Source organism: Triticum urartu, chromosome 1A (assembly GCF_056163025.1).
Source record: "Triticum urartu cultivar PI428250 chromosome 1A, HENAU_Tu73, whole genome shotgun sequence".
Taxonomy (NCBI): domain Eukaryota; kingdom Viridiplantae; phylum Streptophyta; class Magnoliopsida; order Poales; family Poaceae; genus Triticum; species Triticum urartu.
In genome coordinates, this window is record NC_141873.1 from 362922804 (window position 1) to 362993856 (window position 71053).

The following is a 71053-nucleotide window of genomic DNA, read 5'->3' on the forward strand; positions in this document are numbered from 1 at the left end:
ACCTCCAAGTTTTGGGATTCTTTTCAGAAGGCCATGGGCACAAACATCCGCGTCAGCGCAGCTTTCCATCCTCAAACTAGCGGTCAAGTCGAGCGTGTCAACCAGATTCTTGAAGATATGCTCAGGGCTTGTGTGATCTCCTTCGGCATGAAGTGGGAAGATTGTCTTCCATATGCTGAATTCTCCTACAACAACAGTTTTCAAGCAAGTTCGGGCAAGGCCCCATTCGAAATCCTGTATGGCAGGAAGTGTCGTACCCCTCTCAACTGGTCTGAAACCAGTGAAGTCAACTTCTGGGAAATGACTTAATCACAGAGGCAGAGGAAATGTGCAAAGTCATTCGAGATAACCTCAAAGCAGCGCAATCGCGCCAAAAGAGCTACTATGATAGTAAGCATCGTGATTTGGCTTTCGAGATCGGAGATCATGTTTACCTCCGCGTCTCTCCTATGAAAGTTACTCGTCGCTTCGGTATCAAAGGGAAGCTTGCCCCTAGATACGTGGGACCTTTCAAGATCGTCTGCAAGAGAGGCGATCTCACCTATCAACTCGAGCTTCCTTCAAACTTTGCAAATGTGCATGACGTGTTCCATGTCTCTCAGCTCCGCAAGTGCTTCAAGACTCCTGAACGCACCATCAACTTCGAAGACATTGATCTCCAAGAAGATCTCTCTTATCGTGAGCACCCCGTTGCTATTCTTGAAGAGACTGAACGCAAGACTCGCAATAAGTCAATGAAATTCCTCAAAGTCAAGTGGTCACACCATTCCGACCGTGAAGCCACATGGGAACGCGAGGATCACCTCCGTTCTGAGTACCCGACGTTCTTCCAGTCCTAGATCTCGGGACGAGATCCTTTCATAGTGGTGGAGTGTTGTAACAACCCGAATATGATTTACCTAATATGTAATCCAACTCTTGCCATTTCCGGCGTTAAGTTATTTTATTTCCTCGGGTTTGGGTTTTTGTCTCCGTGTGCTGTTGTCATTGTCATGCATCTCTTATCATGTCATCATGTGCATTGCATTTGCATACGTGTTCATCTCATGCATCCGAGCATTTTCCCCGTTGTCCGTTTTGCATACCGGCGCTCCGTTCTCCTCCGGTGGTCTTTTCTACCTTTCTTTCGTGTGTGGGGGTTAAACATTTCCGGATTGGACCGAGACTTTCCAAGCAGCCTTGGTTTACTACCGGTAGACCGCCTGTCAAGTTTCGTACCATTTGGACTTCGTTTGATGCTCCAATGGTTAACCGAGGGACCGAAAAGGCCTCGTGTGTGTTGCAGCCCAACAACCTTCCAATTTGGCCCAAAACCAACCAAAACCCTCTCCATCATCTAGAGCGTTCGATCACGATCGCGTGGCCGAAAACCGCACCTCATTTGGACACTCCTAGCTCCCTCTATGCCTATAAATATCTCCCCCATTCGAAATCCCGGTGAAACCCTAGTTCCACTCCATCCGCCGCCGCCGGACGAAAATCGCCGCCGTTGCCGCCACGTGTCAGCCGCCCGTTGGCCGTGCCGCCGCCGGCCCGGGAGGCCCAGGACGGGCCCCCGAGGCCCATCGCCTCTCACCGCCGCCTGCCTCCTCTTCCCCGAGGCCGGCCACATCGCCGGTCGCCGCCGCCGACGCGCCCCAGTGCCGGAGCGAGCTCGCCGGCGCTCGCCCCGCCGCCCGCCGGCGCCCGCGCCTCGCCCCTCGTCGGCCGGCGCCGCCAACCGCCACCTCCTCCACGCCCGCGCCTCCTCCGGCCGCCCGCTTCCATCTCCGACAAATCGAGCTCCGGTGTCATCGATCCTCGGGAGGCGCGCATGAACAGTACCCCGATCTGGATCTAGATCTGGGATAATTGCCTCGGTTGACTTTCCTCCCATAACCCTAATAATTTGCGTTTTTATCATGCTATATCTCCTCATCCGTAGATCCGTTTTCGGCGTATAGCATATCAAAATGTTCGCCTCAGAGAGCACATCATTTCATCTCATTGCATCATTTTCATTTGAGTTCATCTTGGTGCCCGAAATGCTTTTGGAAGAGTGCTATTTGAGTTAATTGTCAGATCTGCTCCTCCAAATAGCTATTTGTTATTTTTGCCATGATTAATGTGTGCATGATATGCCCCTGAGCTCTACATATGTTTTGTTATATGCTTTGTCATCTTTCTAGAGGTGCCATCCATATATTTTTGTGATTTGTGTGGTGACTAGAACAAGCTTGCAAAGTGGTGCATTCGTTAATGCTGATTTCAGGGACTTAGCAATTCCACTAAGTCCTTGATCTGTTTTTATCAATATGCCATATGTTCATGTTATTTCATAATGATCCGTGCCTCTTTTGAGGATGATCAGTAAGGATGATTTTTTAATCTTGTAGTGCTCTATCCATCCATGTCTTTGTTTGAAATTATGGAGCACCCTAGCTTGAGTCAATCGAGCTCTACTTTTGCTATTTCGTGAATCTGAGCAGATTGTCTACTTGTTAGCGATTTTGCCGAGGATGTTGTAGTTGATCCGTGCATGCTATGTTATTGTTCTTGCCATGTCTAGCTTGTATAATGTGTATTCTTGATGGGTGTATGCTTAAATTGTCATGACTTGCTCTGTAGTGAGTGCATCGAGCTCGTAAATATGCCTACTTGATATCTGTTTTGCATGCTCCAGTTTTTCACAAAGTCTGTGATCTGTTTAAGTTTTTGCCATGTTCACATGCTTGCAATTGTATTTTATGATCCCTTTTGGTTCAAGGTCACTAAGGGACTTTTGTTAAGCTCTTTGAGTAGCTCCATGCCATACCTTACTTTGCCATGTTAAGTTCCTGTAGCTTATAGTTTTCATGCTCCAAAGTGTGCTACCTGATCTGAAATTCCAGACAAGTGTTAATTTCACTAAGTCTGAGATCTGTTTACCAATTGCACTTTTGCCATGCTTGTTTGAACCTGTTAATGGATGAATTGGACGTAGCTCAGTGTTCGTCTTTGTTAAGCATCATGAGTGGATCCCTGCCATGTATTTTGTTTCCATGTTTGGGTGATGTAGCATGTTTGTCTTGTTGCATTTAGATGGCTACTTGCTGTATATCACAGACCGGTGCCATATTTGATTTGCTTGACATTTCCAAACCGTGTCTCCAATTCCGGTGTTCTTTATATCGAATTCAACCGAGGTCACCTCACCTTTCCAGTGGCACACTTGGATTTCCAAGTTGAGGCCAGGTTCATTCATTCCTTTTCAAATCTTGCATATGCATCACATATCGCATCCCGCATAGCATACCATGTTTGCATCATGTGTTTGAGCTTTGCACGTGGTTGATTTTGTCCTTTTGCTTGTTTGTCTTGTTTGGGTAGAGCCGAGAGACGAGTTTGCTAACGAGGAGCCCGTTGAGTTTGCTTTCGAGGATCCAGTCAACTCTGACAACTTTGCAGGCAAGATGATCATACCCTCGAAATCACTTCTATCTTTGCTTTGCTAGATGCTCGCTCTTTTGCTATGCCTATGCTACGATGCCTACCACATGCTTATCATGTCTCCCAAATTTCCATGTCAAACCTCTAACCCACCATGTCCTAGCAAACTGTTGATTGGCTATGTTACCGCTTTGCTCAATCCCTCTTATAGCGTTGCTAGTTGCAGGTGAAGATTGGAGACCGTTCCTTGTTGGAACATTGTTCACTTGTTGGGATATCATTATATTATCTTGTTATCTTAATGCATCTATAAACTTGGTAAAGGGTGGAAGGCTCGGCCTCTCGCCTAGTGTTTTGTTCCACTCTTGCCGCCCTAGCTTCCGTCATATCGGTGTTATGTTCCCGGATTTTGCGTTCCTTACGCGGTTGGGTGATAATGGGAACCCCTTGACAGTCCGCCTTGAATAAAACTCCTCCAGCAATGCCCAATCTTGTTTTTACCATTTGCCACCTAGCATTTTCCCTTGGGTTTCGCAGACTCGGGGTCATCTTTATTTTAAACCCCCGGGCCAGTGCTCCTCTGAGCGTTGGTCCAACCTAGAGCACCGTGCGGGGCCGTCCCTTGGCGACTTGGGTTGCGTTGGCTCCCGTATGCTTAGCTTATCCGGTGTGCCCTGAGAACAAGATATGTGCAGCTCCTATCGGGATTTGTCGGCACAGCGGGTGGTGTTGCTGGACTTGTTTTACCATTGTCGGAGTTGTCTTGTAGAACCGGGATGCCGAGTCTGATCGGAATGTCTCGGGAGGAGGTATATCCTTCGTTGACCATGAGAGCTTGTCATGGGCTAAGTTGGGACTCCCCTGCAGTGTTTTGAACTTTCGAAAGCCGTGCCCGCGGTTATGGGCAGATGGGAATTTGTTAATATCCGGTTGTAGATAACTTGAACCTTAACTTAATTAAAATGAATCAACTGTGTGAGTTACCGTGATGGTCTCTTCTCGGCGGAGTCCGGGAAGTGAACACGGTGTTGGAGTAATGCTTGTCGCAGGATGTTCTTTAGTTATTCGTTCGTGCTTTGCCTTCTCTTCTCGCTCTCTTTTGCGAACAGGTTAGCCACCTTATATGCTAGTCGCTTGCTGCAGCTCCACATATTACCTTGCCTTACCTATAAGCTTAAATAGTCTTGATCGCGAGGGTGCGAGATTGCTGAGTCCCTGTGACTCACAGTTTACTTCCAAACTAGATGCAGGGCCTGATGACTCCGTTCCAGATGACGCGCTTGAGCTCAAGTGGGAGTTCGACGAGGACTCACGCCGTTACTATGTGTCTTTCCCTGATGATCAGTAGTGGAGCCCAATTGGGGCAATCGGGACCATGTCGCATGTTGGGTTGATCTTTTATTTTGGCACCGTAGTCGGGCCATGAGTGATTGGTTGATGTAATTCTATTTATGTACTTTGTTTGACGTGGCGAGTGTAAGCCAACTATGTACCTTCCCCTTTTATTATCTATATTACATGGGATGTTGTGAAGATTGCCTTACTTGCGACATTGCTTTCAATGCGGTTATGCCTCTAAGTTGTGCTTCGACACGTAGGAGATATAGCCGCATCGAGGGCGTTACACGCACTCTCACCCTTCCACCTTTGCTAGCCTCTCTAATACCGCGCACCTTTCGCCGGTATCATACACCTACCATATACCTTCCTCAAAACAGCCACCATACCTACCTATCATGGCATTTCCATAGCCATTCTGAGATATATTGCCATGCAACTTTCCACCATCCAGTTCATCATGACACACTCCGTCATTGTCATATTGCATATCCTGGTACACCGCCGGATGCATTCACATAGAGTCATATTTTGTTCTAAGTATCGAGTTGTAATTGTTGAGTTATAAGAAAAATAAAAGTGTGATGATCATCATTATTAGAGCATTGTCCCAAGTGAGGAAAGAATGATGGAGACTATGATTCCCCCATAAGTCGGGATGAGACTCCGGACGAAAAATAAATAAAAGAGGCCAAAGAAGCCCAAATAAAAAGAGGCCATAAAATAAATAAAAAAGAGAAAAGGCCCAAACAAAAAAATATAAATAAAAAAATGAGAGATAAAGAGAGAAGGGACAATGTTACTATCCTTTTACCACACTTGTGCTTCAAAGTAGCACCATGATCTTCATAGTAGAGAGTCTCTCATGTTATCACTTTCATATACTAGTGGGAATTTTACATTATAGAACTTGGCTTGTATATTCCAATGATGGGCTTCCTCAAATTGCCCTAGGTCTTCATGAGCAAGCAAGTTGGATGCACACCCACTTAGTTTGTTTTTGAGCTTTCATATACTTATAGCTCTAGTGCATCCGTTGCATGGCAATCCCTACTCACTCACATTGATATCTATTGATGGGCATCTCCATAGCCCGTTGATACGCGTAGTTGATGTGAGACTATCTTCTCCTTTTTGTCTTCTCCACAGCCACCATTCTATTCCACCTATAGTGTTCTATCCATGGCTCACGCTCATGTATTGCGTGAAGATTGAAAAAGTTTTGAAAAAGTTAGAGTATGAAACAATTGCTTGGCTTGTCATCGGGGTTGTGCTTGATTTAAATACTTTGTGTGGTGAAGATAGAGCATAGCCAGACTATATGATTTTGTAGGGATAACTTTCTTTGGCCATGTTATTTTGAGAAGACATAATTGCTTTGTTAGTATGCTTGAAGTATTATTATTTTTATGTCAATATAAACTTTTGACTTGAATCTTTCTAATATGAATATTCATACCACAATTAAGAAGATTTGCATTGAAATTATGCCAAGTAGCACTCCGCATCAAAAATTCTCTTTTTATCATTTACCTACTCGAGGACGAGCAGGAATTAAACTTGGGGATGCCTGATACATCTCCAACGTATCTATAATTTTTTATTGCTCCATGATATATTATCTACTATTTTGGACTATATTGGGCTTTATTTTCCACTTTTATATTATTTTTGGGACTAACCTATTAACCGGAGGCCCAGCCCAGAATTGCTCTTTTTTGCCTATTTCAGTGTTTCGAAGAAACGGAATATCAAACGGAGTCCAAACGGAATAAAATCTTCGGGAACGTGATTTTCTCACCGAGCGTGATCCAGGAGACTTGGACCCTGCTCCAAGGAACAAAAGAGGCGGTCACGAGGGTGGGGGCGCCCCCCCTAGGGCGCGCCCCCTGCCTCGTGGGCCCCTCGTTGCTACTCCGGTGTACTTCTTCCTCCTATATATACACACGTACCCCCAAACGATCAGAACGGTGTTGCAATGCTTAAAAATGAGGCCTAGGGTTCGTACTTTCACTAGTGCAACCTCTCAACAATGCTAACATAGTTGGATCATATGATTGTCCCTCAAAGTGTAACAAAGAATCACTCCCGAGTTCCTATTAGTGGAGAACAAAAGATAGGAATTGTTTGTAGGGTACTAAACCACCTCAAAGCTATTCTTTCCGTTCGATCTATTCAAGAGTCCGTACTAAAATAACACAAAGCAATTTTTTCCGTTCAATCTATCGTAGAGTCCATACTAAGATAACACCAAAGCAAGTTCATATTCATAATACTCAATCCACACAAAGAACTATAAAGAGACCCCAAAGTTTCCGTCGGAGAAAAGATAATAAAAAACACGCATCAACCCCTATGCATATATTACCCCAATATCACCGCTAGAATCCACGAGTTGAATTTCATAACATATATCAAGTGAATCAATAAGATGCCCCAATTGCCACCTCAAGTATTCATACCGCAAGACATATATCATATGTTCTCATCTCTGAATATTCAATCCGACAAGACAAAACTTCAAAGGGTAAAGACTCAATTCATCAAAACAAGAGTATAGAGGGGAGAAACATCATATGATCCGACTACATTAACAAATCCCATGATATAGATCACGAGAGAGAGAGAGAGATCAAACACATAGCTACTGGTACAAACCCTCAGCCCTGAGGGTGGACTACTCCCTCCTCGTTGTGGTGGCCGCCGGGATGATGAAGGTGGCCACCGGAGATGATTCCCCCCTCCGGCAGGGTGCCAGGACGAGTCTAGATTGGTTTTCGATGGCTACGGAGCCCTGCGGCGGCGGAACTTCTAATCTAGGTTAACCCCGAAGGCTTTCAGAATATTTGGGATTTTATAGTGCAAAGAGGGGGTGCAGGAGGCCACCGAGGTGGGCACAACCCACCTGGGCGCGCCAGGGGGGCCTAGCGCACCCTAGTGGGTTGTGCCCCCCTCGGGGCACCCCCCCCCCCAGGTGCAGCTCTGGCCCAATGGGTTCCTTCTGGTCCAAAAAAATCCCCGTAAAGTTTAGCAGTGTTTGGACTCCTTTGATATTGATTTTCTGCGATGTAAAAAACAAGCAAAATAGCAACTGGCACTGGGCACTGGGTCAATAGGTTAGTCCCAAAAATGATATAAAGTTGCTATAAAATGATTGTAAAACACCCAAGAATGATAAAATAACAGCATGAATAATTCATAAATTATAGATACATTGGAGACGTATCAACATCCCCAAGCTTAATTCCTACTCGTTCTCGAGTAGGTAAATGGTAAAAGAAATAATTTATGAAGTGTGAATGCTAGCAAAGTGCATAAGTTTGATCAATGATAATTTCAATCACTTTTCCTAGCATCATAACAGCAATTCTTTCTTATGAAACTTCTCATGTTATAGTGGCAACCAATTCACATGTTAAGGTTCAAACAATGAATTCTCTTGAAACCCAACAACCTATGTTCTTAGTCACCAAGCAATTGCAATTCAACTTATTCAACAGAGTTTAAGTAAGAGCTCCACATACTCAACCATCATATAGTATTCTATGATTGCTAACACTCACCTTGTACACATGAGCAAAACGTTTCAACCGAACACATAGAAAGATAGGGGCTTATTGTTTTGCCTCCCAACGTATTCACCTCAAGGGTGATGTCAACAAAAATAACTCATGCTACCCATATTCAACTAGACATATGTGCCTAGATCTTTCCTCACCACATGATGCTTGCCAAAAGAGAAAAATAAAAAGGAATAGAGAGAAGAACTTTGACTCTTTGCATAAAAGTAAATACATAAAAGTAAAAGATAGGCCCTTCGCAGAGGGAAGCAGAGGTTGCCATGCGCTTATTTGATTGTATGCTCAATCCCTTAGTGCAAAAGAACGTCACGTTATATTGCCCCTTGTGATAGCAACCTTTATTATGCAGCCTGTCGCTTTTATTGCTTTACCATCACAAGTTTGTACAACGCTCAATTTTCTCTTACACTAAATGATCTTACACTTTTAGAAGCAATTTTTATTGCCTTATTGCACCGATGACAACTTACTTGAAGGATCTTGCTCAATTCTTAGGTAAGTATGGTGGACTCTTGAAAATAAGATTTGGGTTTAAGGGTTTTTGGATGCACAAGTAGTATCTCTACTTGGTGCAGAATTTTTGGCTAGCAAAGATGGGGGGCAAGCACCACATGTTGAAGGATATATTACAATATAACTTCTATGTGAATATCAACAAACATAAATCATTACGTTGTCTTCCTTGTCCAACGTCAATAATTTTGGCATATAATATTTTGATGGGGGCTCACAATCACAAAAGATTTCTATGATAGTGTATTTATATGTGAAAGTTCTCTTCCTTATACTAATTATTCACGAATTGCTTGTATGACCAATATTGTGATTGTCAAGCCTCAAAAGATTTCACTTTCTAAACCCAATGTGAAGCTACCACTAGGCATGATATGATTTCAAATTCATGACATTCAATTTATTCAACAATTTACTCATAGGGTATAAGTGAAGCACAAGAGTAAATGACATAGAAAAGAGCTTCGTTGACGGGATGTGAATGCCGCTTACTTAGCCTCTCTGGCAACTATTTGAGGACTCTATTTCATTTAAAAACTTTCAGATCTAAGTAATTTATTAAAACAGCAAGCAAAACAAAATAAAATTACATTCCAAGGATAGCACGACTCATGTGAAGAAGCAAAAACTTAGGCTCAACTGATACTAGCTGATAATTGTTGGAGAAGAAAGGTGGGATGCCTATCGCGGCATCCCCAAGCTTAGATGCTTGAGACTTATTTAAATATTATCCTGGAATGCCTTGGGCAACCCCAATCTTGAGCTTCTGTGTCTCCTTAAGTCTTCTCATATCATGGTTTTCCTAAATCTCAAAAGCTTCATCCACACAAAACTCAACAAGAACTGTCGGAGTAAGTGACCACGGGTAGCCTAGCCGGCTCCCCCTGGCCTTTCTGAAAAAATTACGAGCCGGTCCGGCTCTCAAGAATCCAAGACATGGGGCCGCCTTCCCCTGGCCGGCTGACTCCCAGGCCGGCTATCGGAAGGCGGCCCGACTTCAGCCCTCGTGAAGAAATCCGCGGGAGGGCCGGCTCCGAGGAGCCGGCTGCGAGAAGGCCGACTCCAAGGAGCCGGCTCCCATAAAGCGGTCGAGATCGTACCCTCGAAGTCTGCACCCACATAACGGCGATGTGACGGGGCGTGGCTACAGTAAGGCTGGCCACCCCCGAATCCCGGAGCACGCCTGGCACAGTGCGTCGTACGGGTGGCCATGACCCGACCGGCGCAGCACTGTTGCCACGTTGACCCTAATGTCATCCATGACGGGCTGCCAGTACGGCCCACGGGCGGTGGGCCCCTTCGGGCAGAGAGACACCCGAAGGCGGCCAGACCTCCCCCAGTCGGTCCAAGATAGAGCCGGCTCCCCACAGCCGGCTTGCCACCTCCCTCGAAGAAGACGCCCCATTAAAGAGACAAGACGCGGAGGGGCTACAGTGATCGCCCGCCGGACGGCAGCACTGTAGCCACGCTTACCTCGGCGAAGCCCTCGTCACCAAGATTGAGCAACAGTAACCAGCCACTGACAAGGCCCTGGACAGTGGGGCCTGCCTGTCGACCCAGGGGCCGGCAGCCGGCGGGACCCACCATTCGGCGGGCCCCAGCAGTCGGCGCGGAAGCCGGCGAGCATAGACACAGACGGCTGGGCCCAACGCCCAGCCGGATTACCATTGTACCCCCGGGGGGTAGGCCTATTTAAACCCCCCGGGACACCCATGCAAAGGGTGGATCCCTACTAGTTTTAGGCACCACGTAGGGAGGAGAAGAGAGCAAGCAGAGCCCTTCTTCCTCCTCTCGCCAAACAGCTCAAGGAGCATCGTGTAGCTACTAGTTCATCTAGTGATCATGCGGAGACCCCGCAGAGCAGTAGTAGGGGTGTTATCTCCACGGAGAGCCCCGAAGCTGGGTAAGATTCGCCGGCGTGCATGTCTTCGCCTCATCCCGTTTCCAGGCACCGGCGATGTTTTACTGGCTCCCACAATGATAAGCCACCCGTTGGCATATGTCGCACCTACCACCCGACATTTGGCGCCCACCGTGGGGCTAGGTGCACCGTCGTCCGGAGACCTGTTCTGGACGGGAACCCTCTTCCTCCCTCGCGAGCGTAGCCAGCCCGGCACGCCCGATGGCGCTTGCCACGACGCACTACAAGGCGTCACCAACGCCTGCGCAGCGAGCAGCCTCGCTGATCTCCTCGACAAGACCCTCATCTCCGACGAGCTCGCCTCCGACGCGGGCACCGACCACCTCGTCAACCTCCTCGGCCGGCTCCATGTCTCCAGCGAGCCTGCTGTGGACTTGGAGTCGGTTGGCTCCACCGATCCGATGCCTGTCGACTCCGACATGGCCTCATTCGACACCTTCCCCACCAACGTCACAATCTACAACAACCCGCTTCCCCGAGCCGATGGCCGCGACGCTGTCACCACCGAGGTGATGGTCATCGGCCACGACAGCGCTGCTGACGAGAGCGCCCACGACGCCCCGCACGCGGCGGTCCACGACTTGTCCATCCCCCTCCCGGCCGACGCCGACGCTGAAGCACTGGAGGCTCGCCGCCTCGCCCTCCTCGCGGAGGGCCGGAAGTTGGTTTCCATGAGACGCCTCGCTGAGGCCCACCGACACGAGGCCGACCGCTGCCTTTGGCACGCCGCCCCCAGGCGGGCCTAGCCGGGCCAGCGTTGTCAGACAGCGCGGCGCTGTCGTTGCCGACACGTTAGGAGTCGACCGCCCAGTCTACGCCACTCCACTCGAAAACCTGCGCGCTGCCCAGGCGGCCGTAGACGAGCTAGACGGACTGGGGGCCGAAGAACTCCCCCACATGACCCGACACATCCAGCAGCTGATCGATGCAGCCGCACAGCGGCACGAAGCCGACGCCCGCGCGGAAAGCCATGATCTCGGCGCGACGTCCCGGACGCCGACTGCGAGTAGAGACCGCGCGTGGCGCGAGAAAGAGCCGGCTGCCAGCCGAAGCCAAACCCGGATCTCCATCGAGCGAGACGCAGAAGGCCACCCTCGGGCCGTGGAGTGGCGGGGCAACCCGCCTCCGCCCCGGCCCCGTGGAGAGAGATATCCCACCCCGCCGCCTGTTGCGCATCCGACTCTCAGCGGCCGGCTAGGTCGCCGCGAAGGAGTCGGCGAGAACGACGCCCGCCATCGGATCGACCGCCTGGCGCGATCCCTGGCGCTGGAAGAAGAAGACGATGTCGGTCCGCCTTGCTTCGGCCCCCGCATCCACGACGAGCCCTTCCCCAAAGGGTTCTCGCTCCCAAGAGACACGCCCAAGTACAACGGCTCCGTGAAGCCGGAAGATTGGTTGATCGACTACTCCACGGCGGTTAGCATAGCCAGCGGCAACAAGCGCGTTGCCGTGAAGTACGTGCCCCTCATGCTACAGGGCACGGCGCGGACCTGGCTCAACAGTCTCAAACCACACAGCATCAACAGCTGGCTAGATTTCACAGAAGCCTTCGTCCGCAACTTCACCAGCACCTACAAGCGGGCTCCCAAGCCCAGACAGCTTTCCTTGTGCGTACAAGGCCCCGCCGAGTCCACTCGCGACTACCTCACGCATTGGGCCGAGCTCCGCAACTCTTGCGAAGGGGTGCACGAGGTGCAAGCCATAGAATACTTCACTGCCGGGTGCCGAGAAGGCACCCTCCTCAAGCACAAGCTCCTCTGCGACGAGCCGACTACCCTCGACGAGCTTCTGATCATAGCAGACAAGTACGCCACCGCCGACTCCTCGATGAAGATCGAACTCCGGGTAGACACGTCCGGAAAGGTACTCAACCCGGCGCTCAAGACGCCGGCTGGGGACTCCGGCCGACGCCCACACCAGAACGACCACAAGCGCAAGAACCCGGTGCCGCCCTCCACCAGTCGGCAGGTGGCCACAGTCGAAGACGAGCAGCCCGAAGTGCGGCCCGTACCCAAGAAGCAGAGGGGCGGCAAGCCGGCTTGGCAGCCGTCCTTCTCCTATGAGCAGACTCTCGACGCCCCGTGCAAGTTCCACAGCGGCGCGAAGCCGTCCAACCACACGACCCGGAAGTGCCACTGGCTCACCCGAATCTCTAAAGGTGAAGGGCTCGCACCGCCTCCGCCTGCCGGTCCGCCACCTCCGGCTCCGCAGCCGCCGGCCGCTCGGCCCGCAGTCGGAGCCGTGCACGACGAGTTCCCCGACGAGCATGCCGCCTATATCATCTTTACAAGTCAGCCCGAAGACCAGCGCAGCAAACGCCGAGAGCACCAAGAAGTCAACATGGTTGCTGCCAACCCCGCCGAGCACATGCACTGGTCAGAAAAACCTATCAGCTGGAGCCGGACCGACCACCCAGAGGTGATGCCGTCTCCCGGCTCTTATGCGTTGGTTTTGGATGCCACCCTTGCAACGGACAGACGCACTGCCCGATTCTCCCACGTGCTAATAGACGGCGGGAGCAGCATCAACATCCTGTACCGTGACACCATGGAGAAGCTGAATGTCAAGACGAAGCAACTCATGCCTACTCGGATTGTGTTCCACGGCATCGTACCCGGCCTGTCCTGCGCCCCCATTGGCAAGATCAAGATTGATGTACTTTTTGGGGACAAGGAGCATTTCCGCCGGGAAGCGATCTAGTTTGAAGTGGTGGACCTGGAGAGCCCTTACCATGCATTGCTTGGCCGACCTGCCTTGGCCAAGTTCATGGCAGTTCCCCACTATGCATACCTCAAGATGAAGATACCAAGCACCAAAGGCGTCATCACCGTAGCCGGCGATTACAAGAAGTCCTCCGAGTGCGCAGCAGCCAGCAGCCGGCTGGCCGAGTCCCTTGTGATTGCCGAAGAGAAGAAGATGTTGGACCAGGTCGTGGCCATGGCCGGCAAGCAGTCGGCCCTGTCCCCCGATCAAGGAGACGAAGAAGATACCTCTTGACCCCGAGCACCCAGAGAGGTTTGCCGTCATCGGGGCAAACCTAAACAGCAAATAGGAAGGCGAGCTCGCCGACTTCCTCCATGAGAATCGGGACATCTTTGCATGGTCCCCCAAGGACATGCCGGGTGTTCCGAAGGAATTCGCCGAGCACAAACTACACGTCCGAGAAGACGCAAAGCCAGTCAAACAACCCCTCCGCCGACTGTCGGAGGAGAAACGCAGGATTGTGGGAGAGGAGATAGCCCGGCTTCTGGCAGCCGGCTTCATTATGGAAGTTTTCTTTCCAGAGTGGCTCGCCAACCCGGTCCTCGTGCTAAAGAAGAACAACAAGTGGCGCATGTGTATAGACTACACGAGCCTCAACAAGGCCTGCCCCAAAGATCCCTTTGCCCTGCCAAGGATTGACCAAGTGATAGACTCCATGGCCGGATGTGAGCTGTTGAGTTTCTTGGATGCTTACTCAGGGTATCACCAGATAAAGTTAGATCCGGCTGACCACCTGAAGACCGCCTTCATCACGCCATTCAGAGCCTTCTGCTACCTGACTATGACATTCGGCTTGAGAAATGCCGGTGCCACTTTTCAGCGTTGCATGCAGAAGTGCCTCCTCAAGCAGCTCGGCAGAAATGCTCACGTCTACGTAGACGACATTGTGGTGAAGACGGAGAAGCGCGGCACCTTGCTGGAAGACCTCAAAGAAACATTTGAGAACCTACGCCGTTTCCAAATCAAGCTCAACCCCGAGAAATGCGTGTTCGGAGTGCCAGCCGGCCAGCTCCTAGTCTTCCTGGTCTCCGAACGCGGCATCGAATGCAACCCGGTGAAGATCAAGGCCATTGAGAGAATGGCGATTCCCACCAAGCTTCGAGACATCCAGAAGTTCACCGGGTGCTTGGCCTCCCTAAACCGCTTCATCAGCAGGCTCGGAGAGAAAGCTCTCCCCCTCTACCGCCTCATGAAGAAGACCACTCACTTCGAGTGGAATGACCAAGCTGACCAAGCTTTCCACGAGCTGAAGAAGATGCTGGCCACACCACCAGTCCTGGCAGCGCCGACTGAGAAAGAGCCCATGCTCCTCTACATTGCCACAACCAGCCGGGTGGTCAGCACCGTCATCGTAGTCCAACGCCCAGAAGAGGGCCGAGCCCAGCCGGTCCAGAGGCCGGTGTACTATTTGAGCGAGGTACTGTCCGCCTCAAAGCAGAACTACCCGCACTACCAAAAGATGTGTTATGGCGTGTACTTTGCCGCCAAGAAGCTGAAGCCCTACTTCCAAGAGCATCCCATCACGGTCGTATGCACCGCCCCGCTGGCCGAGATCATAGGCAGCCGGGATGCATCTGGCCGGGTGGCGAAATGGGCCATCGAGCTGGCCCCTTACGCGATCTTCTACCAGCCTCGCACCACCATCAAATCCCAAGCATTGGCCGACTTCCTCGTCGACTGGGCCGAGACCCAGTACCTGCCGCCGGCTCCCGACTCCACTCATTGGCGCATGCACTTCGATGGGTCCAAGATGCGCACCGGCTTGGGAGCCGGCATCATCCTCACCTCTCCCAAAGGCGACAAGCTCAGATACACGCTGCAAATCCACTTTGCCGCCTCCAACAATGTAGCCGAGTACAAGGCGCTCATACACGGGCTCCGGCTTGCCAAAGAGCTCGGCATTCGCCGGATCCTATGTTATGGCGACTCGGACTTGGTGGTCCAGCAATCATCCGGCGACTGGGACGCCAAGGACGCAAATATGGCAAGCTACTGCTTCCTCATTTAGCAGATCAGTGGGTATTTTGAAGGATGTGAGTTCCTCCACGTACCGCGAGCCGACAACGAGCCAGCTGGTGCTCTGGCTCGAATAGGCTCCACCCGGCAAGCAATACCAACCGGCGTCTCCCTACAATGCCTCCTCAAGCCATCTATCAAGCCGTCTCCAGAGTCCGATTCCATCTTCGTGCCGCCTGACCCCGACGCGGCCGGGTCCGGCTCGAAGAGCCAAGCAGGTGACATAGGCCAGGTCAAGCGAGCCAACGGCCTTATCCTTTCCGGCATCAAGCCCCGACTGATCGTACCACTGGAGCGTTCAGCCGGCTGTTGGCTCGATGAGCTGCCGGTTGTCCTCTGGAGTCTGCGCACTACACCAAACAAATCAACCGGCTTCACCCCTTTCTTCCTCGTGTATGGTGCCGAGGCGGTCATCCCAACTGACATCGAGTTCGACTCGCCTCGGGTAACCATGTACACGGAAGCGGAGGCCAAGGAAGCACGAGAAGACGGCATCGACCTGCTGGAAGAAGGCCGGCTGTTAACCCTCAGCCGGTCTGCCATCTATCAGCAGGGCCTATGCCGCTACCACAGCCGGAAGGTCAAGCCAAGATCCTTCCAAGAGGGCGATCTTGTGCTCCGGTTGATCCAGCGAACAGCCGGCCAGCACAAGCTCTCGGCCCCTTGGGAGGGCCCCTTTGTCATCAGCAGAGCCTTAGGCAATGACTCCTACTACCTGATCGACGCGCAGAAGCCGAAGGCACGAAAGAGAGACGACTCCGGCAAGGAGTCGGAACGACCATGGAACGCCAACCTCCTCCGAAGGTTTTACAGCTGAAATGCAGTATGTATCATGCTAACTTTTGTACTAAGTACGAGACAATAGGCCCCCCGAGGAGAGCTCGGGGACTGCCATCTTTTATCTATGAATGAAGAGTATCATGCTTATGACCTTGTCATTACATTTACTTGTTCCGTCCGGCACCGGGTTCGACTAGTCGGCCCGGGGACTGGCCGACTGGAGTTATATTAGAAGTCCTACCCACGGTCAGACAAGTAGTGTGCCGGCACCCAAGCCTTCTCTTGCCAAAAGTCGCAATTCGAAGAACCGGCTGTCCGGCTGGCAAGAGTTAAAGGCAGGAAAGGACGCCCACACGAAAAACGGCTAGGGACTAACGGACTAATATAACAAAAGCCGGTTTCTCTCCCACCACCGACCGACTACAAGAGTAGCCGGCCGGCCGGCTTCCATTCACTTCACTTCAATCCAAGAAAGCTCGAGTACTTGCCTCCCCAAAAGGGGAAGGCGGCAAAGGAAACAGCCTAAGGATAAAAAGCATACGTGAATGGAAACCAAACATGCACAAGTTAATATTTACATAAAAGACCTTTAAAAGGCCAGAATTCAACATAGTTTGGATACACCCCCAGTGGGTGGAACTGCGGAAGCTTAATAAAATTGTTCAGAAGGCAACAAGCAGGAAAAAACAAGGACGGCAGATTAAGCCGGCGGAGCGACTGACGAGCCGGGCAGGTCGGTGGAGACGGCAGTGCCGGCTGGAGGAGTGGCCGGCTGGCGAACCTCGGCATGATCACCGCCTCCCGTAGAAGGCGCGCTTGCGCGCGCCTCGTTGCTGGAGGCACGGTCAGGCTGAGGCTGGCTGGCTGTTCCACCGGCCGGCTCGACGTCTTCGCTTTCCTCTCCTTCGTCGTCTTCGCCTTCGTCGCTGGAGGCGATCTCTTCTGCCGAGTCTTCACCCGCCGTCGGGTCCAGCCCGAACCACTCCTCCGGCTGGGCAACACCGTCATCATTAATCTCGGGAGCGAAGACGCTGATGTCAGTACACTCGGCGATTGTCGATGCGCGCTGAGCGATAGCCGGCAGCACCTCCGCTAGCTCTTCGTCGGCCTCCAGCCACCAGGTGCGCAGCTGGTCCAGGTTCAGCCCCGGATACCAAGCTCGGACGAACTCCAGCGCCCGCCCAGCTCCAAGCCGGGCCGCCGATGCCTTCCAGGCCTCGAAGCGGCCAACCGCAACCTCCAGCCAGTCGGCAGTCCGACTCGGGGTGCGGGGAATCGTCTCACTTGGCCAGAGGGCGGCCAACACCTGCGCTCCGGCGCGCTGGAGGCGGCGGAGCATACGATGAGCCGGCTGCAGCCGCGCTTGGACCGCCAAGAGTTGCTCTTCGAGCGACCGACTCACGTCCGGCGCGACTTCAGCCCCCGCCTGCCGGCGCGCTTCGCGATGGGCCTCGATGGTTTGGGCGGCGAAGACGGAGTAGCCAGGAAAGTAGTCTGCACAGAGAATAAAAAGCAGCTCAAGTCAGAACACAAGTCAGGCGGCAAGGGGCAGGCAAGGAGCGAGGAAAGCGGCTTACCGTCGATCAAATCCTCAATACGGCCGAAGCCTTCATTCAGCGCTTGCCTGGTCTCAGCCCAGCCCGCCGCTTCAGTCTCGAACTCGGCCTTCAGGGCGGCTTCGTTATCCTGCGCCTTCTTCAGAGCCGCCTTGTGGCTCTCCTCCTGGTCAGCCAGCTTCTTGGCCAGGCGGTCATGCTCCAGGACCAAGGCGTCGTACTCGGTTTCCTTGGCACGAAGGGCGGCCTGCGCCTCACTGAGCTGCCCCCTTAAGTCAGCATTGGCTTCTGCGAGCACGAAAGACAAAAGAAAAACCAGTAAGGTGAAGTCGTCAGGAAAGATCCGACCCGACTGCTCAGTAGTCGGCCCGAATCTCGGGGACTACACCCAGTGGGTGCGCTGACGCGCCCCCACAGGAGATGAACGAAACCAAGTACGTACTCCGGCTGCTGATCAGGTCTTCGGTTCTCCGACCCAGCTCCTGAGCCTGGGAGTTGAAGGCGACAGCGCGGAGGTTATGATACTCCTGGAAGATTAGACAGGAGGCGAGAATAAGGTAGTCGTCAAGGAAGATCCGACCCGACTGCTCAGCAGTCGGCCCGAATCTCGGGGACTACACCCAGTGGGTGCGCTGACGCCCCCACGGAAGAAATCAAGAGAACAAAACAACCAAAGATAGAAGACTCACCCGGATGACGGCCCGTGTCGCAAGGAACTCCTGGGTGTACTGCTGCAGCGAGGCGGCTTGGGCCTGAAGCCGGTTCCGAACCTCTTGGGCCGCCACATTCAGCTTGCCCGTCCCGCCGCTGGGAGTCCACTCGGACGTGCCGGTGCTGGCCGCCTCCAAGGCCTCCGCCGTCTGGCTGGCACCCGTAGCTCGGTGCGGCTCCGGCGCAGCGGTGCCTCCCCCTGCGCGCCAGCGCATTGTCGGCTGCACGTCGAGGCCGGCTCCTGCTTCCGGCTCACCCTCGGCCGGCTGCTCTGGCGCCGCAGCCGACTGGCCGCCTTGGCCCGCTCCGGTTGGCGCTGCCGGCGCTGCCCCCTCCACGAAGATCACGGAGTCCTCCCTCCGCTCCATCACCGGCGGTTCTTGGTCGACCTCCACCAGCGGAGGCACAGGAATGTTGGGGGTCACGGCGCGGAGGGGAATGGCTAGCAGCGGAGGCTGGTTGTGCGAAGCCTCCGCCTCCGTCTCCGCAGCTGCCGCCTCTGCCCGGGCCTTGGCTGCTGCATCAGCCTGCTCCTTCGTTGCCTGGGCGGCCCTTCGCTCCGCCGGCTCCCGCTCCTCCCGCACCTCTCGTGCGTTCCGCTCCGTGGCCTCCCTGAGGTCGGCGCGGGGATCCACGCGGCGGGAGCCTGAAGACCCTCCAGTAGGCCTGACTACGGAGCCGCCCGGACCCCGCTCAAGGGAAAGCGGCGCCCTGTCTGGCAAGCAAAGAAAGGTTTAGAGGAGTTTTCAATCAAAAAGAACAACAAAAAATATGTATCCAAGCATTCGACGACTTACGCTGAGATCGCCTGCGGCTGCTTCACCGCCTTGCGGAAGCGGGCCGCCTTAGCGGCCGCCTCATCTTGCTTGGTCGCCGCCGTGGAAGCCTTGGACTTCTTCGGCCGGCTGCCGAAGAGGATCGACACGGCCCGGCGCTTCTGGGCGCCGCCGCCAGCAGCCGGCGCGGCGGACGAGCTCGCGCCTTGATGATCAGGCGCCGGCTGGCGGCGTGGGGCGACTTCGACCTCGGCATCATCCGGCCAGTCCTCGAAGCCGGCCGTGAGCCCCGCGCCTCCGGCCTCGTCGCTTTCCCCCACGATGGCGTCTTCCATGGCGGCCGCTCCCAAGTCTGGGTCGTCGGTGTCATCCACCGTGCGGTCAGGGACGAGCTGGCGCTCTATCCCTGTGGCCCCGGTCGTCGGCGGAAGGAGAGGGTTCTGCTAGGGGCAAACCGACTGATCAGAGGCCGGCTACCAAAGGAAGAAAAGAAGAAAGAACTTATGACAGGCAGAGGGTTGGCGCGAGAGTACGGCCCCTTGCCGTACCGCCAATTCTCGGCGAGCTTGCAGTTAGAGATATAGTTCACCATGTAGGAGACCTCCGCATGAGGCATCTCCCTGGTGCTCAGCCGGCTTGGGTCGAAGCGGCCGCTCATCTGACAAACCATGTGAGGCCGGCTTTGGAGGGGAAGAACCCGGCGCTCCACGAAGGCGGCCACCAAGTCGGCTCCGGTCAGGCCCTCCGACTGGATCATCACCCGAAGCTGGGAGACGGCTGCGTTCCCGGCCTGAGACAACGACCTGGCCCGGTAGCTCCACGAAGGTCGCCTCCCAGCCGGTGGGCCGGCTTCATAAGCCGGCAGGTTGACGTAGTCGCCTTGCTGCGCGACATTCTTCACGTAAAAGTATGACTTCTGCCAGAGCTTCACCGACTAGATCAGCGGGATGGGCGGGAACGGGTTGTTCTCGCTCGCCCGCCTCATGGCAATAAAGGCTCCGCAAGGGGCGGGCACGCCCGCGACGACGGTGCCGAGCTTGCTTTGGAAGAATTCTGCCCAGAGCTCGAGCATGGGGAGGACCCCAAGGAAGCCTTCGCACAGCGTGACGAAGGCCGACAGCAGCATCACCGCGTTGGGCGTGAGGTGATGCGGCTGGAGGTTGTAGAATTCGAGGAAGGCTCGGAGGAACCCGCTCGCCGGAAGGCCGAAGCCGCGCAGGCAGTGCGAGCGGAAGATCACCCGCTCGCCCTCCTCCGGTGCCGGCGAAATCTCCTTCTCCGGCGCTAGACGAACCCGAACGAAGTCCTCGCCGGGCAGGCATCGCGTCTGGCGGAGGAACTCGACATGGTCCTCATGGACGTTGGAGCCATCCCACGAGCTTGACAGCGCCATGGGGCAGCACAGCGAGAAGCAAGACGATGCGGCGGCGGAACGGCGCGGCAAAGAGTTACTGCGGCGGCGGGAAGGAGAAGAAGGAAGATGAGAGGGGGCGGAGCGAGGGAGAGCGTGCGAGCCTCTGCCGCTCCCCCTCCTCCCCCTACTTATAGACCGCGCGGTGGAGCCGAGGAGGCGTGGCGTGGGGGAACGTGGGGATCAACTGTGCCCACTCCCCCACGTCCCGCGATTATTACGCCCTAATGGCGTAATAAAATCGCTGCGGGAAGGCGAGCGGTCCGCATGGGCCGCAGAAGATCCACGCTCGGGCCGAGGCCTAGTAGTGGCGGGCCCGGGCCTGCGGCGGCGTCCCGTCGCGCGCGTGCACTGGCAGGGTTTCCTTGCCACGTGGCCCGCGGGATGGCCTGCGGACAGCTCGCAGGTCGACCGTGTTCCCGCCTACGAGAAACGGAGCTCTCCAAAGTCGGCGCGCACAAGCAAAGCCGGCCCCTCAGGATAGGAAGCTGACCAAGCTTCTCGTCGCTTTATCAGCCTCGAAGCTCGCTCAGCTTCGGGGACTACTGTCGGAGTAAGTGACCACGGGTAGCCTAGCCGGCTCCCCCTGGCCTTTCTGAAAAAATTACGAGCCGATCCGGCTCTCAAGAATTCAAGACATGGGGCCGCCTTCCCCTGGCCGGCTGACTCCCAGGCCGGCTATCGGAAGGCGGCCCGACTTCAGCCCTCATGAAGAAAGCCGCGGGAGGGCCGGCTCCGAGGAGCCGGCTCCCATAAAGCGGTCGAGATCGTACCCTCGAAGTCTGCACCCACATAACGGCGATGTGACAGGGCGTGGCTCTAGTAAGGCTGGCCACCCCCGAATCCCGGAGCACGCCTGGCACAGTGCGCCGTACGGGTGGCCATGACCTGTCCGGCGCAGCACTGTTGCCACGTTGACCATGATGTCATCCACGACGGGCTGCCAGTACGGCCCACGGGTGGTGGGCCCCTTCGGGCAGAGAGACACCCGAAGGCGGCCAGACCTCCCCCAGTTGGCCCAAGATAGAGCCGGCTCCCCACAGCCGGCTTGCCACCTCCCTCGAAGAAGACGCCCCATTAAAGAGACAAGACGCGGAGGGGCTACAGTGATCGCCCGCCGGACGGCAGCACTGTAGCCACGCTTACCTCGACGAAGCCCTCGTCACCAAGATTGAGCAACAGTAACCAGCCACCGACAAGGCCCTGGACAGTGGGGCCTGCCTGTCGACCCAGGGGCCGGCAGCCGGCAGGACCCACCAGTCGGCGGGCCCCAGCAGTCGGCGCGGAAGCCGGCGAGCATAGACACAGACGGCTGGGCCCAACGCCCAGCCGGATTACCATTGTACCCCCGGGGGGTAGGCCTATTTAAACCCCCGGGGACACCCATGCAAAGGGTGGATCCCTACTAGTTTTAGGCACCACGTAGGGAGGAGAAGAGAGCAAGCAGAGCCCTTCTTCCTCCTCTCGCCAAACAGCTCAAGGAGCATCGTGTAGCTACTTGTTCATCTAGTGATCATGCGGAGACCCCGCAGAGCAGCAGTAGGGGTGTTATCTCCACGGAGAGCCCCGAAACTGGGTAAGATTCGCCGGCGTGCATGTCTTCGCCTCATCCCGTTTCCAGGCACTAGCGATGTTTTACTGGCTCCCACAATGATAAGCCGCCCGTTGGCATATGTCGCACCTACCACCCGACAAGAACTCATGAGATAAGTTAGTATAAACCAATGCAAAAACCTTATCATTCTCTACTATAGCAAATCACTAAAATTATTATTCAATATTGCATACTAAATGCATTTGCATATTTAATACTCCTATCCTCAAACAGAATCATTAAAAAAGCAAACAAATGCAAACAATGCAAACATAACAGCAATCTGCCAAAACAGTATAGTCTGTAAAGAGTGCAAGAGTATAAATACTTCCCTAACTCCAAACATTATGAAAATTTACCACACCATCAGAGCTCATTTTGCAAAAAGTTTCAACATTTTATCACATTCTGAATTTTCTAGGGAATTTTTGCAACAGCGGTAAACTTTCTGTTTTCAAGCAGCAACATGTATACTTGAAAAATAAGCATAGTAAAGGCTATCATTGCAACTTTTATTGAAATAAAAGATGCAAAACATTATTCTAAATAACAGCAAGCAAATCCTAAAAAAATAAAATGATGCCCCAAGCAAAACACATATCGTGTGATGAATGAAAACATAGCTCCAAGTGAGGTTACCGATAATGTTGGAGACGAAAGAGGGGATGCCTTCCGGGGCATCCCCAAGCCTTGTTGCTTGGATCTTCATTAGATATTAACTTGGGGTGCCTTGGTCATCCCCAAGCTTAGGGTCTTGTCACTCCTTACTCTCCTCATATAGATATCTCACCCAAAACTTGAAAACTTCAATCACACAAAACTTAACGAAACTTTGTGAGATAGGTTAGTATGATAAAGAGCAAACCATTACACTTTTGGTACTGTCAAAGACAAGATTTATAATTGTTTCAACACAATGCCTATTGTATCATATCATTTCTACAATTTATATTGAGCAATATAAGCCATAGAAACTAGAAAACAAGCAAACTATGCATTGAAAATAGAATCTGTAAAAAACAGAATAGTCTGTAGTAATCTGTACTCAATCCATACTTCCGCTACTCCAAAAATTCTGAAAAATTAGGACAACCTCAGCAATTTGTATATTAATCTTCTGCAAAAAGAATCTTCTACTAAATTAATGTATAAAAAAGGCCAAACAAACCCGGAATAATTCCAAAATTTAGCACGATACTTCTAGTTGGTCTAATCCGCCTGTGTAAAAAAATAAGGTGGGAGAAGGCAGTGTACGTATGTTGCTTCACACACGGAGGTGACAAGTTCCCTTTCGGAACCACCAGCCTTCTTGAGGGAAGCTCTAGTTTGCAAGAATCTTACACCAAAGCTTGTCTCAATTCGGCCAAAAAATTTACGCAGCATGTTAGTGCCATGTCATGACACCATGCTAGGTTTCATGATTTTCAGGCGTGTTTTGGATTTACAGGAATTAAAAAACCAAGTTTCTCAATCTTTCGAGCCGAGCCACGATGCCTAGATGTTTGAATTTCATTCTCATTTCTTGTATGTGACCTAGAAATTCACCCAAGGACACACATGTGATTTTTCAACCAATTTTGGTGCACTTGAGCATGTGCTTGTAGTTCAAATTTGAATTATGCACATTAAATGCCCAGAAACTCAATTAATGTATAAAAAGGCCAAATGAACCCAGAACAATTCCAAAATTTAGCATGATACTTTTATTTGGCCTAATCTGCCTGTGTAAAAAAATTAAGGCGGGAGAAGATAGTGTACGTATGTCGTTTCGCACACGGAGGTGACAAGTTCCCTCTCGGAACCACGAGCCTTCTTGAGGGAAGATCCAGTTTGCAAGAAGCTTACACCAAAGCTTGTCCCAATTCGGTCAAAAAAATTACCGCAGCATGTTGGTGCCATGTCATGACACCATGCCAAGTTTCATGATTTTCATACGTGTTTTGGATTTACAGGAATTAAAAAACCAAATTTCTCAATCTTTCCGGTCGAGCCACGACGCCCAGATGTTTGAATTTCATTTCCATTTCTTGCATGGGACCTACAAATTCACCCAAGGACACACATGTGATTTTTCAACCAACTTTGGTGCACTCGAGCATGTGCTTGTAGTTCAAATTTGAATTATGCACATTAAATGCCCAGAAACTCAATTAATGTATAAAAAGGCCAAACGAACCCGAAATAATTCCAAAATTTAGCATGATACTTCTATTTGGTCTAATCTGCCTGTGTAAAAAAATTAAGGATGGAGAAGGTAGTGTACGTATGTCGTTTCGCACATGAAGGTGACAAGTTCCCTCTCGGAACCACGAGCCTTCTTCAGGGAAGCTCCAGTTTGCAAGAAATTTACACCAAAGCTTGTCCCAATTCGGCCAAAAAATTTACCCTAGCATGTTGGTGCCATGTCATGACACCATGCAAAGTTTCATGATTTTTAGGCGTGTTTTGGAATTAAAAAACCAAGTTTCTCAATCTTTTCGGCCGAGCCACAACGCCCACATGTTTGAATTCCATTCTCATTTCTTGCATGGGACCTATAAATTCACCCAAGGACGCATGTGATTTTTCAACAAACTTTGGTGCATTGGAGCATGTGCTTGTAGTTCAAATTTGAATTATGCACATTAACTGCCCAGAAACTCAATTAATGTATAAAAAAGGCCAAACGAATCCGGAATAATTCCAAATGTTAGCACGATACTTCTATTTTTCTAATCTGTCTGTGTAAAAAAATTAAGGCGGAAGAAGGCAGTGTACGTATGTCGTTTCGCACACGGTGGTGACACGTTCCTTCTCGGAACCACGAGCCTTCTTGAGGGAAGCTCTGGTTTGCAAGAAGCTTATACCAAAGCTTGTCCTAATTCAGCCAAAAAAATTACCGCAGCATGTTGGTGTCATGTCATGATACCATGCCAAGTTTCATGATTTTCAGGCGTGTTTTGGATTTACAGGAATTAAAAAACCAAGTTTCTCAATCTTTTCGGCCGAGCCACGATGCCCACATGTTTGAATTTCATTCTCATTTCTTGCATGGGACCTATAAATTCACTTAAAGACACACATGTGATTTTTCAAAAAACTGGTGCATTGAAGCATGTGCTTGTAGTTCAAATTTGAATTATGCACATTAAATGCCCAGAAACTCAATTAATGCATAAAAATGCCAAACGAACTCGGAATAATTCTAAATTTAAACACAACACTCATGTACTAGTTGCATGTTCACTGTACGTAAATGTTCTAGAAATTCAAACATCATCCTTTCCCTCCGTAACACTATTTTGTCTTTTAAAACATAATGAAAAAATCAGGTATACCACAAACAGTTTACTAGAAAGAATCGTGTGGGATGCGATATAAAATATATTGGCGCACCGTCTTGTCTGGCTTACGCAGAAAGCTTCGTCGTCTACAGTCCACCGCCCCCGCTTGAACCACACTTGCACGCCAGTTTATCGTGGCACCGAGCGAAAAAAAATTGCCACCGTGGAAATATCTATCTCCCCGCCCCCTTCCTCCCACCAAAAGCCACATTTTCACTGTTCCTCCTTGCTTTCCAAGTTCAAACCTTCACTGCTGCTTTACTGGCAGCTCAGCCTCCTCGCAGGCGACCCTTCTTCTTGCAGCGCCGCCTTCTCGCCGGCTACCCTTCTTCTTGCAGCGTCGCCTCCTCGCCGGTGACCCTTCTTCTTGCAGCACCGCCTCCTCACTGGCGACCCTTCTTCTTGCTGCGCAGCCTCCTCGTAGCCGACCCTTCTTCTTGCTGCACGACCTCATCGATATGATCAGGTAATCCACACCTCACCCACACCATCCTCCTCCTTTCCCGTCCCACATGCCCCGACCGACGGCGCGACACCTTCCACCAAAAACACTGCCCCCCTCCTCCAATTAAGCGCCGCCCACAGCCATTTTGTACGCAGTATAACGTGGAGCTCAGTAGCATGCGGCCGCGCGCGTGCACGAGGTCGCTATGGTTGCCATGTGTGTCGACCGCCAGATCTTGGAGGAGCACCTCGTCTTCGAGGCCACCATCAACACCGTCACGCGGTTGTCTACTTTAAAATACAGTCCGTGTTATTTTCTCGAGCCCACCGCCAGTGCCTTCTAGCGATTTGTCCTCTGTAATGTTAATATGCAATCTGATATTCAGTTAACAGTTTGGCCCTCTGAAATGTAATGTTCAGTTAACACTTTGGTCCAACAATTGCTACATTTCATAGTATTGTTCTCAAGCATTCTTTGTTTTGTTAACTGTCTTATCTTCTAGTACATGTTTCTATTCTGTAATGTCGTGCTTAGTTAACTATTTTGGTTCATTTGGTGTGCTGTCCATTTAACTGTTTGGTTCAGTTCTACAATTTGATTTTCATTTGCTGTGGGTACAATTTTGTATTGTTATGCATGTGACACCAATCGAATTTGGCTGTACTCAATACATATTCTACTGATAGTATGGCAACTCTCAGTTAACCTGATCAAGATTTTTCTTATGTGTGTTGCAGGGAAACAATGGGAGACACTGCGGTTTACCATCGAGGTTTGTTCAAGTAGGGTCCTTTATCTAATAGCACATTATTGTGCAGTTGCAGGAATCATTCTAATATTTAGGTTTCTTACAATTTGGTATTGCACATGTAGGTCCTGCTGTCAGAGGCTTAGACCCACTGTTCGACCCATTTTGCATATGGGGAAATGAGATGCCCATGAATATCAGTCAAGTCAAGAAACTCAGAAAGATTGTTAGGATGAAGAAACTTGCGACGAATAACAGCAAGATCTTTGTTTGCACAATGAAGAAGACATCAGTCCACTATAGGATGGTACTAACTCTTTTACCTTATTTTTACCCCTTGCGCCATTTCAAAATTTATAACAGCGATTTATGCATAGCTTTGTTTTCAGTAATTTTCAAAGCAGTTCACCGATGATTACCTCTCGAACCACCTGCATGGTCAAGAGGCGAGGAATGTATTCATTCAACACCCATGGTACAATATTGAAGTCTTGCTGAAGAGGACGAAGATTGGGCGGGCAATTATCCATAGCCACTGGCCTAAGGTTGCAAGGACATTCAACATCACTGAAGGCTCAATATTTGCCTTCCGCTTCTGCAGTTTTCCAGATGAGATTCATCTGTCTATTTTACCGTGTATGATGCTACTTTCCAAAGGTTTTTGATGCTGCATGTGAAACTTGGTGCTGTTGTGTAATGGCGTAACTGAGTGTCGAAGCTATCTGATGTAATTCGATTATGAAATCCCGGTTGTTGTTATACGGATATGAAATATTTGTTGTGTTTTATAAGAAATATCAGTTTGATTAGTACATGGATTATCAATAATAGGTTAATTATCCTGCTTATTGGGGTTTTCTATTGCAGAGGGTTACTCAGACAGCACCGTGGCAAACAACCCGCACGGTTTGTAGAAAGTAGGCGTGTTCGATCAACTAACAATCACACACGGCTTCAGGCAGCGAGCTGTTTGCGTTAGGCCACCTTGCACAAATGTTTCCACACAAAGAACTGTTTGTGATATACATACCTACGGAAATGTTTTTATAGGATTCACCGTGTGGGATGTACATATCTACGGAAATGTTTTTCTCGGATTACCGTGTGGGATGTACATACCTACGAAAATGATTGGGTTTCGATGCCTCGCCCGATCGCACACGAGCTCATTTGGTTTCCCATGAGGGCCTATCCCGATGGTTTCTGGGTCATGTGGGAAGGACCCCCCCCTATCGCTCACGCTCACTTGGCGACGGTTCCAAATGTCGTCGCGGAAAGGGGTTAAAAACCGTTTGTATAGCACGTCATTGTACCAGTGTTTAACGATCTCCTATGTTCAGGAGGCTTTGTAATGGGTAAAATCGTCGCCGTGAAAATACATTGTCAATGGTTGTGGCTACAACATGAGTACTATCTTGCAGATGGCATCTATCCTCAGTGGTGGCGTTTGTAACCACGCGGCAACAAACAAAGCCACTTTGCACAATGCAGGAAGCGACTAGGAAGGATGTGGAGAGGGCATTCAGAGTGCTTCAAACTCGTTGGGGAATTGTTCGTGGAGCTACAATGATGTGGGAATGAGAAACTTTGTGGCAGCTGATGACATGTTGTGTTATTTTTTACAATATAATTATCGAGGATGAGGGTGATGGTGTTGCCCAAACAAAATGATTTTGAAGCATCTAGGGAACAAGTTCAAATCTTGAAAGATCAAGATGAAAATCAGCTTATGAATCTTCTGCAGATGCATCAGAATCTTCGAGATCATCAGGGGCACACACTGCTACTCGGTGATCTTGTGAAACATATGTGGACTAACAATGAAAACCAAAAGGTTAATGTTTGAGTTGTGCACTTAAACTAAATTTTATTTAAGAACTATGCATTTTTGCTACCAACCTTTGTTATTTACGTATGGCATTGCCGTGTATGATGGACGTGCATGGATTGGTCCTTTTTAGTCTGCATATAAGTTTTATCCAAAGTCAAAGTATCTCTGCTTTGACCAAACTATATTTATAAAAAAAGCATCAACATTGACAATGTCAAGTCAATATTTTAGATTCATTATGAATATAGTTTCATAGTATATATATTTGGTATTGTAGATGTTGATATCTTTTAATATATATTTGATCAAATTTTGCAAAGTTTGACTTGACACAAATCCAATACGCACGCAGAGTAAAAATGACCAGAGGAAGTATACGAGAGTCCGAATTTAAGATATATGGATGCCGGACACCGGATGCATCCGCAGGAGTGCTCTCGCGCGTCCACAGATGTATAGAAGCCGGATTTGCCAAATTCTAGGTGTGCATGAGATGGACAAATTCTACTGCCCGTACAGAAAAACGATGTAACAGGGCAGCTCGCACGCTCGTGTCGGTCGCCGTTGGATCGAGGAGAGAGATATGATCCGACCGGTCCAACTGGAGCGAACGCGACAGGCCACCAAAGCACGCATGCATGTCACTTGCATGTACACACACGATCTACTCCGTAATCGATAGGGTTCCCGTGATAGCGCATTTGCATAATGGATTACGCCGCTGTAGAGATAAATAATTCATTCAGTTTGGTCGCTAGCCTCCGCTAAATCTCAGGGCGGCGTACGTGCACGTGAGTGCGCACATGCACGGTCGCGCGGTGGCGGTGGCGGTGGCGGAGCGCGCATGGCCGATCGCTCCATCGAACCGCATTTATGGCTAGCTAGCGAGGTAGAGCAGGAAGAAAGGAGCGACAGTGGAACCGTATGTGATGATGCATCCATATGGGGATCGATCGATCGATCGGTGCCACCGACAGATTGATTGGTGCGTTGCCAGCCAGTCTGGCAGTGGCAGGTTAAGCCAAATCGTCGTCTCTACGCGTGACGATCGAGTGATACTCTGTCTACTGTCTGCGAGTGAGCGGCTACTAGCAGCTACTCTATCTAGCTTGGTTTCACTGGCCTTGCGAGTGGGCTATAGCTGCGAGTGGTACCTGGCTAGCTTCTACATATGCTCGATTGAGTCACTGTGCGGCGCGGCTGCCGCACAACAAAACCGACGCATCTCTGGTGTGGTCACGGGCTGGCGGGCGGTCCAGTATTTCCATTCGGTGCATGCCAAAAACCCATGCAGCAAAACTACAGTTGCTACTTTCGCTCCGGTGCGCGGGGCTTCATCGCCTAGGATGGCAAAATCCTAGTAGCTCCTATTTTGCTGTAGTGCTATGCAGGTGCGTAATTAAACACGATTAACAGCTGACAGATACTATTTACTTGCATGCGATTGCAATTTCCGCGTCCACAGTTTTTTTTTCACTTTTTGAGGGACCGCGCGTCCACGGCCTGGTGTGGACGAGTGAGGCAGTCGTCGTGGGTGGTGGCGCACCCACCGCTCGCTCACTGGCTCACTCACTCCCTCACTACTCCACCGAGCAGACTGATTAAATGCGATCCGCCAAACCCATCTTGTAATGCAACGCTAACAGCCGAGACAAAGCTAGCCAACAGTATGATGTACGACCAGCCACATCGAATTAAAGAAAGAAACTCACGCGCGTAGATGTGCAGCTCCACTTTAGCCATACTGCGCGCGTGCATGGGGCCGGGATCCACTCGTTCGGTTGACGTTGAACATGCAAGGAAATCAGCCAATCTTTGCAATCAGGACGAAACAGTCGGTCTAAAAAAAGCATGTGACTTGTTTTCACCGGATGTACCTACATGACAGTAAATCATTTATTTGTAAAACTATTGATGTTTGCTTTGGGTTGGCCGAGTCGGGGCGTTTCCAATTAACCCATGATAATAATGCACTCGGTTGTTATTGAGGAGGAAGAAGAAGAGGACGATGGTGATGGGAGTGGGCGCGTGCCTAACCGTCGTCAATGGGGCCTTTAAAACTCCCCGAGTGTCCGGCGTATACACAAACAGAGGGCGGCCAGGCCACTCCTAGAGACACCTCCCATAATTGCCTGCCCAATCAACCTGCCAATTCTCGTTTCTTAATCTGGTCGTTTTGTTTAGGAGTAATAATCCTTCTGGTTTTATATTCATTCAGCTTCAGATCTAATCCAGTAATGGAGTAGTAACGTAAATCTCCTTGGCGTGCCGAGAGCCGATCAGCCGACAGGCATCTGCCTTCCTTCCCCGCCAGCAGCTATATATCGACCGACAGATCGATCGATCGATCGTCTTCAAGGCCTCGCAACCTCTGCTCCCCTGTCCCGTCTGGCTCCAAACTTCCAATTCGACCCAAAGGTACGTCTTTTTTGCGTTCCAAAAGTTCATCGTCGTCTCTGGGATAATTTGGTTGCGTATCAGGTCCGGAAATCGCGTGCGTATTCTCGTACGGGGTTTGTTACCGATTCTGCTGCGCTGCCCTCAACAAACTTTAAAAAATCAGACCCAATCCGATCCGCAGGGCAGGGCGATGAAGTACAGCAAGGAGGCCAAGCCCGAGAGGGCGGGCGGCGGCGGCGCCGGGGCGAGGGCCGTGCCGGTGGCGCTCATGCTGCTCCTCCTCTGCGGCTTCTCCTTCTACCTCGGCGGCATCTACAGCACCGGCCGCACCTTCACCTTCTCCTCCACCACCACCAGCATCATCCCCATCGTCTCCACCACGAAACAGGAGGGCTCCGCGATCGCCCTCGCCATTGCCAGGAACGGCGACGACGAGGTGGAGTTCTCCGAGTGCCCCGCCGACTACCAGGACTACACCCCCTGCACCGACCCCAAGCGGTGGAGGAGGTACGGCAACTACCGGCTCAGCTTCATGGAGCGGCACTGCCCGCCGCCGCCGGAGCGCGCCGTCTGCCTGGTGCCGCCGCCGCGGGGCTACAAGCCGCCCATCCGCTGGCCCAAGAGCAAGGACCAGTGCTGGTACCGCAACGTGCCCTACGACTGGATCAACAGCCAGAAGTCGAACCAGCACTGGCTCCGCAAGGACGGCGACCGCTTCACCTTTCCCGGCGGCGGCACCATGTTCCCCAACGGCGTCGGCGCGTACGTCGACCTCATGGCCGACCTGGTCCCCGGCATGAAGGACGGCAGCGTGCGCACCGCGCTCGACACCGGCTGCGGCGTCGCCAGCTGGGGCGGCGACCTGCTGGCCCGCAACATCCTCACCGTCTCCCTGGCGCCCAGGGACAACCACGAGGCGCAGGTGCAGTTCGCGCTGGAGCGCGGCATCCCGGCCATCCTCGGCATCATCTCCACGCAGCGCCTGCCCATCCCCTCGGCCTCCATGGACATGGCGCACTGCTCCAGGTGCCTCATCCCGTGGACGGAGTTCGGGGGGCTCTACCTCATGGAGATCCAGCGGGTGCTCCGGCCGGGCGGCTTCTGGGTGCTCTCCGGCCCGCCCATCAACTACGAGAACCGGTGGCACGGCTGGAACACCACGGTGGAGGCGCAGAAGGCCGACTTCGACAGGCTCAAGAAGATGCTCGCCAGCATGTGCTTCCGGCTGTACAACAAGAAGGGCGACATCGCCGTGTGGCAGAAGTCCCTCGACGCCGGCTGCTACGACAAGCTGACGCCGGTGACCACCCCGGCCAAGTGCGACGACAGCGTGGACGCCGACGCGGCGTGGTACGTGCCCATGCGCTCCTGCGTGACCGCGCCCAGCCCCAAGTCCCGCGGCAAGGCGCTGCCCAAGTGGCCCCAGAGGCTGGGCGTCGCGCCGGAGCGCGTCTCCGTCGTCCCCGGCGGCAGCGGCAGCGCCATGAAGCACGACGACGGCAAGTGGAAGGCGGCCACGAAGCACTACAAGGCGCTGCTGCCCGCGCTGGGGAGCGACAAGGTGCGGAACGTCATGGACATGAGCACCGTCTACGGAGGGTTCGCGGCGAGCCTCGTCAAGGACCCCGTGTGGGTCATGAACGTCGTCTCCTCCTACGGGCCCAACTCCCTCGGCGTCGTCTACGACAGAGGACTCATCGGCACCAACCACGACTGGTACGCATTTCCTCTTCCAACTGCATCCTGCTCGACACTCTGTTCCACATTGCCAGAACCAGAATGGAATTAACCTGCTGATTCTTAGGTGCGAGGCCTTCTCGACGTATCCACGGACGTACGATCTGCTGCACGCCGACGGCCTCTTCACAGCAGAATCACACAGGTATGTAATGTGCTGCAGAATCTTGCTGGGAATTCAGCCAAGGAAAAGATCTCAAGTTGCTGACTGTTTGTGCCTGGCATTTGGCATTGCAGATGCGAGATGAAGTTTGTGCTTGTTGAGATGGACCGCATCCTTCGTCCGACCGGCTACGCCATCATCCGGGACAACCCCTACTTCCTCGACTCGGTGGCCTCCATCGCCAAGGGGATGAGATGGACCTGCGACAGGCACGACACCGAGAACAAGGAGAATGAGAAGGAGAAGCTCCTCATCTGCCACAAGCAGCTCTGGTCGGCAAAGAAGGCATAGCTGCGAACCAGCAGCCGCAGTGACAAGAATTGACCATGATCCCAGTGGAAAGGCGAGGGTGATTCATAGTCGACACTTGGATAGAACAAGGGGGGATTCATAGTCATCAAAATAAATTAAACGAGTAATATAATATATAGTTTTATCATATTCATATAGGAGGATCCAATAGTTAGCTATTGATCACACAACAGTTGATTCTTTTTCTTTGCGGAAAGATCAGGGGAGGTAAAGTTTGGTGAGTCACCTGTAAGTTGTTATCCGAATACTGTATGCATGTCCCATAGCTAGTCGGTACTGTGATTGTAATCGAGCAATCAAGCGGGGTGGCTATAAATATTATTTATTCAAATATTTATGGAGAACCAAGTGATAGTGATGCAGTGTCATTCCTTGCCCCAGAGTAGCGATGAGTTAGTTGTGTGTTGCTGTCAGTCAGCCTGGTGCGGTGCAGCCAATGTGTACCTCACCCCAATCTCTTTGTTTTCTGGAAAACGTTTATTCTAAGCCGGCTGGAATTTGGCTGGCTTAAACCGTGTCGATAGCCGTCCGATGGGCTTCGATCGTGCGACGCTCGTCTTTTCCAGTCACACGCTCCAGCCGTGGACGTCGGTGGCATCAACACACCAACGTGTCCTCTTGGATCCCACCAACCGCTCTCTTATCTTATCTCCGACGCGACCCCGTGAGCCACCCATTCCTTTCTTCCCCAAATCACTGCTTCCTTTCCTTCCGCCGCTCCCTCAATTCTCAAGTCCATCCGCCATGAGCGCTGCTACCCAACTATGCTGCTCCAATCGATGGTTGCCGGTGCACAATGCTGCAGATCGACGTCGCTGCAACAGCTATCAACTGCATCCGCCGTCGCTGCAAGGGACGTCTCTTGCAGCGGGTCATCCTCGTCGGCAACGCCTGCTGCAAGCACCCATCGTGCTGCGTAGCGGCGGTGTGTAAGCAGCGGGGCGTCCATCGTGTTGCGAGCAGTGTGGTGTCCTCACCGGCGACGCCTGCTTCAGAGCAACATGGGAAGGGAAGTACGCGCTTGCAGAAGGTGCGGTGCTGCAAACGCTGATGTACGGCGGCGACTCTCGGCGCCGACATCACCGCTTCATCTCGACACCGGCGTCGCAATGGAGCTTCGTCGGAGTTGCAATGAGCTTCGCCGGAGCCGTCGGTGCTGCGTTGGAGCTCCGTCAAGATTGCAATGGAGATTCGCCGGAGTTGCAATGAAGCTTCGTTGGAGTCGTCGATGCTGCGTTGAAGCTCCGTCGAGGTTGCAATGGAGCTTCGCCGGAGTCGTCGGTGCTGGGTTAGAGCTCGGCCGGGGCTGCAATGGAGCTTCGGCAGACGTTGTCGGTGCTGCCATGAGGCTACAATGAAGTTTTTGCCGGATGCCATCAGCGTTGTGATGAACTTGCGCTCGCTAGGTGCTGCCGTGGCGTTGCTACGATCGAATGGCCAACGGATCGGACGGCAGGTTAGGCGGATGATTTCCTAGGAAATCATCCGGTTTATTTGTAGCAGCCGCCACAATTTCTAGTTATACCGCCGTGTGTTTGTAACACTGACACTGCAGCTTTGAAGTAGTACATGATACAAGATGGGGAAATATCTAGTGCTACCGAGGCTCTGGTGCTACCATGAATCCATGATACAAGACGCAAAATTTGCAATAGGCACAGCACGCTCGATTTGATTACAGTAGAGGCCAGTTGCTGGGGCAAGAGATGCATTGCATAGTTGACCAAAGGACTGCTGAGTAGAGTTAGAGTAGTGTAGAGTTAGAGTAGTGACCACTGACCAAATGACTACTGAATAGTGGTGGCCACCATGAGTGTGGAGTGGCCTGCCTTCATTGCTTCCGCTCCCATTTACCTTCCCGTCTACCGTCCCGCTCTCTCCGCTCCAGGACCTGCCTTGACGACTTGCTGCTGCCGCCGGCTCGTGTCCCGTGCCTCGAGCCCGACCCCGGCCCGTCCAACTCCGGGTCTCCCATGCTGCTGGTATCGCCGCCGGAATCCCTGCTTCCCTCCGCGTTCTCCTCGTAGCCGCCATCGCTGCCACGGTCGCGAGATTGCAGTATCGTAGGGAACGACGATGGCCTTGATGCACCGCCCATCACGACTGTTGATTGACCCTCGTGGCCTTGGCCGCGGCTTCCCTCCTGCTGCGCGCCTCTCCCGTTATCCCTTTCGCGGTACCTCTCCCTCGCCCGGCTGCGCAATGTTGCCAATCACAAAGATGTTGCGATAGATAGTAGTACCTGGAATGGGCGAATTGGTAGAATCGATCAATACCTGCTGGGGTTGGATGAGAACTCCCGCCTCGATGACCGCCCCAACTCAACCTGCTCCAGCTCACGCTGAAGTTCTCTCTGCACAAGTCAATCAGCACGGCATGTGATGCAACAAGAAAAACCAACGAAATGGTTTGCTAAGTCTGGAGCTGCAGCTATTCCCTTTGGCTTGATGCGTCATGGATTGATGGCAAACAAAACATGCCGCAATACCAATAAGCAATTTCAATTTGAAGGGGTAAAATTACAACATATACCTGAGTTTGTTTCTCCCTTTCCATATCGAGGTTATATTGCAGTTCCCTAGACTTCACGCGCTCGAGATCCAGCTGTCGCTGCCTTTCGATGTCACGCTCCATCTCAAGAGTTCTTTCCCTGCAAAGATAATACAACAAGAAAATAAGAGCAAGCACATATGATGATGCAGAGGCCGAGGATTTGAACCTCCTTTCCGAAAGAAGAAAAAAAATGTCGTCTCTGACATATCAAATGAAAAGGCAACAGCTCCAAACCTATCAAGCTCTTGCATAAGCTCCATTTCCTTGCAACTCGTCTCTTCCAAGTACTTTTCACGAGTATGTCTGATAAGCAATTTCTTCTGTCGGCGTGCTATAATTTCCTCTCTGAGCTTGGACCGTTCTCTATCAAGTAAATACATGTTAGCTGCATAACAAGTAATGCTGACAATAAGTTGCAATGATTCTATCCATAAAAAAAATCAATGCTTCAAAATTAAAATTAAACTGGTGCAAGAAAATGATACTATTCATGGATAGACAAAGCTTTCTATGAAGCTTCATATTAAAACTTATCACTCTCAAGGCCCAGAAGAGGAATAGGATTTAGAAATTTAGTACTCCTCATGCCTCCATCAAAACCAATGACTTGCTTCATGTAAATCTTAATGGTCTCTGAGGTACATCTTTAACCATTATTTTTGTTGGAAATATTTGTAAAGCAAGATAAGAGTACTAAAATTGCTGTACTTATTATCATGATGAGTCTAATCTTCACAGTGCAAATTTAAACTTTAAAAAAGGTTGCATTGTCAATGGTAAAAAAATACACCCGCACCCACACACTTCCCACGGTGATAAGAATGTTTTGCCCAGGGAAAGTAACTGTCAGGAGCTTGAGGAATAAAGTACACTTGGACCAGGTGTAAAATGTGATATGTCAACTTACAGGGACCGTATATCTTCACGGATCTGCTGAAGCTGTTTATTAACTTCACTACTATCCTTGTAATCTGTAGATGTAATTACATTACTGCACATTAAGGGAACAACATTCATAATAATAGTCCTTAATAGTCACTAATCTTACATGATAACACACCTGGAGCCACAGTATCCTGGGGACGTCCGACAAATTTCTGAACTGCTTTCTCGTTTTTAATAAGCTCCAATTCAATCTCAGCTTCTTCAAGTTCCTTGGTGTTGTAATTATTTAAGTGTCAGAATAAGATATTGAAAACATGGCGGCCAGAAACCCTGGTTGTATCTCTAACCTGACATTCCTGATCAGATCTGATTGAGAAGAACTCAAAGTAGGACTCAACAGAACTCAAAGAGGACAAGACCTATCAAAAAGGATTCACGAAAGCAGGTTACCAGCATGGACTGAAGCTTGAAATTAACACCCTATGTGCACAGCAACTTAGGGTATCAGGAGTATATATTTGAACAAAAATACAAGCATGCCAGTGCTGCCTATTCCAGTCTTGCTTGCAAGCATTTTGGTTTTCTGGAAGATGAACATGAATTCCAAAACTTTCAAACTAACAGTAATTGTTGTTATTGCATACTATTACAAAAAATTCTTCCGTCAAGAATTCTAAAGGTCAAGGTAATTTGCTCCAAGCCTCCAACAATGACTAGAAGTTTGCTATTTGAAGAAGTATTAAGCACTTATATTGTTAGGTACAAAAGTGCAAGCACACTCATCAATGTGAACCTCTGTTGAGTTTAGAACTGAAACTGTGATGGATGGCATAGACTTAAGTAATAAAGCAGAAACAGAAGTAACAATGCTCTAGATGCAAAATATGCATTTCAGAATGAGTCATAAGAAAGATTATGACCTGAAGAATTGATTCACGGATATCCTTATAATCAGTGTTCACTGGTTTTGTAGTAGATCCTGCGAGAAGTTCTTTTACAACCTAAAGAGACACAGAGTCAGTACTCGGTAGCCAGAACATGCACAAAATAATATTGAATCCGCTAGCTGTGATTCCTAGGATAGAAGACGGTTGAAGGAAGGAGAGAGAGAAAGAGAGACCGTTTTATCAGATTCAGTTCTTAGCTGACATAGAGCTCGACAGAGATCTTTCTCGACATCACCAAAACCTCCTAATAATACATCAGAAAATAGTAAATAAAGTACTTGAATAATCAGTTGTTAAGGTTGAACCCCACATAAGGGCACAAGTATAACATAAATGTGGGTAATCGAGAAGCATTAGTTTACCAGTTAGTGATGTTTGCATGTTTTCCAATTTCCTCCAAACACATTCAGGAATCAAAGCAATATCTTCAGAAGAAGAATAAAGACATGCCTTTGAAAGCAACAGTAAGGACATTCGTGTCAAATATCCCTCTTCAATTACACATGAAAGTTGCCCCACACCTTTCAGGATACTGTCACTTGATGCAAGAAATGACCGCAGATGATTTTTATCAACAAATGGAACATATTCAGTGAGCAAAGCCATCGCATGATTCCTTAATAGCATAGAAGAGTCATAGAGAGCCAATGCTGCTATTCTGTTCCATGTATGAGTAACCAAATGGGACGTCATTGCTGAACCAGATCCGACTTCAGCAGTACTCGCGAAGTGAATAATCCTCCCAAGTTGCTGCAATGCAACAGAGCGTTGTTCTGGTTCGGCGTGACTCAACATTGTACAGAAAAGATTAATCAACGAGGTTTCACTATTCTTGAGGTCTTCAATTCCACCCGAAACCAATAACAATAACCACTTCTCTGTCTGCAGTCTCCAAGATATCCTAGGTGCATGAGAGCAGAAGTGCTCGATTGCTGAACAAGTGGCACTAAGAACATTACCCCAAGCAAGAACATTAGGTAGTTTAATCATATAATCAAGCATAGAGGATGCCACCTGCCAGTACTGCTTTTCCTGATTTCCTAAAATGGTTTCTGCAAGACCTTCAAGAGCACTCTCCCAGTGTTTTTGTACAAGCTCCACCTCTTGCCTAGTGCTACTAGAAATTGTGTTTCCTTGACTAACAGCTTTTAAGCATTTCGCATACAGCAAACACTTTGCCATCAATGAAGACAGCCTAGAGGCCAACTGATGGTGCCATTTCCAGCTACTCTCAATTGACAGAGTAAGATGTGAAATGACCTTCTCCAGGGCATCACAAAATTCTATGATACAACCAGCAGGTGGCCCCTTCGACTTTTCCGCATTGTCTGTGGATTTAACTAGTAGCTGCTCTGCACTATCTTGTGAATTCTTCTCAAGTTGCATCATGGCATCCCCACTTATGGAATTTGCAGCCTCCCTAGACTGTTCTCTCACAGAAAGGATGATGATACCAAGTAATTCAATATTCTGAACTAGTATAGTTACACAACCATCAATAAGTGTATGAAAGCCTTCAAGATAACTACACAGCAGTGATGGGGGATCAGAGCTGATAGAGTCTACCCATACTAGCAAGGAGTCCAATATTTCAATCCTCCTCTTAAAGGACAGATCAGGAAGCAGAGACCCCAGAATGAAGATCAGCAATGGGACCTGAATCTTATCACTGGTTGGATCCTTTGTATGTTTACCACACCGGATAATTTCAAACAGTTCTTCAAAACAAATCAACTCAAAATCACTGCAGTCAGTTATATGACCCATCACTTGTTCATCATCAGTTCCCTTCCTTAGGAAGTAAGATATCAATGGCTTCAGCAGACACAATACAGAGTCAAGGAAGGCCACATCAGCATAAGAAGCTCTACAAAGTGACACAAGAATGTGCACTACCCTTGGCATTTCAGGAACAATAGCCTCCAAGTGCTCAGAAACAACCGACTCGAGTAGATAGAAAACAACAGCCTTGGCATTAGCAGCAATATTACCTCTCAAAGAACTTACTCCGTTTGCAAGTACAAGATGCTCCTTGATGCCTTCAAGGTAAGGCCACATGCACATCTCAGAAAACCAACAAAGAACATCTTGTACTGCACTTTTGGGGAGACATTTTAACTGCAAACCAACAGCTTCCAAAATGGTCTCTCCAAATGCGTGAAACAGTCTGCTCATGCTTGGAAAAAAGAAATGTAGTTCAGGGAGTAAAATCTGAAACAGTTTGTTCATGCTTGGTTTATCTGACGACATAGATTCCTTCTTAAGAAGTAAGTAATTATTGCAAGCAGATTGCTCAGTGTCAGCAGACTTGACCTTCTGAGTTGCAACTCCATCCATTAAACTAAGTTCGTCAGTGAAAATTGACAGCAAAGTTGTAAGCTGTGAGAAATCAGAGGCAAGAAACAGTCTCTCATTTAAATATTCCTTGGCATAACGCGACACTGCCATCCATCCAAGAAATCGAGGAAGTGGGCTAGAAAACCTGGAAAATTCTGATATCTTATGCACCCATGCTGATGGAGGAACTAAGCTTCTAAAACGAAAACCATCTTTTTTAATGCTGACAAGTTCTCTAGTATTGTCGCTACCAGATGAAGCCAGAACCAGCTTCTGGAGAAGTGCCCAACGTCTTTGTAAACCATGTAATTTTACATTATCCAATTTCTTATCCCCTGCATTAACAGAGCTGTAAAGACATGCAAGCTGTCGGTTGAGGTTTTCAGCAGAATTCAATATGATATCGATCACATTATCTGGTGGACAAAATAGGTCAGTTGCTGAGTGCAACAAGAACAACAAGCTATCAAGAAGAATTTCATTAGCTAAATGCCCTTTCCTTCCAAATTGCTTCATAATAAAGTGCCAAAGCAGAGCTTGGTTCTTTCTGACCAAAGTTACAGCATCCACAAGGTCTGTAACTTCTGGTGAAATTTCTATAGCTTGCTTGTCATCCTCAGCATCATTTGGATAGACTTCACCGTCGGGTATCTTTGCCTGGTATTCACAGTCAAATTTTGCAGCTTGCAGGAGTAAATCTAGGACAGCTCTATCCCGTTTATTCTCCAAACTGTGCACTGTCGCTAGATCTAAATCTTTCACAAGCAAATCTTTCAACTCAAAGGAGGCATTCCGTTGTATCAACTCCGAATGAGTACGTTCAATTCGATCCAGAGGCTCTGAATTAAGCCGTAAATCCAAGAGAAAAAATGGATTAACATAGCATTCTGCAGCTAATAGCAAAGCATCAATTCCGGCATTATGCCCCTCAATTGTTGGTTCCTGTTGCATGCACAGATTCAGTGCTAAGCGACGAAATTCTAGAGCTCTTAATTCACAGTTCTCTTGGTTCAGCAGTTGTAGATAATCAGCCCGTGCATCATTGTAATCATCAGCAACAGTATCTTCCAGCTGGAAAAGGCCAGCTGGTAATTTTACATTGGTTTTCCTGCCCTGAGGGATGTTCTGGTCAAAATTTGTACGTACTTTATCATGGTCTTCTCGCAGAGTATTTGTCAACTCAGATTGCTTCAATTCTTCAGGAGCAAATAAAGAATTGCACTGTTCAAAACTTTCTATTCTCATAGCTATTTCAGATGTGTCTCGCCCGTCAACAACTTCAGGGTTGCAAGAATGTGGTGCTGGACAATCTGAAACCGCCAAAGCTGCTTGATCAACCTCAGGCAATGAACTTTTGCAGATGTCAACGTCAGGTGGGAGTGGCATATGAGGATCCAAGATAGAAAGAAGTATACTGCAAGTTAAAGTTAGATTTAGTGTATTTTACTAGCATATAAAGCAATTTTATAATAGGCCTAATGATGAATTTGCTCAATACATTTTCATGTGCCCAATCTAAATATTTGACAAGATAATGTTGTTGCACAAATTGGTCCCTCAACTTCCACTCATAACTCGTTTTGTCCCCTCAATTTTTGGAAAGAGCAAATTAGTTACCGACTTCAAGAAATAGTTCAATTTTCGCTAAAGAAATGTTTGTTTCAACCAACGCCACAAGCTGAGTTGGTGGGACATACACACTAAGTTGGCCAACTTGAGTGTCAATTCAGTTCATTGCCTCTTTTAAACAACTTCAAGAGTTTAAAGGGCAACTTGGCAGCAGTTCATTTAAACCAAAGTAAGTTAAGTGTAAACGACAAGTTTATGCATTAGCCAAATATATATTGTTGCTATAAAATAGGAATATGAGAAGTTGTGACCAAGGGGTTAACTATTAGATAATTATAAGAGTATTTGCTTCCAATCAATCAGCATAGATTATTACTCACTGTACTCGTAACCTTATGTTGGACCTGCATGTACATATTGCTTACCAACCTTGGGGCAACAGCACCTCGCCGCCATTCAAGTTCCAAAGAAGGGAGTACAGCAGGATTCTTTGCAGCTGTACGAATAATGTTCAAGGCCATATGGCAAACTTTTGCCTGTTTCTCCAGATACATAGCAGACACACCACCAAATGATATTCTGTCTTTCATTGCACTTATAGCATGATCAACAAAAGGATCTAGCATCTCCAGAATAAAAAGTATTTTATGCTTGACTTCCTGAAAGTAGGCAGTTATAGGATGCATGTTCAAGAAGTATTACAACAATCGCTGAGAAATAACAGGAAATGAAAGATGGATTACTTTGTATTCTGCGAGAACATCATCCATATTCCCTGATATGGCCAATAAAATATACTTCAGCGCCGCACGAGAACGGGAAAGAGATTGCCCAACTCCCTGACCAACGTCACACATAAATCAAATCGTCTGATTGCCACGTGCATATGGAAAACAGTAAGCAATTTAACAAAACCAAACATTATGCTGATTCAGGATGATGCAAAAGTAAAGTATCATAATCATGATGGAAACTAACACTACAAACTCCCTGACCAACGTCACACATAAATCAAATCGTCTGACTGCCACGTGCATATGGAAAACAGTAAGCAATTTAACAAAACCAAACATTATGCTGATTCAGGATGATGCAAAAGTAAAGTATCATAGTCATGAACGAGACTGGAAGTGTAACACTACAAACTCTGCTCGAACAACTGGGTGTTTCATCTTAAATACAGCACAGCAAGACATACTAGCTCAAAACAACAGTATGCCCCTTCAAAAGTAATACCCAAAAGGAGATAAAACTTAAAAGCATTATTTTGTTTATTTGTTATGTATAGGCACAAAAGGTAGGCCCTAAAGAAAGGATACAAAATATGCCAGATTACATCACTAAAAGATAATTTTCTAGATTCCCAGCATTGCTCATGTAGACTAGGTTTCCAACACACACATACCTGGATAACACCCAGGAGATCCTCCAGAAGTTCAACTGCAAGATCTACCTATTTCATGAGTATATAATGTCATAAATAGGAACAGATTATAAAATCCATAACTGTGGACAAAATCATAAAGAGACCTTTGCTGCAATCATGGGCACCCAAGGTGATAGTGGCCCCCTGCACAAATCAAGCAAAACACATGCTGCTTTTGCCTAGTAGTGAACATAAGAAACATGTCAACAACCTACTGAAGAAAATAAATACTTCTACAATAGAGTTCAGAGTTGCAGAACGAACATGTGATGGCAGGTATGATGAAAGATAACCCGCACAGCCTCTGAGAAGAGGATGAAAAACTGATGATACCGATATTGACACAATCTGCAGCCACAAATACCTTGAGAAATGGTAAGTGATGCCACTAATGCATGAAGAAGATAACAGATCATATAAATCGAGGTACCTGGGAAAGAGCATTGTGAACATCTGGATGGTTCCATTGGCTAAAACAATCATCAATCTGTTCGGTAGGGCCAGCACTAAATGGAGGACGAAGTGCTATGAAAAACACACAAGAGCAACATCATATTATCAGATTCTACAAAGGCATACATGCCGTATACTGACACCCTTGAAGGTAGATCTGCCCCCATTTTTTTTTACTTTTAGAAGGGGTGCAGTTGGTTTATATTTAAACCTAAGGACATCAGTAACCAAGAATCCATAGGATAAAATCCTGGAAAATGCAAACAAACTAACATTTGATTGGACTCAATCCATAGTCTTTAGCCACAAGGCACGGGTGTCGCACCAAATGCGCTAGCCAATGGCCATGTAGGCTTTGCATCTTTTTACTATGGGATATTAACATGCGGGAAGGTGTAGATTGTTTGGTAGCCAAAGTTGTTACTCAATCATACTTCTGCTAATTCTCATTTAAGAGTATTAAGAGAAGCTAAAAAGCATTAAGTATGTAAGGTCATCTCCCAGTCAATACCTGGAAGAAGTGCTTGAACAAGCGGTAAGACAGACCACATGTCTGAAGTAGTTTCAGCAAGCTTGCAACCTAGTTGAGGCTGCAAGCACAATCAAGAAAATAAAACCAGCCTTTTAGAACAAAAGGTAACATGGAAATTGGAAGGTATAAGAATAACACAATATGACAAAGATAACCTGTGATGCAGCTGCATACAGTACATGAAGAATGCCTTCTTCAACAGCAGCAACATCCAAAATATTTAGAAAAGAGCCATCAAAGTGATTTTCCGATAAACTAAATTCTTCTCCAAACAAACTAGAGTAGTTTGTATAAGGCACTAGGCTGGAAGCATCACTTTTAGGAATTTCATCAGAGACTTCACTCGAAAGCTTGCCGCCATTAGGTATTGGCTCGTCAACGAATGGCTCAGGCTCCAAAAGTTTTTGGAGCACCCTTGATGCCTTAGTTCAAGAGAGGCAAATGTTCAGAAAATACTCCGAGAGGAAAAAGTACATGACCAAAGAAGACAAAAAAATATGGTCAAAGAACATACTCGATGGCAAACAATTGAGAGAGTTTTGTCTTTGTGTGCTTTCCTTAAGAGTAGTATAGCTGTTTCAGATCGAAATGCCAGCATACATGAAGCAGGCTGAACAGAAGATGGACTCCGTGCTCTCCTAGGTTGTGCCTGTACAAAAATAAAGAATTCAGAACATAAAATCGACCAAAACGAGTGCATATGCGCTGTATGTTTCTATGCTCCCCAAGGGAGATACATCCGACTTGAATGTGGTTGCTAATCATTTACTTCTTAACCACCTTAACTTCCCTTATTCGTAGGTGACAAATTCCTTTGAAGGGCACAGAGATGAGTATCATGCATAATAATTGAAAAAGATTTTGTAAAATACAAGTCATGAACCGGTAGTTTTAATAACAGGACGGAGCGCTAAAATAAGTTACCATCTTTTAATTTTCATATTATCAAACTCTATATCAATTGTTGCAGAGGAATAGGTCTTCTACTATTGTAGTTTTAATTGGAAGGATTACCAGAAAATAGGTCCTTGGTGTTAAGCTGAATGGCAGAGCACAGACAATAGGACCACAGGCACATAGTCCAGATGTAAAATGGTACTAGCTTGCTAGCCCTAAATAAGACCACATGTTCGAACAAAGGACAATTGAATATGACTTCCGTTTTAAATACTTTAAACCATCAGGAAAACAGATACGGCCAGAAATCACTCAGTTCCTTTTTCTACACATAAATTGGCAGTCACTCATAAACCAGCGAGAAGTATTCGTGTTCTCGTGCATTTGCAAGCAACCAACAAACTGGCAGATGTCAGTGCTCAGCGTTTCACTACAGGGGCATGGCCAACAAGGAGTTTGTGCAATGTGATGACATAAATTAATGGAAGATCCTGGATAACATCAACCTAACTCACTCCTACATAACTCCAACAGCCTTTTTGTGAATTGAACTAGAAGTTGCTGACGAGACATAGTTATATCTCATGATATAGTTTAGCAGTTGCCAGAATGCAACCATAAAACCATCTACCTCAACTACGTTGAATAAATACTCCTGCAAATATTCTCTAGTTCCTATCAGTCAAGGTTAGCTCCAATCTCGGGTGGTCTTTTCAGAACTCGCAGAGGGGGGTGTATACAGTTAGTTAGTCAGCACTCAGTGCTATGGATAGTTATTATTCATTCAGAAAGAGATGTGCAGAAGATAAATGATTTGTTCCTATACACATTTTACATAACTGGGAAGCTATGTATGACATAGAGTGGAGGTGTAGTACCATGTAATTAAGCTTTCAGTATTCCTAGTTCTTACTGTAGCACACAACGATAGCACATAGCCAAAATTATATAAAAGGATAAACAGAAGTATGCGGAAAGAATATTTACTTGCCTCAAAGTTTGAGGAAACAGTTGGAATAGAAGCCAGGCTAGTCTTTAGGGTATCTGAATCAGCGGAAGAAATCGACGTTTTTGTAGCGTCCCTGTAAATTTGGGGGGATGTGTCAATCAGATGGCATTGCTCGCACACAGGTGGGTGCACGCACGAGGGCGTGAACAGTAGTGCACATGCACATAATGTATGCAAACTAGAGATGAAGACTGGCAAGTAAGCATGTATGAGAAATGGGCCACACCTTTCGTTTATAAGGTTGAGGATTGGATAAAATGGGCCAGCAAGCAGAGCCAAAAACCGAACACTGCTCTCTGGGGTGTCTGTGATGCTATTAAGGTCAGCCTGCATTGTGATGAGCAGCCAGCCAGCCGGTTAAAGGGGACACATGGGGGAAACAGCAAAACTACTAGCTTATAGCCTAGGAGCAAGACTAATTTTACCTCAATCTGTGGCAGAAACGGTGGTAGCCTGCTTGCAATGTCTTTGAGTAACTAGATTTAATTTGCAACACAATTCATTCATCAGGATGGAGATACGTTAGCAAGACAAACATGAGAAATAGAGCAAGTAGAACACACGTGTATATGGCAGAGCTACCTGGAGATGCATATTGTGCGAAGAATGAGATTGTTTCTGCGAAGAGGATATTTGTGGTAACAAGTGGTTGACAAGAGGTTGGAATTCAGGTTCCAGGCCAGGTACAGGGATTCCGGTGAGCTGGATGAAGTAGATGGCAATGGGGCTTCCGCGCAGACAAGAGATGCGGACGTAGCGGCACGGGGTGTGGTTGGCCGGGTACACCATGTCGCGCTTGGGAGCTTCGCCGCGCGGGCGAACCTTGACGAAGGCCTCGGGCTTGTACCGCAGCCCGCCGGTGACCTCCCATTCGAGGACGGACTTGTTGTAGATGCGGATGTGGGAGACGAGGCACGGCTCGTTGAGCTCGAGGAGGATCCACTCCTTGGTGTTGGTGGCGGTGGACCAGTGGGAGCGGAGGTCGGGCTCCAGCACGTTGGCGGCCTTCTGCCCCGACGACTCGCGGGAACACGCCTTCACCCGGAAACCCAGAGCCACGCCGCCGTCGCTCCACTCCTCCCCCCTGCCCTCCCTCTCCCTCTCCGGCGCCGCCTCCATAGCTTCCCCTAGTTCCCTGTCCGTGGCCGCGATTGGCTACTCTACTCTGTAGCAACACACACCAAGGGGGGAGGTTGAAGACGACGGGATGGGGGTATTCGCTGGGCCAAGAGCCCGAGATCGATCGGGCCTTTGACGGCCCATTAAGCGCTACCAAAACTTGCGTGACATTGTTTAGAACAACTCCAATAGCTCTACTTTAATTCTCGAAAAAAGAACTCCAATAGCTACTGTAAAATACTTTCAGTAAAAATCGTCTCACCGGACGACCATATAATTTAGGGGAAGATATAATCTTTTTTCCTATTTTCCGTTAAATAGTGTTGGGCCCGTAAGTCCAGAGCAGTGAGGCGGGATAGAGGATATGTGGCGGCCGCGCGACATGGCGGCGTAGCGGCGCAACCTGGCGGTCGGCCTCGCGGTGAAACCTATCTCAAATATTTGGAGGAAGACCATCCACATGCACAACTTAGAATTAGCAGCAACCTCGACGTTGTCCTTGTCGCCGGAGTTCATCATTTTGATCAACAAGTATGAGCAACCTTCGCTCTGATATCACTTGATGAAGTACGAGTTGGCGAGATGCCAATCCTTGCGAGTTGCGGCCGGATCTTTCACGGTACCGGCAACATCGGTGATGAGAACTTTCGATCAAGTCAACGTACGATAAAAAAAACTTACGTCAAGTAGATCAGATAACTCTATGCGTAGCAGCAACAAAATCCTCACATATCAATAATGAATACTATCTTAAATGTCGATATGGGATGTTTTTGGATTTTTATTCAACTCAGGGAAAATAAATTCGGCCTCTAGATTAGCCATAGATGGCTTTTTTTAATTTTTTTGATAAATGATGGATTTTATTTGTCCAGAATGAAGCATCAAAAGGATACAAGCACTATAAGCATATGTCTGGCCTCTGCATAGTTAGAATGCACGCAGCCAACACCAACACACACAACACATGCCGACAACTAGCAAATTCATATAAAACCAAAGCTATGTAATCAACGTAGTTGACTTTCTTTTTATAAGCAACACAACCCCAGAAACCGGCCAAGCCAACCAAATTGAAACATACTCTCCTATCCAAAATAACCAAAATTTGACTAATTAATGTTCCGGCTACCTTAGCAATCAACCTTGATCCAGATTGTGTAGGTAACTAGTACTTTGTGCTTTTCTAAAAATAAAAGCATGTTATGCACCGTAACCTTTGACTTGCAACAATAAAAATGAAAACTTCGCATACGGTTTCCTTCTTTGGATGAGTCCTAAAATTTGGCTTCATACCTTCCTGTAATGCAGGGATTTGGAGCAACATCGAACCAATCAAAACTTGTTGCATCGCAATAGAATGCCCCAAGTTATTTTCTTCTTTTGTATAGCACGCGGATCGTCTCGTAAAATACCGGTTGCCTTCTATCTTGGTCTTGCCGCTAGCCACTCCTTCTGGACATGTCTGGCTTAAATAATCTTTTGATGAAGAAATAGCTTAGGCACTAGTGGTCGTACAAGGGATTCGACCGGGGTCTCCTATAGCTCTGCCTAAAGTTTGAGCACGATTGAGGAAATCTCCAAGGTTTGAGCATAGCAAAAAATGAAGGAGAGAGTAATGGAGTCGTCCCCCATCTTACTCTTGGAGAAGAAGAGGTCTATTATAAGTGGCCTCGAAGTATGACCATTATGCAACAGAAGTTGCAAACCTTTTATTAAGCCTGAATGCTAGGCAGAGGTAGGCTAGAGGATCAAAAAACATTGCAACCTTTATTTTGCACCCGGAGGCTGATCGAAGGTGCCCCGAAGGGTTCGGGTTGCCCCGAAGGTTTCGTGTGTGTGTAACATCCTAAATTTTCAATTTGGAATGTTATACACTAGATCATCATTTGTATATCATATTTTATTGCATTTTGGTTGATCCTAGAAAATTCTACGCAACTCAAGGACCCTCGGAGAGAGTTGGCGATTTCGTTATTTTTATATTTGAGTTTTCTCAAATTTTGAAAATAGGATCATTTGATTTTATTTATCTTATCTTCAATTATTTCTATTATCAAATATGAGAGAGGGAATAAAATGACTTTCCCAAAAATAAATAAATATTGAGGATTTAATAAAAAAATCAAATAAGATTTTATTTTGGTTTTATTTGCTATTTTATTTGAATTTAGGAAAAATGCGTGTTTTTAAAAATTGCATTTAGGCCCCAAATAAATGTTCATCCTGTGCGGCTTGATTTTAGAAGTCGGGAAAAATTTATTTCAGGATTTTTGGAGTCCGCTTAGTATTCCTTTTGTTTTTTCTGAGCGTAACTATTTAAAAAAAAGAGTCTGAACCGACTTTGGGCCGTAACCGGCCAGGACTCCGCCTGGCCGGGCCTTCAAATAGCCGCCGCCTGAGGCCCGACAGCCCCAAGCCGCGCCCCCGCCCCAAACCCTAACCCTAGCGCCGCCGCCGCCGCCCCCGCGCCGCGGCCGCGCCACCCGCGCCGCCGCCCCCGCGCCGCGGCCGCGCCACCCGCGCCGCCACCTGCCCGCCGCCGCCGCCGGATCCGCCGGCGCCAGAGGTAGATCTCACCGCCGGTTTAAAAAAACGATCGGTTTTTCGTCGGTTTGTTTTGATTTTTTAGTTCGTTTTTTAAATATATCGGTTTTTCCGGTTTATTTATTTAGCGAGTGTTCGCCCGTTCGTTCGTTTTAACGAACGCGTTCTTCGATTAGATCCAGATAACGAACGTTCGTTCGTTAATCTGTTCGTCGTTTTTCTTTTTTTGGATTTAATCCGCGATTTTTCTGATCGCGATTCCTGATCCGTTTTTCGTTTTAGTCTAACTTTTCGCTCGTTTAACGGAATCAGGCGATTCAAGCGCCTGGAGTTTCGTCTCGAAACTCTCTTTCCGTTTAACCAACTCAAACAAGTTTTTGCCACTGTAAAAATTGCCCTAGATCCAGAATAGTAAAAATGAAGCTTGTTTCTTTTGTCGTTTGTCTTTCGTTGCTTCGTTCGATTTGATTCTTTTTGTCAACCGGAGTTCTTAAGTTGAACTTTCTGGTTAGTTCTTTTATTTGAGTTTTACCTGTGCATTAATTGAGTACTTATTGTATGCTTGTTTGTTTGCGATAAAGTACCCGGAGTGCGCCGCTTGCTACTTCGAGTCGCTAGGTTTTGCGGATCATCAGTAAGGCAAGTAACACTTTGATCATACCTTCTACCCAGTTTTTATTGCATTAGATCAATCCTCACACATTGCATAATTAGAATCTAATTAAATTGTGGGTTTGGGAAGTAGTTGAGGTAGTACCTATTACCTGTTATTATCAAACCTTTGGGAGTTACTTCTACGTTTGCTTATTATGCTATGCTATGCTAGTAGACGTGAATTGGGTGAGTGTATCCATGACAGATGTGAGATTGTTAAATTAATGGTTTATCTAAGGTGGCAACTTAAATACACATCTGGGTGGATTGAGGCACCTGGGTATTCTAGCGATTGCCTGTTTTTCTTTTGGACCGCCACCCAGGCATCAAAGGGATCATGGGATTATTCATGCTAGAAACTTCTGTGTGCAGCCACAAGCTACTATGGGCTCTAGCATAGTTGACTAAGTTGTGTGAACTCTTACAGTGGTAGACTAGCAGATGTAGGGGAAAGTAGGTGTAACAGTCTACCCGGTCGTAAGGTGCTAGCGCTTCTGAAAGACTATGTCTCGGTCATCCGTTTCTCAAACACCATGTAGTGCGAGAAATCAAACGGAGGCGATCGAGTGTTGTGGGGAAAAGTGCGCAAACCTCTGTAGAGTGTATAAACTAATCATGGTTAGCCGTGTCGGGTGGTTGGTGCGACATATGCCAACGGGTGGCTTATCATTGTGGGAGCCAATAAGACATCGCCGGTGCCTGGAAACGGGTTAAGGCGAAGACATGCACGTCGGCGAATCTTACCCAGGTTCAGGGCTCTCCGTGGAGATAACACCCCTACTGCTGCCCTGCGGGGTCTCCGCATGGTCACTAGATCAACAAGTAGCTACAAGAGGCTCCTTGAGCTGTTAGGTGGAAGGATGAAGAAGGGCAAGGCTTGCCTGCTCCTTCTCTCAATGCGGTGTCTAAAAACTACTCAAAAAGGGATCCCCTGCATGGGTGCCCTGGAGGGTTTATATAGGCCTACCCCCCAAGGGTACAATGGTAATCCGGCTGGGCACGGGCCCCAGCCGTCTGTGTCTACGCTGGCCAGCTTCTCCGCCGCCCGATGGGTCCGCCGACTGGTGGACCCCGCCGGCTGCCGACCTTCTGGTCGACAGGCCGGTCCCACCGCTCGGGGGTCTTGTCGGAGGCTGGTTATTGTTGCCTTGCCTCTGGTGACGGGGGCTTTGTCGTGGTAAGCATGGCTACAGTGCTGCCACCGGGCGGCTTATTGTTGTAGCCTTACCTCACCTTATCTCTTTAATGAGGCACCTCCTTCGAGGAAGTGAACTAGCCGACTACTGGGAGTCGGCCATTCCCCAGGCCGACTAGGAGAGGCCTAGCCGCCCTTAGGCGTCTCCCTGACTGAGGGGGCCCATCACCCACGGGTCGTACTGACATCTTGCCGTGGGTGACGTCATGGTCAACATGGCAACAGTGTCGCGCCGGACGGGTGATGGCCGCCCCGTACGACGCTCTGTGGCCATGCGCGTTTCGGGATTCGGGGGTGGCAAGCTTCACTGTAGCCACGCCCCGTCTCATCGCCGTAATGTGGGTGCAAACTTTGAGGACATGATCTCGGCCGCCTGCTGGGGGCCGGCTTCTTGGAGTCGGCCTTCTCGTGGTTGGCTCCTTGGAGCCGGCCCTCTCGTGGTTTTCTTCATGAGGATTTTAGGGCTGGGCCGCCTTCGTGCAGCCGGCCAGAGAGGTAGCCGGCCGGGGGAAGGCGACCCCACGTCTTGGATGCTTGAAGGCTCAATCAGCCTATAATTTTTCTGAAGAACCAGGGGGAGCCGGCTAGGCTACCCATGGTCATTTATTCCGACAGTAGTCCCCGAAGCTGGTTGGGCTCCGAGGCAGAAAAAATACGAGAAGCTCAGTCAGCTTCCTATCTTGAGGAGCCGGAAACTGGGAGCCTGCTTTGATTAGGTGCGCCATCTTCTGGGGGTTTCGAAGCTTGAAGCCGGGAACCAGTCGGCGCGCGAGTCAGGCCGCAAGCTGACCGCTCGTCGCCCGCGCGCCACGTGGCACCCTACGGCTGGAGGGGTCTGCCAGCCCATGCACGCGACGGGACGCCGCCGTAGACCGGGCCCGCCACTACAGGGCCTCGGCCCACGCGCGGATCTTCTGCGGCCCGGATGGACCGCACGCCTCCTAGCGGCGGTTACCGCACGCCGTGAAGGCGTAATAATCGCGGGGCGTGGGGGAGTGGGAGCAGTTAATCCCACGCCCCCCACGCCCTGCCTCCTCGGCTTCGCTGCACGAGGCTATAAGTAGGAGGAGAGGAGGGGAGCGCCAGACGCTCGCACGCTCGCCCTCGCTCCGCCCCTTCCTTCTTCTTCTTCCTCCTCTCCGTCGCCACAGCTACCCGCCGCCGCTCGGCTTTCCCGCCAATCTTCTTGGCTCGCTGTCGCTTCATCGTGGCAGGGTCGTGCGCCTCTCCGCCGCCGCGCCTTTCTCGCTGGCGCGCCGTCCCCATGGCGCTGTCGAGCTACTGGGATGGCTCAAACGTCCATGACGACCATGTCAAGTTCCTCCGCCGGACGCGGTGGCTGCCAGGCGCGAACTACGTGCGGGTCCGTCTCGCGCTGGAGAGGGAGATCTCGCCGGCACCGGAGGAGGACGAGCGGGTGATCTTCCGCTCGCACTGCTTGCGTGGCTTCGGCCTGCCGGCGAGCGGGTTCTTCCGCTCGTTCCTTGAATTTTATCATCTCCAGCCGCATCACCTCACGCCAAACACGGTGATGCTGCTGTCGGCCTTCGTCGCCCTATGCGAGGGCTTTCTTGGCGTCCTCCCCACCCTCGAACTCTGGGGGGAATTCTTCCAGTGCAAGCTTGGCACTGTCGTCGCGGGTGTGCCCGCCCCTTGTGGTGCCTTCATCGCCATGCGGAGGACGAGCGACAATAATCAGTTTCCGGCCATCCCGCTGATCCAGTCGGTGAAGCTCTGGCAGAAATCCTACTTCTACGTGAAGAACATCGCTCCGCAAGGCGACTTCGTCAACCTGCCGGCTTACGTAGCCGGCCCGCCCGCTGGGAGGCAGCCCTCATGGTCCTACTGGGCCAGGTCGTTGTCTCAAGGTGGGGCCGCCTCCGTTGCACGGCTCCGGGTGATGATCCAATCGGAGGGTCTGACCGGAGCCGACCTGGTGGCCGCCTTCGTGGATCGCAGGGTGCTCCCGCTTCAAGGCCGACCTCACATGATCTGCCAGATGAGCGGCCGCTTCGACCCGTGCCGGCTAAGCACCAAGGAGATGCCTCACGCCGAGGTGTCTTACATGGTGAACTACATTTCCAACTACAAGCTCACCGAGGAGTTGCAGTACGGCAAGGAGCCGTACTCTCGCGCCAATCCTCCGCCTGTGGTAAGTCTCTCTTCTTTTCTTCTTTCCTTGTTGCTGGATTCATGATGGCCGACTCTTGACCAGTCGGCTTGTTTTTGGCAGAATCCCAAGCTTCCGTCGGCAACTAGGGCTGCGGGGGTGGAACGTCAGTTCCTCCTCGACCGCATGATGGACGACGTTGACGACCCGGACCTGGGGGCGACCGCCATGGAAGATGACGTCGCAGGGGAGGGCGGCGAGGCAGGCGGCTCTGGTCTAGGGGCCGCCCTCGAGGATTGGACGGATGATGTCGAGGCCGAAGTCATTCCGCACCGCCGACCGGCGCCTGATCATCAAGGCGCGGGCCCATCTGCCGCGTTGGCTGCTCATGGTGGCGCGCAGAAACGTCGGGCCGCGTCGACTCACTTTGGCAGTCGGCCTAAGAAGCCCAAGAGTGCCGCGGCGGCAACCAAGCGGGAAGAAGCGGCCGCGAAGGCGGCCCGCTTTCGCAAGGTGGTGAAGCAGTCGCACGCGGTTTCAGCGTAAGTGTCGTTTTTCTTACGCCTTTCTATTTCTTCTTCGGTTGATATTCTTCTAAGCCTTCTTCTTGACTTATCAAACAGGGCCCCACTTTCTCTCGAATGGGCCCCTGCCGCCTCCATAGTCGGACCCGCGGGAGGGTCGTCAAGCTCCCGCCATGTGGATCCCCGCGCCGATCTTCTAGAGGCGACGAAGCGAAACGCGTGGGAGGCGCGGGAGGAGCGGGAGGTGGAGGAGCGGAGGGCGACTCGGGAGGCGGAGGAGAAGTCGGCGGAGGCACGAGCCGGCGCGGCTTCCAAGGCCCAGGCGGAGGCCGCGGCCGCGGAGAAGGAGGCGGAGGCCTTGCAAAACCAGCCTCCGCAGCTCGTCACCCCCCTCCGCGCCGCGGCTCCTGACATCCCAGTGCTCCCGACGGAGGAGGCCGGCCACGGCCAGCCGGTGATGGAGAGGGAGGCGTCGTCGTCGCCGCCGACTGGAACGGGCCAAGGAGGCCGACCCGATGCGCCACTCGTGGAGCCGGCTGGAGGCGAGCCGACTGTGGGGGCGGGTCTGGTGGTCTCATCTCCATCTCGTCGGCGCGCAGGGAAGGCGACTTCGGGGCCAGATCCACAAAAAACCGCGGGCGCCAACTCGTCGGCCCAGGACCTGGAAGCGGCCAGCGATAGCTCGTCCGGGTGGACGCCGGGCGGCGGGACGGCCGTGCTGAACGTGGCAGCGCAGGACGTCCGGAACCGGCTTCAGGCCCAAGCTACCGCGCTGAAGCAGTATACTCAAGAATTTCTCACGACGCGCACGGTGATCCGGGTGAGTCCTCCCGCTTTTTGTTGATTGCTCCTGATTTCTTCCGTGGGGGCGCGTCAACGCACCCACTGGGTGTAGTCCCCGAGTTCTGAGTCGGCTGCTGAGCAGGCGGCTTGGAACTTCTTGGTAGACTTCGATTGCTGTCTTGTTCTTACTCGTGTCTCTTATCTTATCTGCAGGACTATCATAACCTCCGCGCAGCTGCCTTCAACTCCCAGACCCAGGAGTTGAATCAGAAAGCCACTGATCTAACCGAGAGCCGGAGTAAGTGCTTTGTTTTTTGTCTCAAGTGGGGGCGTGTCAGCGCACCCACTGGGTGTAGTCGCCGAGTTCAGGCCGACTGCTGAGCAGTCGGGTCGGATCTTTTCCTGACGACTACTTTCTTCATAACTGCAGGGGCCAATGCTGACCTTAGGGGCCAGCTAAGCGAAGCCCAGACCGCCCTTTGCGCCAAGGAGGCCGAGTGCGCCGCCCTGGCTCAAGAGCGCGATCGCCTGGCCAAGAAACTGCCCGACCAGGAGGAGAGCCACAAGGCGGCCCTGAAGACGGCGCAGGACAGCGAGGCCGCCCTCAAAGCCGAATATGAGACCGAGGCGGCGAACTGGGTCGAGGCAAGGCAGGCGCTGAGTCAAGGCTACAGCCGGGTGGAGGACTTAATCGATGGTAGGCCGCCTTCTTCGTTTCTTTGCCTGCCTCCTGCCATCTCACTCGTCTTTTGACTTTGTGCTACTGTTTTCTTCTTTGTGCAGATTACTTTCCTGGTTACTCTGCTGCTGCTACCCAAGCCATCGAGGCCTACCGTGACACGCGACGGCAGGCGGGGGCCGAGATCGCACCGGGTGCCAGCCGGTCACTTGAGGAGCAGCTTCTGGCGCTTCAAGCCCGCCTGCAGCCGGCCCACCGCATGCTCCGCCGTCTTCAGCATGCCGGGTACAAGTGTTGGCCGCCCTCTGGCCCGGCGAGGCGGTTCCCCGCACTCCAAGTTGGACCGCCAACTGGTTGGAGGTTGCAGTCGACCGCTTCGAGGCTTGGAAGGCGTTAGCGGCCCGGTCCGGCGCTGGGCGGGCGCTGGAATTCGTCCGAGCCTGGTATCCTGGGCTGAACTTGGACCAGCTGAGCACCTGGCGGCAGGAGGCTGACGAGGAGCTGGAGGCAGTGCGGCCGGCTATCGTCCAGCGCGCCTCGGCAATCGCCGAGTACACCGACACCAGCACCTTTGCCCCTGAGGTGGATGATGGCGGCGTCGCTCAGCCGGAGGAGTGGTTCGGGCTGAACTCGGCAGAAGGTGAGGACTCGGCGGAGGAGATTGCTTCCAGCGATGAGGGCGAGGGGGAAGAGGGGGAGGATGGTGAAGACGTTGTGCTAGACAGCGAAGCGACCAGCCCGCCTCAGCCTGATCGTGCCTCCAGCAACGATGCCGAGACTCGCCAGCCAGTCACTCCTCCAGCCGGCACTGCCGACTCCACCAACCTGTCCGACTCGCCCGTCGTTCCCTTGGCCTGATCCGCCGTCCTTGCCTTCCTACTTGTTACTCTTTTGAACAACTTTTATTAAATTTGCGCAGTTCCACCCACTGAGGGTGTATTCAGACTATGTTGAATGCTGGCCTTTTGAAGGCCTTTTGTGTAAATATAATCATGAATGTGTTTGGCTTCCGTTCATGTTTGCTTTTCATCCTTTTGGCTTTTTCCTTTGCTGCCTTCCCTTGGCCACCGCCTTCCCAGCCGGATAGCTGCTCTGCAGTCTGTGGCTGGAGAAGGACTTGGTTGTTTGGGGAAGGCAAGTACTCGAGCTTTCCTAGATTGCAGCAAGGTGAACGGGAAGTCGGCCAGCCGGCTGCTCTGGTAGCCGGCTGGCAGGGCGGGAGGCCGGCTCGCGTTATATAAGTTCGTTAGTCCTTAGCCGTTTTTCGTGTGGGCATCCTTTCCTGCCCTTGGCTCTTGCCAGTCGGACAGCCGATTCTTCAAGCTGCGAATTTTGTCAAGAGGGGGTTGGGTGCCGGCACACTACTTGTTTGACTGTAGGCAGAACTTTAGATATAACTCGAGGCGGCGAGTCCCCGGGCCGACTGGCCGAACCCGGTGCCGGACGAAAAAAGCGAATGTAGTAGCATATTCATAGGCATGATATTCTTCATTCATAGATAAAAGAGGGTAGTCCCCGAGTGCTCCTCGGGGGACCCTTTGTCTCGTACTTAGTACAAAAGGTAGCGTGGTACATACTGCTTTTTAACTCTAAAATCTTCGGAGGAGATTGGCGTTCCATGGTCGTTCCGACTCCTTGCCGGAATCATCTCTCTTGCGTGCCTTCGGCTTCTGCGCGTCGATTAGGTAGTAGGAGTCGTTGCCTAACGCTCTACTGATGACGAAGGGGCCCTCCCAAGGGGCCGAGAGCTTGTGCTGGCCGGTTGTTCGTTGGATCAGTCGGAGCACAAGATCGCCCTCTTGGAAGGATCTTGGCTTGACCTTCCGGCTGTGGTAGCGGCGCAGACCCTGCTGATAGATGGCGGACCGGCTGAGGGCTAACAGCCGGCCCTCTTCCAGCAGGTCGACGCCGTCTTCACGTGCTTCCTTGGCCTCTGCCTCCGTGTACATGGTGACCCGAGGTGAGTCGAACTCGATGTCAGTTGGGATGACCGCCTCGGAACCATATACAAGGAAGAAAGGGGTGAAGCCGGTTGATTTGTTTGGGGTAGTGCGCAAACTCCAGAGGACGGCCGGCAGCTCGTCGAGCCAACAGCCGGCCGAACGCTCCAGTGGCACGACCAGTCGGGGCTTGATGCCGGAGAGGATGAGGCCGTTTGCTCGCTCGACCTGGCCGTTTGATTGCGGGTGGGCAACGGATGCTAGGTCCAGCCGGATGTCGTGTGTTGCACAAAAACATGCTAGTGCTCCCTTTGCAAAATTTGTACCATTGTCGGTGATGATGCTATGCGGTATGCCGTACCGGGTTGTGATATCTGTGATGAACGTCACGACAGTCGGCCCATTCAGCTTCTTGATCGGCTTTGCTTCAATCCACTTGGTAAATTTGTCCACCGCGACGAGCAAATGTGTCATGCCGCCGCGTGCCGTCTTGAATGGGCCCACCATGTCCAGCCCCCAGACGGCAAAAGGCCAGGTGAGGGGGATGGTTTTGAGTGTAGAAGCCGGCAGGTGTTGCTTGGAACTGAAAACTTGGCACCCTTTGCAGTGTTTGACTAGTTCCTTGGCGTCATCCAAAACAGTCGGCCAGAAGAATCCATGGCAGAAAGCTTTGGCAACGAGTGATCTTGAGGCCGCGTGGTGGCCGCATTCACCTTGGTGGATGTCCTTGAGGATTGCTATGCCCTTCTCTGGCTCGACGCAGCGCTGGAAGACTCCAGTGACACTGTGCCTAACAAGCTCTCGGTTTACTATTGTGTATGCTCCGGCTCGGCGTTGAACTTGTCTTGCCGAGATCTCGTCAGTTGGCAACTCTCTGTTTACTAAGAAGTTGAGGATGGGCTAGGCCCATGATGGAGCTGTGACTTCTTCTGCTGTCAAAACTGCTACTGTGACCAGGGCGGGTGGGCTGGATGGTGAAGAGTTGGAGTCAGCCACCGCCTGTTGTGTCGATGCAGTCCCCGGGCCGCCTGCAGTAGCCCCCGGGCCGAGTTCCGGAGTTCCCGAGCCGGGTGCGACTATGGTAGTCTCCGGGCCGCCTGTCGAAGACCCCGAGCCACCTGCTTGGTTCCTCAAGTCGGGTCCGACTGCGACAGGGTCAGGCGGTATGAAGATGGAATCAGATTCAGGAGACGGCTTTATAGACGGCTTGAGGAGGCATTGGAGAGAAATGCCGGCTGGTATAGCTTGCCGGGTGGAGCCTATTCGTGCCAGGGCATCTGCCTGCATGTTGTCGGGCCGTGGTACATGAAGGAACTCGCATCCTTCAAAATATCCACTGATTTGTTGAATGAGGAAGCGGTAGCTCTGTTGGAAATATGCCCTAGAGGCAATAATAAATTGGTTATTATTATATTTCCTTGTTCATGATAATCGTTTATTATCCATGCTAGAATTGTATTGATAGGAAACTCAGATACATGTGTGGATACATAGACAACACCATGTCCCTAGTAAGCCTCTAGTTAACTAGCTCGTTGATCAATAAGATGGTTACGGTTTCCTGACCATGGACATTGGATGTCGTTGATAACAGGATCACATCATTAGGAGAATGATGTGATGGACAAGACCCAATCCTAAGCCTAGCACAAGATCGTGTAGTTCGTTTGCTAAAGCTTTTCTAATGTCAAGTATCATTTCCTTAGACCATGAGATTGTGCAACTCCCGGATACCGTAGGAGTGCTTTGGGTGTGCCAAACGTCACAACGTAACTGGGTGGCTATAAAGGTACACTACAGGTATCTCCGAAAGTGTCTGTTGGGTTGGCACGAATCGAGACTGGGATTTGTCACTCCGTGTAAATGGAGAGGTATCTCTGGGCCCACTCGGTAGGACATCATCATAATGTGCACAATGTGACCAAGGAGTTGATCACGGGATGATGTGTTACGGAACGAGTAAAGAGACTTGCCGGTAACGAGATTGAACAAGGTATCGGATACCGACGATCGAATCTCGGGCAAGTACAATACCGTTGGACAAAGGAAATTGTATACGGGATTGATTGAATCCTCGACATCGTGGTTCATCCGATGAGATCATCGTGGAACATGTGGGAGCCAACATGGGTATCCAGATCCCGCTGTTGGTTATTGGCCGGAGAGTTGTCTTGGTCATGTCTGCATGGTTCCCGAACCCGTAGGGTCTACACACTTAAGGTTCACTGACGCTAGAGTTGTTATGGGAAATATTATGTGGTTACCGAAGGTTGTTCGGAGTCCCGGATGAGATCCCGGACATGATGAGGAGCTCTGGAATGGTCCGGAGGTGAAGATCGGTATATTAGACGAAGGGTATTGGAGTCCGGAATTGTTCCGGGGGTACCAGGTGATGACCAGCGTGTCCGAAAGGGGTTTCGGAGGCCCCGGCAAGCGTTGGGGGGCCTTATGGGCCAAGGGGAGAGGGCACATCAGCCCACTAAGGGGCTGAGCGCCCTCCCACCCCATCTCATGTAACCAGGAGAGGTGGGGGCGCCACCCCTAGGGCAGCCGCCCCTCCCGGCTTGGGGGGCAAGTTTCCTAGGGGGTGGGGGCGCCCAAACCCATCTAGGGTTTCCCCTGTGGCCGCCGCCCCTCCACTAGGGAACCCTAGGGCGCCTCCCCCTCCTCCCTTCCCCCTATATATAGTGAGGGAGGGAGAGAGGGCAGCCGGACCCTTCCCCTGGCGCAGCCCTCTTCCTCCTCCAACACCTCATCCTCTTCCGTAGTGCTTGGCGAAGCCCTGCCGGAGAATCACGAGCTCCATCACCACCACGCCGTCGTGCTGTCGGAGTTTTCCCTCAACTTCTCCTCTCACCTTGCTGGATCAAGAAGGAGGAGACGTCTCCCAACCGTACGTGTGTTGAATGCGGAGGTGCCGTTCGTTCGGCGCCAGGATCATCGGTGATTTGGATCACGACGAGTACGACTCCATCAACCCCGTTCACTTGAACGCTTCCGCTTAGCGATCTACAAGGGCATGTAGATGCACTCTCCTTCCCCTCGTTGCTAGATTACTCCATAGATTGATCTTGGTGATGCGTAGAAAATTTTGAATTTCTGCTACGATCCCCAACAGTGGCATCATGAGCTAGGTCTATGTGTAGTTTCTATGCACGAGTAGAACACAAGTTTTTGTGGGCGTCAATTTTGTCAATTTACTTACCGTTACAAGTCTTATCTTGATTCGGCGGCATCGTGGGATGAAGCGGCCCGGACCGACCTTACACGTACACTTACGTGAGACTGGTTCCACCGACTGACATGCACTAGTTGCATAAGGTGGCTAGCGGGTGTCTGTCTCTCCCACTTTAGTCGGATCGGATTCGATGAAAAGGGTCCTTATGAAGGGTAAATAGAAATTGGCATATCACATTGTGGTTTTCGTGTAGGTAAGAAACGTTCTTGCTAGAAACCTATAGCAGCCACGTAAAAACTTGCAACAACAATTAGAGGACGTCTAACTTGTTTTTGCAGCATGTGCCGTGTGATGTGATATGGCCAAAAGGATGTGATGAATGATATATGTGATGTATGAGATTGATCATGTTCTTGTAATAGGAATCACGACTTGCATGTCGATGAGTATGACAACCGGCAGGAGCCATAGGAGTTGTCTTAATTTATTTATGACCTGCGTGTCAACATAAACGTCATGTAATTACTTTACTTTATTGCTAAAGCGTTAGCCATAGTAGTAGAAGTAATAGATGACGAGACAACTTCAAGAAGACACGATGATGGAGATCATGATGATGGAGATCATGGTGTCATGCCGGTGACAACGATGATCATGGAGCCCCGAAGATGGAGATCATAAGGAGCAAAATGATATTGGCCATATCATGTCACTATTTGATTGCATGTGATGTTTATCATGTTTTACATCTTATTTGCTTAGAACGACGGTAGCTTAAATAAGATGATCCCTCACTAAAATTTCAAGAAAGTGTTCCCCTAACTGTGCACCGTTGCAAAGGTTCGTTGTTTCGAAGCACCACGTGATGATCGGGTGTGATAGATTCTAACGTTCGAATACAACGGGTGTAAGCCAGATTTACACACGCAATACACTTAGGTTGACTTGACGAGCCTAGCATGTACAGACATGGCCTCGGAACACGGAAGACCAAAAGGTCGAGCATGAGTCGTATAGAAGATACAATCAACATGAGATGTTCACCGTTGATGACTAGTCCGTCTCACGTGATGATCGGACACGGCCTAGTTGATTCGGATCATGTTTCACTTAGATGACTAGAGGGATGTCTATCTGAGTGGGAGTTCATTAAATAATTTGATTAGATGAACTCAATTATCATGAACATAGTCTAAATTGTCTTTGCAAATATGTTGTAGATAAATAGCTCACGTTGTAGCTCCCTGTTTCAATACGTTCCTAGAGAAAGACCAAGTTGAAAGATATTGTAAGCAATGATGCGGACTGGGTCCGTAGTCCGAGGAGTGTCCTCACTGCTACACAGAAGGCTTACGTCTTTGATGCACCGCTCGATGTGCAAACCCCTACAACATCGTGTGTGGATGTTGTGAACACCTGACAGACACGTCCTGATGACTACTTGATAGTTTAGTGCACCATACTTTACGGCTTAGAATCGGGATTCCAATGATGTTTTGAACGCCATAAGACATATGAGATGTTCCAAGAGCTGAAATTGGGATTTCAAGCTCATGCCCGTGTTGAGAGGTGTGAGACCTCTGACAAGTTCTTTTGCCAACAAGATGGAGGAGAATAGCTCAGCTAGTGAGCATGTGCTCAGAATGTCTGGGTGCTACAATCACTTAAATCAAGTGGGAGTTAAACTTCCAGATAAGATAGTGATTGATAGAGTTCTCTAGCCACTATCACTAAGCTACTAGATCGTCGTGATGAACTATGACATGCAAGGGATGGAATTGATCCCGGAGCTATTCGCGGTGCTTAAGACCGCAAAGGTAGAAATCAAGAAGGAGCATTAAGTGTTGATGGTTTAACAAGACCACTGGTTTCAAGAAGGGCAAGGGCTAGAAGGGAAACTTCATGGATGGCAAACCAGTTGCCGCTCCAGTGAAGGAACCCAAGGTTGAACCCAAACCTGAGACTAAGTGCTTCTATTGTAAAGGGAACGGTCACTGGTAACGGAATTACCCCAAATGCATGGTAGATAAGAAGGCTGGCAACTTCAACAAAATTTATACATGTTATTAATGTGTACCTCACTAGTACTCCTGGTAGCACCTGGGTATTGGATACCGGTTCAGTTACTATTATTGGTGACTTGAAGCAAAAGCTACGGACTAAACGGAGACTGGCTGAGGGCGAGGTGACGATGTGTGTTGGAAGTGTTTCCAAAGTTGATGAGATCACCATCGCACGCTCCATCTGCCTTCGGGATTAGTATTGAACCTAGATAAATGTTATCAGGTGTCTACGTTGAGCATGAATATGATTAGATCATGTTCATTGCAATACGGTCATTCATTTAAGTTAGAGAATAATGGTTATTCTGTTTACATGAATGATACCTTTCATGGTCATGCACCCTATGTGAATGATTCATTGAATCTCGGTCATGGTGATACACATGTTCACGCCAAAAGATGTAGAGTTAATAATGATAGTACCACTTTCTTGTGGCACTGCCGCTTAGGTCATATTGGCGTAAGATGCATGAAGAAACTCCATGTCGATGGATGTTTGGAGTCACTTGATTTTGAATCGCTTGACACATGCGAGCCATGCCTCATGGGCAGGATGACTAAGACCCCGTTTTCAGGTACAATGAAACGGGCAAGTGACTTGTTGGAAATCATACATGCTGATGCATGTGATCCAATGAGAATTGAAGCTTGCGGTGGATATCGCTATTTTCTCATCTTCATTGACGATTTGAGTAGATATAGGTATATTTACTTAATGAAGCACAAGTCTGAAACGTTTGAAAAGTTCAAGCGACTTCAGAGTGAAGTTAAGAATCATCATAACAATAAGATCATGTTCCTACGATCTGATCAAAAGGGGATTTTCTGAGTTATGAGTTTGGCAATCACTTAAGACATTGTGGAATTGTTTCACAGTTGAAGCCACCTAGAACACCACAAGGTAATGGTGTGTCCGGATGTCGTAATCGAACCCTATGAGATATGGTGCGATCTATGATGTCTCCTACCAATCTACCGTTTTCATTTTGAGGTTATGCGTTAAAGACAGCTGCATTCACTTTAGATAGGACACCATCTAAGTCCGTTGAGACAACGTCGTAAGAATATGGTTTGACAAGAAACCAAAGTTTTCGTTTCTTAATGTTTGGGGCTGCGATGCTTAAGGCTTCAGCCGGAGAAGCTCGAACCCAAAGCGGACAAACACATCTTCATAGGATACCCAAGGGTGACAGTTGGGTATACCTTCTATCTCAGATCCGAGGGCAAATTGTTTGTCGCTAAGAACGGGTCCTTTCTCGAGAAGGAGTTTCTCTCGAAAGAATTGAGTGGGAGGAAGATAGAACTTGATGAGGTTGTCGAACCTTTACTTCAACCAGAGAGTGACGCAACACAGAAAGATGTTTTCTGTGGCGCCTACGTCTGTTGAATAGGAAGTTAATGATAGTGATCATGAAGCTTCGGATCAAGTTGCTATCGAACCTCGTAGGTCGACAAGGATATGTACTACTCCTAAGTGGTACGGTAATCATGTCTTAGATATCATGTTGTTAGACAACAATGAACCTACGAGCTATGGAGAAGCGATGGTGGGCCTGTATTCCGACAAATGGTTAGAAGCCATGAAATCCGAGATAGGATCCATATATCAGAACAAAGTATGGACTTTGGTGGACTTGCCCGATGATCGGCAAGCCATTGAGATAAATGGGTCTTTAAGAAGAAGACGAACGTGGGCGGTAATGTTACCGTCTATGAAGCTCGACTTGTGGGAAAGAGTCTTTTCACAAGTTCAAGGAGTTGACTATGATGAGAATTTCTCACCCGTAGTGATGCTTAAGTCCGTCGGAATCATGTTAGCATTAGCTGTATTTTTCGATTATGAAATCTTATAGATGGATGTCAAAACAAGTTTTCTTACCAGTTTTCGTAAGAAAAGTTGTATGTGATACAATAAAAGGTTTTGACGATCCTAAGGATGCTAAAAGGTATGCTAGCTCCAGCAATCCTTCTATGGACTAGAGCAAGCATCTCGGAATCAGAATATATGTTTTGATGGAGTGATCAAAGCTTTTAGGTTTATACAATGTTTGCTAGAAACTTGTATTTACAAGAAAGTGAGTGGGAGCACTACAACATTTCTGATAAGTATATGTGGATGACATATTGCTGATTCGAAATAATGTAGAATTTCAGGAAAGCATAAACGGTTGTTTGAAGAGTGTTTTTCAAAGGAAGACCTGGATAAAGCTGCTTACAAATTGGGCATCAAGATCTATAGATATAGATCAAGATGCCTGATGATACTTTCAAAGAACGCACACCTTGACATGTTTTTGAAGGAGTTCAAAATAGATCAGTCAAAGAAGGGGTTCTTACCTAAGTTGTAAGGTGTGAAGTTGAGTAAGACTCAAAGCTTGACCACGGCAGAAGAAAGAGGAAGGACAAAGGTCGTCCCCTATGCTCTTGTCATAGGCTCTATACGGTATGCCATGCTGAGTACCACACCTGATGTGTGCCTTGCCACATGTCTGGCAAGAGGGTACAAAGGTGATCTAGGACTGGATCACCAGATAGCGGTCAAAATTATCCTTAGAAGAATAAGGAAATGTTTCTCGGTTATGGAGGTGATAAAGAGTTCGACGTAAAGAGTTACGTCGATGCAAGCTTAACACCTATCTGGATAGCTCTGAGTAGAGATACCAGATACATATAATGGAGCAACAATTTGGAATAGCTCCAAGTGGAACGTGGTAGCAGCATCTACAATATGTAATAAAGTTTTGCGAAATACATAGGGATCTGAATATGGCAAGACCCGTTGACTACAACCTCTCTCACAAGCATAACATGATCAAACCCAGAACTCTTTGAGTGTTTATCACATAATGATGTGAACTAGATCATTGAGTCTAGTAGACTCTTGGATGTTGGTCACATGGCGATGTGACCTGTGAGTGTTAATCACATGGCGATGTGAACTAGATTATTGACTCTAGTGCAAGTGGGAGACTGTTGGAAATATGCCCTAGAGGCAATAATAAATTGGTTATTATTATATTTCCTTGTTCATGATAATCATTTATTATCCGTGCTAGAATTGTATTGATAGGAAACTCAGATACATGTGTGGATACATAGACAACACCATGTCCCTAGTAAGCCTCTAGTTGACTAGCTCGTTGATCAATAAGATGGTTACGGTTTCCTGACCATGGACATTGGATGTCGTTGATAAGGGGATCACATCATTAGGAGAATGATGTGATGGACAAGACCCAATCCTAAGCCTAGCACAAGATCATGTAGTTCGTTTGCTAAAGCTTTTCTAATGTCAAGTATCATTTCCTTAGACCATGAGATTGTGCAACTCCCGGATACCGTAGGAGTGCTTTGGGTGTGCCAAACGTCACAACGTAACTGGGTGGCTATAAAGGTACACTACAGGTATCTCCAAAAGTGTCTGTTGGGTTGGCACGAATTGAGACTGGGATTTGTCACTCCGTGTAAACGGAGAGGTATCTCTGGGCCCACTCGGTAGGACATCATCATAATGTGCACAATGTGACCAAGGAGTTGATCACGGGATGATGTGTTACGGAACGAGTAAAGAGACTTGCCGGTAACGAGATTGAACAAGGTATCGGATACCGACGATCGAATCTCGGGCAAGTACAATACCGCTGGACAAAGGGAATTGTATACGGGATTGATTGAATCCTCGACATCGTGGTTCATCCGATGAGATCATCATGGAACATGTGGGAGCCAACATGGGTATCCAGATCCCGCCGTTGGTTATTGGCCGGAGAGTTGTCTCGGTCATGTCTGCATGGTTCCCGAACCTGTAGGGTCTACACACTTAAGGTTCAGTGACGCTAGAGTTGTTATGAGAAATAGTATGTGGTTACCGAAGGTTGTTCGGAGTCCCGAATGAGATCCCGGACATGACGAGGAGCTCCGGAATGGTCCGGAGGTGAAGATCGGTATATTGGACGAAGGGTATTGGAGTCCGGAATTGTTTCGGGGGTACCAGGTGATGACCAGCGTGTCCGAAAGGGGTTTCGGAGGCCCCGACAAGCGTTGGGGGGCCTTATGGGCCAAGGGGAGAGGGCACATCAGCCCACTAAGGGGCTGAGTGCCCCTCCCACCCCATCTCACGTAACCAGGAGAGGTGGGGGTGCCACCCCTAGGGCAGCCGCCCCTCCCGGCTTGGGGGGCAAGTTTCCTAGGGGGTGGGGGCGCCCAAACCCATCTAGGGTTTCCCCTGTGGCCGCCGCCCCTCCCCTAGGGAACCCTAGGGAACCTCCCCCTCCTCCCTTCCCCCTATATATAGTGAGGGAGAGAGAGAGAGAGGGCAGCCGGACCCTTCCCCTGGCGCAGCCCTCTTCCTCCTCCAACACCTCATCCTCTTCCGTAGTGCTTGGCGAAGCCCTGCCGGAGAACCACGAGCTCCATCACCACCACGCCGTCGTGCTGTCGGAGTTTTCCCTCAACTTCTCCTCTCACCTTGTTGGATCAAGAAGGAGGAGACGTCTCCCAACCATACGTGTGTTGAACGCGGAGGTGTCGTCCATTCGGCGCTAGGATCATCGGTGATTTGGATCACGACGAGTACGACTCCATCAACCCCGTTCACTTGAACGCTTCCGCTTAGCGATCTACAAGGGTATGTAAATGCACTCTCCTTCCCCTCGTTGCTAGATTACTCCATAGATTGATCTTGGTGATGCGTAGAAAATTTTGAATTTCTGCTACGATCCCCAACAAGCTCGCCATGTTCGCGTCCTTGGCGTCCCAGTCGCCAGATGACTGCTGGACCACCAAATCCGAGTCGCCATAGCACAGGATCCGGCGGATGCCGAGCTCTTTGGCTAGCCGAAGCCCGTGTATGAGCGCCTCGTACTCGGCCACATTGTTGGAGGCGGCAAAATGAATTTGCAATGTGTATTTGAGCTTGTCGCCCTTGGGAGAGGTGAGGACGATGCCGGCTCCCAAACCGGTGTGCATCTTGGACCCGTCGAAGTGCATCTGCCAATGAGTGGAGTCGGGGGCCGATGGCAGATACTGTGTTTCGGCCCAGTCGACGAGGAAGTCGGCCAGTGCTTGGGACTTAATGGCGGTGCGGGGCTGGTAGAAGATCGTGTAGGGAGCTAGCTCAATGGCCCATTTTGCCACCCGGCCGGATGCATCCCGGCTGCCTATGATCTCGGCGAGCGGGGTAGTACATACGACCGTGATGGGGTGCTCTTGAAAGTAGGGCTTGAGCTTCTTGGTGGCGAAGTACACACCGTAGCACATTTTCTGGTAGTGTGGGTAGTTCTGCTTCGAGGTGGATAATACTTCGCTTAAATAATACACCAGCCTCTGGACCAGCTGAGCTCGGCCTTCTTTTGGGCACTGGACCATGATAACTGTGCTGACCACCCGGCTAGTGGCGGCAATGTAAAGGAGCATGGTCTCTTTTTCGGTCGGCGCCGCCAAGACAGGCGGCGTGGTCAGCATCTTCTTTAGCTCATGGAAAGCTTGGTCTGCTTGGTCGTTCCACTCAAAGTGAGTGGACTTCTTCATGAGTCGGTAGAGGGGGAGGGCTTTCTCTCCGAGCCGGCTGATGAAGCGGTTCAGGGAAGCCAAGCATCCGGTGAACCTCTGGATGTCTCGTAGCTTGGTGGGAATCTCCATTCTCTCCATGGCCTTGATCTTCACTGGGTTGCATTCGATGCCGCGTTCGGAGACCAAGAAGCCTAGAAGCTGGCCGGCTGGTACTCCGAACACGCATTTCTCGGGGTTGAGCTTGATGTGAAACCGGCGCAAGTTTTCAAATGTCTCTCTAAGGTCTTCCAGCAAGGTACCGCGCTTCTCCGTCTTCACCACAATATCGTCTACATAGACGTGGGTGTTTCTGCCGAGCTGCTTGAGGAGGCATTTCTGCATGCAACGCTGAAAAGTGGCACCGGCATTTCTCAGGCCGAATGTCATAGTCAGGTAGCAGAAAGCTCCGAATGGTGTGATGAAGGAGGTCTTCAAGCGGTCGGCTGGATCCAACTTTATTTGGTGGTAGTCTAAGTAAGCATCCAAGAAGCTCAACAGCTCGCATCCGGTTGTGGAGTCTATCACTTGATCAATCCTTGGCAAGGCGAAGGGATCTTTGGGACAGGCCTTGTTGAGGCTGGTGTAGTCTATACACATGCGCCACTTGTTATTTTTCTTCAGCACGAGGACTGGGTTGGCGAGCCACTCTGGAAAGAAAACCTCCATGATGAAGCCGGCTGCTAGAAGCCGGGCTATCTCTTCTCCTACAATCCTTCTCTTCTCTTTCGACAGTCGGTGGAGGGGCTATTTGACTGGTTTTGCACCTTCTCGGACGTGTAGCTTGTGCTCGGCGAATTCCTTCGGAACACCCGGCATGTCCTTGGGGGACCATGCGAAGATGTCCCAATTCTCATGGAGGAAATCGGCGAGCTCGCCTTCCTATTTGTTGTTCAGGTTTGCCCCGATGGAGACTAGAGTCTCATGGAAGCTAGCTTCTGGCCCTCCGCGACGAGGGCGAGGCGGCGCGCCTCCAGCGTCTCGGCGTCGGCGTCAGCCGGGATGGGGGCGGACAAGTCGCGCAGCGCCGTCTGCAGGACGTCGTGGGCGTTTTCGCCAGAGGCGGCGCCGTGGCTGATGACCAGTACCTTGGTGATGGCGCTGCCGCTGCTGTTGGCTTGAGGAAGAGGGTCGTTGATGATTACCACGTTGGAGGGGAAGGCGTCAAGCGATGCCGTGTCAGAGTCGACAAGCATCGGGTCGGTGGAGCCAACCGACTCCAAGTCCGCGGCAAGCTCGCCGGAGACGTGGAGTTGGTCGAGGAGGCTGACGAGGTGGCTCTCGGGGCAGTCCGTGTCCGCATCGGAAGCGGGCTCGTCGAAGATGCGAGCCTCGCCAAGAAGATCGGCGAGGCAGCTCGCCGCGCAGGCATCGGCGACGCCTTGCAGCGCGTCGGGGAAAGCGCCATCGGGCGAGCCGGGCTGGCTACGCACGCTGGGAAGGAAAAGGGTTCCCGTCCAGAACAGGTCTTTGGACGACGGTGCACCTGGCCCCACGGTGGGCGCCAAATGTCGGGTGGTTGGTGCGACATATGCCAACGGGTGGCTTATCATTATGGGAGCCAATAAGACATTGCCGGTGCCTGGAAACGGGATAAGGCGAAGACATACACGCTGGCAAATCTTACCCAGCTTCAGGGCTCTTCGTGGAGAGAACACCCCTACTGCTGCTCTGCGGGGTCTCCGCATGGTCACTAGATCAACAAGTAGCTACAAGAGGCTCCTTGAGCTGTTCGGTGGAAGGATGAAGAAGGGCAAGGCTTGCCCGCTCTTTCCCTCAATGCGGTGTCTAAAAACTACTCAAAAAGGGATCCCTCTGCACTGGTGCCCTGGGGGGTTTATATAGGCCTACCCCCTAGGGGTACAATGGTAATCTGGCTGGGCGCGGGCCCCAGCCGTCTATGTCTACGCTGGCCGGCTTCTCCGCCGACCAATGGGCCCGCCAACTGGTGGACCCCGCCGGCTGCCGGCCTTCTGGTCGACAGGCCGGTCCCACCGCTCAGGGGTCTTATCGGAGGCTGGTTACTGTTGCCTTGCCTCTGGTGACGGGGGCTTTGTCATGGTAAGCATGGCTACAGTGCTGCCGCCGGGCGGCTTATTGCTGTAGCCTTACCTCGACTTATCTCTTTAATGAGGCACCTCCTTCGAGGAAGTGAACTAGTCGACTACTGGGAGTCGGCCATTCCCCAGGCCGACTGGGAGAGGCTTGGCCACCCTTAGGTGTCTCCCTGACTGAGGGGGCCCGCCACCCACGGGTCGTACTGACAGCTTGCCGTGGGTGACGTCATGGTCAACATGGCAACAGTGCCGCGCCGGACGGGTGATGGCCGCCCCGTACGACGCTCTGTGGCCATGCGCGTTCCAGGATTCGGGGGTGGCAGGCTTTACTGTAGCCACGCCCCGTCTCATCGCCGTAATGTGGGTGCAAACTTTGAGGACATGATCTCGGCCGCCTGCTGGGGGCCCGGCTTCTTTGAGTCGGCCTTCTCGTGGCCGGCTCCTTGGAGCCGGCCCTCTCGTGGTTTTCTTCATGAGCATTTTAGGGTTGGGCCGCCTTCGTGCAGCCGGCCAGAGAGGTAGCTGTTGGGGAACGTAGTAATTTCAAAAAAATTCCTACACACACGCAAGATCATGGTGATGCATAGCAACGAGAGGGGAGAGTATTGTCCGCGTACCTCGTAGACCGAAAGCGGAAGCATTATGACAACGCGGTTGATCTAGTCGTACGTCTTCACGGCCCGACCGATCAAGCACCGAAACTACGACACCTCCGAGTTCTA

General features: G+C 50.2%; 2 protein-coding genes across 5 annotated transcripts; one reads left to right on the top strand and one right to left on the bottom strand.

Moving 5' to 3' along the window:
* The first annotated feature begins 30788 nt into the window (after positions 1–30788).
* LOC125512205 (putative methyltransferase PMT21) lies at positions 30789–33695 on the top strand. 3 transcript variants are annotated; one of them, XM_048677301.2, is made up of 4 exons: positions 30789–31133; positions 31197–32831; positions 32920–32997; positions 33090–33695. In XM_048677301.2, exons 2-4 carry the CDS (start codon positions 31306–31308, stop codon positions 33304–33306), a joined length of 1821 nt encoding a protein of 606 aa, XP_048533258.2. In that variant the 5' UTR covers positions 30789–31133; positions 31197–31305; the 3' UTR covers positions 33307–33695. The 3 variants fall into 3 exon arrangements, with proteins under 3 accessions (XP_048533258.2, XP_048533265.2, XP_048533249.2); XM_048677308.2 differs by having other exon boundaries at positions 31279–32831; XM_048677292.2 differs by having other exon boundaries at positions 31297–32831.
* Positions 33696–34897: 1202 nt separating this feature from the next.
* LOC125512189 (uncharacterized) lies at positions 34898–47119 on the bottom strand. Of its 2 annotated transcripts, none has more exons than XM_087521421.1 (23): positions 46518–47119; positions 46361–46411; positions 46162–46262; positions 45918–46008; positions 44544–44678; positions 44185–44451; positions 44009–44087; positions 43475–43569; positions 43309–43392; positions 43149–43223; positions 43024–43071; positions 42362–42457; positions 42048–42277; positions 38075–41463; positions 37886–37956; positions 37686–37766; positions 37113–37184; positions 36941–37034; positions 36788–36851; positions 36115–36243; positions 35860–35977; positions 35604–35680; positions 34898–35522 (listed from the first exon to the last, which is right to left on the bottom strand). In XM_087521421.1, the coding sequence occupies exons 1-23, from the start codon at positions 47052–47054 to the stop codon at positions 35159–35161; spliced, it is 6348 nt and encodes a 2115-aa protein (XP_087377547.1). In that variant the 5' UTR covers positions 47055–47119; the 3' UTR covers positions 34898–35158. The 2 variants fall into 2 exon arrangements, with proteins under 2 accessions (XP_087377547.1, XP_087377543.1); XM_087521417.1 differs by having other exon boundaries at positions 36929–37034.
* Between the last annotated feature and the right edge of the window lie 23934 nt (positions 47120–71053).

Excerpts from the sequence above, each read along its gene's own strand:
- LOC125512205 (XM_048677301.2), top strand. The coding sequence starts at position 31,306 with ATGAAGTACAGCAAGGAGGCCAAGCCCGAGAGGGCGGGCGGCGGCGGC. Across the intron at positions 32,832-32,919 it reads ATCGGCACCAACCACGACTG|GTGCGAGGCCTTCTCGACGT; the intron begins GTACGCATTTCC and ends GCTGATTCTTAG. Across the intron at positions 32,998-33,089 it reads TTCACAGCAGAATCACACAG|ATGCGAGATGAAGTTTGTGC; the intron begins GTATGTAATGTG and ends TTGGCATTGCAG.
- LOC125512189 (XM_087521417.1), bottom strand. The coding sequence starts at position 47,054 with ATGGAGGCGGCGCCGGAGAGGGAGAGGGAGGGCAGGGGGGAGGAGTGG. Across the intron at positions 44,452-44,543 it reads TCTCAATTGTTTGCCATCGA|GCATCAAGGGTGCTCCAAAA; the intron begins GTATGTTCTTTG and ends TCTTGAACTAAG. Across the intron at positions 44,088-44,184 it reads TGTATGCAGCTGCATCACAG|CCTCAACTAGGTTGCAAGCT; the intron begins GTTATCTTTGTC and ends TTGTGCTTGCAG.